The sequence below is a fragment of the Nicrophorus vespilloides genome, unplaced genomic scaffold, assembly GCF_001412225.1.
Source record: "Nicrophorus vespilloides isolate i.1.1-1 unplaced genomic scaffold, Nicve_v1.0, whole genome shotgun sequence".
NCBI lineage: Eukaryota > Metazoa > Arthropoda > Insecta > Coleoptera > Silphidae > Nicrophorus > Nicrophorus vespilloides.
Window position 1 is genome coordinate 20,395 of NW_017098116.1, and position 64,139 is coordinate 84,533.

At 34.1% G+C, this 64,139-nt stretch overlaps 4 protein-coding genes across 6 annotated transcripts; 3 read left to right on the forward strand and 1 right to left on the reverse strand.

Moving 5' to 3' along the window:
- The first annotated feature begins 22,497 nt into the window (after positions 1–22,497).
- On the forward strand, positions 22,498–43,368 carry LOC108561707 (myc proto-oncogene protein-like). Its single transcript, XM_017919779.1, has 3 exons — positions 22,498–22,950; positions 23,077–23,946; positions 42,352–43,368. The coding sequence occupies exons 2-3, from the start codon at positions 23,160–23,162 to the stop codon at positions 43,011–43,013; spliced, it is 1,449 nt and encodes a 482-aa protein (XP_017775268.1). The 5' UTR covers positions 22,498–22,950; positions 23,077–23,159; the 3' UTR covers positions 43,014–43,368.
- Positions 43,369–47,282: 3,914 nt separating this feature from the next.
- Positions 47,283–49,014, reverse strand: LOC108561706 (tRNA dimethylallyltransferase, mitochondrial). The gene is made up of 6 exons (XM_017919777.1): positions 48,840–49,014; positions 48,623–48,777; positions 48,136–48,513; positions 47,965–48,080; positions 47,679–47,889; positions 47,283–47,603 (listed from the first exon to the last, which is right to left on the reverse strand). The coding sequence occupies exons 1-6, from the start codon at positions 48,958–48,960 to the stop codon at positions 47,295–47,297; spliced, it is 1,290 nt and encodes a 429-aa protein (XP_017775266.1). The 5' UTR covers positions 48,961–49,014; the 3' UTR covers positions 47,283–47,294.
- An 886-nt stretch (positions 49,015–49,900) lies between these two features.
- On the forward strand, positions 49,901–54,680 carry LOC108561708 (WASH complex subunit strumpellin). 3 transcript variants are annotated; one of them, XM_017919780.1, is made up of 13 exons: positions 49,901–50,064; positions 50,119–50,218; positions 50,274–50,465; positions 50,520–50,728; positions 50,784–52,201; positions 52,260–52,480; positions 52,711–52,940; positions 52,994–53,166; positions 53,231–53,504; positions 53,699–53,907; positions 53,995–54,142; positions 54,208–54,437; positions 54,491–54,680. In XM_017919780.1, the coding sequence occupies exons 1-12, from the start codon at positions 49,943–49,945 to the stop codon at positions 54,359–54,361; spliced, it is 3,450 nt and encodes a 1,149-aa protein (XP_017775269.1). In that variant the 5' UTR covers positions 49,901–49,942; the 3' UTR covers positions 54,362–54,437; positions 54,491–54,680. The 3 variants fall into 3 exon arrangements, with proteins under 3 accessions (XP_017775269.1, XP_017775270.1, XP_017775271.1); XM_017919781.1 differs by having other exon boundaries at positions 54,208–54,417; XM_017919782.1 differs by lacking the exon at positions 54,491–54,680 and having other exon boundaries at positions 53,995–54,146; positions 54,208–54,289.
- A 4,510-nt stretch (positions 54,681–59,190) lies between these two features.
- Positions 59,191–60,693, forward strand: LOC108561705 (carboxypeptidase B-like). The gene is made up of 4 exons (XM_017919776.1): positions 59,191–59,267; positions 59,331–59,546; positions 59,604–60,012; positions 60,071–60,693. Exons 1-4 carry the CDS (start codon positions 59,197–59,199, stop codon positions 60,635–60,637), a joined length of 1,263 nt encoding a protein of 420 aa, XP_017775265.1. The 5' UTR covers positions 59,191–59,196; the 3' UTR covers positions 60,638–60,693.
- The last annotated feature ends 3,446 nt before the right edge of the window (positions 60,694–64,139 follow it).

The following is a 64,139-nucleotide window of genomic DNA, read 5'->3' on the forward strand; positions in this document are numbered from 1 at the left end:
CGTCAATGATATTCCTTTGTTTATTGTATGAAAGAACAACAGATCACGTTACATAACATTTTTTTTTTCATCAAGAATGCGTGGAATTGAAGAGGAAGACCCGAAGTCTCGTGACTAATTCCAGTTTTACATGTTTTCTCCTTCTACCTTTTTGAATCCTTCAGAATATTTAATCCAGTTTTAGAATAATCCCACCACCGCCCAACGTTTTGACAGACAGTCTGTCCACTAAACAATTATTAAATGGATTTCTCTAAACGTTTCCACTTCGTAATTTGTATATAGAGAAAAGTGCGTTTTATATATAAAAAAAACAATAAAGAAAATTTTAACATGAAATAATAATTAATAAAGTAATAGAAGAATTGTCGACTTATTTCAATAGCTGAAGGTTTTTTTTTCTTTGAACAAATCAATTAAATTCCATTATAAAAGTTATTATAGATGTGTTTCACATTTTCTTAAAAATTGAAAATTCCGGTATATTTTTTTTAGATTAAAATGTAAATATTTTGTATTTACAAACTTTGAGTAAAAAAAATTGGATGAGTTAACTATTTCTTTAGAATTTTAAATTTATAATTCACGTTTAAATTGTGTTTATTGTTTTTTGTGATATAAGTAATAAAAAACTGATTGAATTTTACTGTTTCTTAAGATTTAAGTGAAAAATTCGATAATTTTATTGCAATGAATTTCAGAAGTATTTTCTTAGTTAATTTGTGTAAATTTGTCAATAAATCTGTAATTTATTGATTTTTTTTATATACATTTTTAATACGTTTGGATATAATGAATTTGATATTAAAAACTGGGCTTAGAAAATGCACGCTGAAAAAGTATTATTTATAATTGATTTTTTTTATAATTTTATAGTTTTTACAAGTAAAATAAAATGGATGAGTTAACTATTTCTTTATAATTTTAAATTTATAATTCACGTTTAAATTTTGTTTAAGAGATGAGATGTAAGTAATATAAAAAACTGATTAAATTTTACTGTTTCTTAAGATTTAAGTGAAAATTTCGATATTATTTTTGCAATAAATTTCAGAAGTTTTTTTTTCTTAGTAAATTTGTGTAAATTTGTCAATAAATCTGTAATTTATTGACTCTTTTAATATTAATTTTCAATGCTTTAAAAAATCTAGATACTTTTGGATATAATTAATTTTTATATAATTCAAGATTTGAGTTTCAAAAATTGTAGTTTGAAAAATAGATCTAACTTAATTGAAAAAAAAAATGTTATTTTCAGTAAAAATTTGTAAATTATATTTATTAATTCTTAAATATAACTGAAAAACTGAATAAATTTTATAGTTTCTTGAGATTTAAATGGAAAATTCGAATGATAAATTAACTTTTTCAATATTTAAGCATTCAAAAAATGTGGATACGTTTGGATTTAATTAATTTTAGTTTAGAAATTGAGTTTATTAAAAATTTAGTTTTTTTTAGATCCTTAAGGTTTTAACTTATCAATTCATGTATAAAATACGTAATAAATTTAACAATTTCTGAGATATAAGTGAAAAAACTGAATGAAGTTTTCAAAAAGTTAAAAGAGAATTTGAAGCACGCTCAATTAGAAACAGAAAAAATTCCATTGATATAAAAGTTAATATAGATGTGTTTCACATTTTCTTAAAATTAGAAAATTCCAGTACATTAAAAAAAAAATGAAATGCAAATGCGTAGGAAACGATTGTTTTTAAATGCTTATACACCGTAATTATTTTTAGTATATTTAAATAAGAATTTAAGCATTAGACATTAAAAAAAATAGAAAAAAAAAAGGAAGATAGTTATGCATTATTATGCAAAAGAAACGTTATCACGAATTTGAATATTTTGTCGTTTGAATATGCAGCGCGTTATTAATTAAGAGCGACGATTACCATTCGTGGGTCGAGAAACAAAACAAAAATATGAAGGAAATTGAACAAAAGAACTGCACTTAAGCTAATGAAGTAATGTCCGGGTTTCAATGTGCTGCCCCATTCTTCTACGTGAAGGGAAAACGAAAAGTTTATGAATAAGCAAACGTGTTTCCTTAAGTAATGCACAGATAATCCATGCATATTTATTGTACGCATGAAACATATTTCGTTTTATCTTCAGTTTAGTTTTTTTTTAATGCAATTATATCGTCGTGTCCTTGTTCGAGTCCAGATAACTTTCAAATGCACCTTTCTGTTAAATAAATGTAGAAATTCATATAACTAGCAGTTAAGTTCTCATAACCAAAAGATAAATTAAACTATTTCATTTATTCGTATTCTTCTATTAAGTTAGAAACTTAATTGGAAAAGTAAATTTTTCCCACCGAAAATAAATTAATTACCCGAAAAAATTACCCCTATGACTTTGCATTATCGTTTGTTGTGTCTGCTGCATCTTAATTTACACACGCGCGCGTTTACGAAATTTATCTAAATCTCTTTTTAATAACGATATTTAATTTAGCTAAAGTAAATGTTTAAAGTGTGCGACGATTTATTTAATTTTTAAATAAATTTAATGTGTGAAATGTGTGAAAGTTACGTTTGTTTGCGTTGAACAAATTAATTTTTGCACCTGGAACAATGCAGCTGAGATAAGTAAACCGCACTAATTTCAATTCAAATCCGGGCCGGTTTCGGAAATCCTAAACAAACGAAACGTGCTTGTAAACTTGTTATTTTGTCTGTTCCATCTGCTTTAAATTAAAGTTAGAGTTAAGTTAGAAATTTCAATCGTAATTAGTAATGAAATGCAATTAATTCGATTGCATCATGTATTTATGAATTGGAAAATAACGCGCGTTAAAAATATTTAGATAATTGAAAGTCTATTGACGTTTAGCAATTGTTATCTTTTTTTTACGTTACAGATCGATTTTGAGAGTTTCGCATTTCGTGACTCAAATGATCTGGATTTAAACTGTTTCTACGAAAAATACGTGTGCGGTCTAATTATTATTTTTTTTTTGGCAAACGCAAACTTCTCTCTCAAACGCTTCTCTTTTTCTGTTTCTAATTGAGCGTGCTTCAAATTCTCTTTTAACTTTTTGAGAAAATTCATTCAGTTTTTCACTTATATCTCAGAAACTATTAAATTTATTACGTATTTTATAAATGAATTGATAAGTTAAAACCCTAATGATCTATTCCTTCCTCATCCACTTTTTATGTATTACAAATTTTGTAAATATGAAAAAACTAAATTTTTCAATTATAAATAAAACTTTTTCAAGCTGCAATCTATAAACTCAATTTCTAAACTAATATTAATTAAATCCAAACGCATCTACATTTGAATGCTTAAATATTGAAAAAGTTCATTTATCATTCAATTTTTTCACTTAAATCTCAAGAAACTATAAAATTCATTCAGTTTTTCACTCCATTAATCATTAATTTTCAAATAACATTTTTTTTTTCAAATAAGTTAGATTTATTTTTCAAACTACAATTTTGTAAACTCAAATCTTGAATTAAAATTAATTATATCCAAAAGTATCTAGATTTTTTGAAGCATTGAAAATTAATATTAAAAAAGTCAATAAACTACAGATTTAACACCAATTTTATACAAATTAACTAAGAAAAAAAACTTCTGAAATTCATTATCGAATTTTTCAAACAATAAACAGAATTTAATCGTAAATTATAAATTTAAAATTCTAAAGAAATAGTTAACTTATCCAAATGTTGTACTCAAAGTTTGTAAATATAAAATAATAAAAATTTTCATTTATAACTAAAACTTTTTCAGCGTGCATTTTCTAAGCTCAGTTTTTAATATCAAATTCATTATATCCAAACGTATTGAAAATTAATATAAAAAAAGTCAATAAATTACAGATTTATTGACAAATTAACAAAGAAATAACTTCTGAAATTCATTGCAAAAAAATTATCAAATTTTTCACTTAAATCTTAAGAAACAGTAAAATTCAATCAGTTTTATTACTTACATCACAAGAAACAATAAACATAATTTAATCGTAAATTATAAATTTAAAATTCTTAAGAAATAATTAACTTATCCAAATGTTGTACTCAAAGTTTGTAAATAAAAAATAATAAAAATTTTCAATTATAACTAAAACTTTTTCAGCGTGCATTTTCTAAGCTCAGTTTTTAATATCAAATTCATTATATCCAAACGTATTGAACATGAATATAAAAAAAGTCAATAAATTACAGATTTATTGAAAAATTTACACAAATTAACAAAGAAATAACTTCTGAAATTCATTGCAAAAAAAAAATATCAAATTTTTCACTTAAATCTTAAGAAACAGTAAAATTCAATAAGTTTTTTTTTTTACTTATATCACAAGAAACAATAAACAGAATTTAAATGTGAATATAAAATTTAAAATTGTAAAGAAATAGTCCAAATCATCCAAAATTTTTAAATAGAAAATAATAAATATTTTCTATTATAACTAATACTTTTACAGCGTGTATTTTCTAAGCCCAGTTTCTAATATCAAATTCAATATATCCAAACGTATTATATCCATAAATTACAGATTTAATGACAAATTTATTCAAATTTCCAAAGTTTTACTATCTTTTTTTTAATTCTTTCGTGTTATTTTTTTTGTTGTTCGAACTGCAAATGTTAACGATCAGGAGAACTGACAACCATCTAACTCGTAAGACGTTACGTGTTACGCGAGGCATTTCCTACTTAGTCTAGTAATTAATTAAATTGTGGCATTAATTCAAAACACAAACACACACACATACATTAAGTGTCCACTCTACTTTTTTTATTTTCATTAAATTGGTCGACGCATACAATGGTCATGGTTCGACAAAAAAAAAGAGGAACTGCGTTCTTCAGACCATGCACTTTCGGTTTCAATTATATTTTATAACATTCCGAAACCAACAAAATTATAGGGTTTTTTATCTGTAACTTTTGGTTTTATTATTCTCAACTAATAGAATCATTTGAACATGCATGCTTTAATGTTATACAATAAGTCTATTATTAACTTTAATTTGAAGCAATTAAATAAAATGTATTTAAAAAAATAGTTTCCTTTAATATTAGTTAAATGAAACGTTAATATAATAACATTAATTTATTTCCGTTATTTATAAATATTTTATTAATTTTTCATAAAATTGTTTTAAAACAAACTAAAATTAATAAGTAGAATAATTGATATTAAGAAAATGTAATTTTTTACAAAAAAAAAACGAATCGAAATAACGTAATAAAACTAAGAGCAACAATCTTATAAATTAGACTATTCAGTTTGTTGTATTTTGGTATTTAATGGATCCAAATGGAGACATTTAGAGAGAGAAATCTGCATATGTATATCACTTTCCTCGGTGAGTTTGGAAACGAAGACGATAATAAAAATTGAAGAATTTAGAACGAATTTCTAAATGATGCTGGTATTGATTATTCAAACACTTTAAATTTCTTTAATTTAAAAGTTATTTCGGAATAATTGAAGTAATGTTTCTGAAAATAAACAATTAAATCATAGAAAATAGCGTTCTTATATAAATTAGTATCAGGTGATAGATTTGTTTCTTCATTTATAATCGATTTCTGAAGATTTGCAACAATAAAATCATAGAAAAAAAAATGGAAAATAAATTATTATTAGAATTGTTTATAAAAAATTGAAATAATACCATTCTTCTATAGATTTCTGACGAATTGTAACAATTAAATCATAGATTTTTTTTTTAAAGAAAGTAAAATAAAAATAAATTAATAATTATAAATGTTGATGAATCAATGAGTCAATGAAGTTGAATTAAGAATTTGTCTTATAATAATTATAAGACAAAAAAGATATTGAAAGAATTTTGTAGGAAAAATTCAATTTAAAAAAATATAATTATATAAATAATTAAAATAGATGAAATTGGAAATCGATAATAATTATAACAATTATTGCTAAACAAACAATAAAAATGAATGAAACAGGAATGAATTTGTAAGAAATTTCTAAATATTGCTTTTATTCATTATAGTGAATATAGTTCTTAAAATATAATATATTTATAGAAAAAAAATGTTAAAAATTTAAATAGAAATCAATAATCTTTAAATTATTTACATAATGAGAAACAAAACAAAAAAAAGACTATAAAACAAGGAAAGCGATGGAAATGAAAATAAATATAAATCTGTGTTGATATTGAAATGTCAAGTTTGGCGTAGAAATAGTTGAATTATTTAATAGAGAGAGAAAAAAACGGAAGATGCAAGGAAATATTTTGTTTAATTTAAGAGCTGCGACCTTGTCGTTTGAATTAATGAATTTCCCAATGGAATTTTGCGTAAGAGTTTTGAAAGAAGTGGAAATGTTTTTGTAAAATTAATATGAAATGGATGAGGAAAGATGAATTTTGGGTGAAAGAGAAAAGTGAAATGTCTTGCTTATTAAAAGTACAACTTTAGTTACAACTGTATTAGAAAAACAATCGCAAAAAAAAAGAAATAGTTTTTGAAGGCATAAATCCGATTGAATTAATGAATTTCCCAATGGAATTTTGTGTAAGAGTTATGAAAGAAATGGAAATGTTTTGTAAAAATTAATAAATAAGTAAATGCGGATGAGGAAAGTTGCAACTTTAGTTACAATTGTATTAGAAAACAAAAAAAGTTTTTGAGGGCAAAAATCAAATTGAAATAATGAATTTCCCTATGGAAATTTGTGTAAGAGTTATGAAAGAAATGGATTTTTTTGTAATATTAATAAACAAATAAATGTGAAATGGATGAAGAAAGTTGAATTTTTGATAAAAGAGAAAAGTGAAATGTGTTGCTCATTAAAAGTGCAACTTTAGTTACAACTGTATTAGAAAAACAATCGTTGAAGGGATGAATAGATAGGAGAGAGAGAGAGAGAGTTGTTGGGATTTCGGAAAAAAAGAAACAGTTTTTGAGGGCATAAATCATAAAATATAGTATAGGGGTCCTTTTCGAAAAGTTCGCCCCTATGCGTTTCACGGTGAGGCAGGCTTTTCTCTCCTCTTTTTATTTTGGGTAGGAGGGTAGAGGGAACGGAAAGAGGCCCACATTCGATTTCCTCCCCCCTCTTCGAAAGCGAAGCCCCCAGAAAACAAAGTGGGACCAATCTTTAATATCACATGTTCTAACTTCCCTCTTGATGCGGTTACATAAATTATACCCGGAGCTCCATTTCCATCGCAATGCACTTGACTGAAAGAGTCCCCTCCGGCGCGAAGAACACCCCAATTACACGAAGAAGAGGGGGATGAAGAGAAATGATGAAAAAAATTTAGCATCTGGGCAGTGCTTCTTATCTCGTATGCGTTCCATGTCCTAACGCAATTCATCAGCAACAATAAAAAAAAATTCATCTTCCATCCCCAGAAATATTAGACGGTATCGATCGATCCGCGTCCTAATCTTATCCACAACACAAACATATCTATCAGACGAAATATTTACAGTTTCCGAAAATAAAAAAATATTATATAAAATAAAATTTCTATTTAATAAATACTACTGTGAGGTGATATAGAAAGGAATTTATTCTGATATCGGCACGAAAAAGTTCGCGGAAAACCAATCCGAAATGTTGTTTGCTCCTAGATTACTGGAAACACGAAAAAAAGTACATAAAATGTACATCCAATATTTACTTTGCGATTAAGCTTACATATTTTCATTCTGAAGCTACTCTATTTGAAATTTTAAAAAAAGAAACACTGTATTCAGTGTAATTTCTAAAAACGCAATCATTGAATTGATTATAGCTACTTCAATAATCGAAGTTTTATTAATTCACTTGCTAATTGAATTAGTTTCTTTAAATTTACATTTTCATAGATACTAATTGAATAGAAAATTGAATTTTGATCAAAATTATTAGATATAATTCCATAAACGAATTTAATTTTTAATTATTTATTTCACTTAGAAGAAACATTAAGTGCATATTAGAAAATTGTGTTACTCGGAATTATACCTACTTCACTTTTTATTTTACAATGACAAGATTTATTACTCTTTTTAAGTTTGCGAAAGTCCTTCAGTTTAAGGACAAGTTTTTCAAAGAAAATCGACCCTTTTTAACGAATACGTTTTAAGAAAATTCCATTTTTTTCAATAAGGATTTGTATATTTCGGATTTTATTTTCAAATCAAATTAGACAAATATTTACATTATGTTAATAGAAATAAACTTCTAACGGTTTAATACATAATTATACTATAAAACTTCAAGAAAAAATGTACCTCGAACAAAACTTCTAATAATTTACATCAAATTAAATAAAATGTTTCATATTTATTTTAGAAATATTCAAAAACATATAACTTACATTTTTTAATACAATTTCAATATATTTCTGGTATTTTCTTATTTTCATGTGCAATAAGAAATTCTAAATATTTTAGCATTTTATTTTTGAATCAATTTTATAAAATATTTAAATTATAGCAATGAAACTGTGTAAAATTTAAATATTATTCTATAACACTATAATAAGTCAAAAGAATTTAACGAATTAAGGAAATTAGTCAATTAAACATCAAGAAAAAATGTACCTCGAACAAAACTTCTAATAAATTACATCAAATTAAATAACATTTTTCATATTTATTTTAGAAATATTCAAAAACATATAACTTATATTTTTTAATACAATTTCAATATATTTCTGGTAATTTCTATTTTCATGTGCAATAAGAAATTCTATATATTTTAGGATTTTATTTGTGAATCAATTTTATAAAATATTTAAATTATAGCAATGAAACTGTTTAAAATTTAAATATTATTCTATAACACTATAATAAGTCAAAAGAATTTAACGAATTAAGGAAATTAGTCAATTCAGAAAATTTTAGTATTTTTTTATTATGTAATAATTTAAGAATTATTCAAAGTAAATCGAAATGTAATGACCATAACTTCGAAGTAATATTTATTACTATGGACGCTTTATGGTTGTTACGAATCTAACGTTAGTTCCCACTGACGCCTCTTGGTCGTCATGGACGCTTCCCTGTTGTGAAGGACGCTTTCTGATAAAAACCGATTTTCCAGGATGTTCGTTGGGTCACTAAAATATATCTTTTTTTTTTCTACTTACTTTGACATTTTCTTTTCATCTAACTTGATTTATTTTTTTCTGGATCGTATAAATTCAAGATGTTTATGTATTTAACAACACTTTTAAGAGAATTGCGAATACAATTACAATGAAATTCCTGAAAGAAAGTTCTTCTGTATATAAATAGAAGTAAAAGTGGTAATTTTTCCTTCCAATTATTTATAAATAAACCTAATCGTTGCTGGTTAATCAAACGGAGCGAGAATCGGATGAATACGACCTTGGGATTTGCGAAACTAAACAGGGGTGTGAATGGGGTGGCGCTGGCAGCCCTCTAGATGGATGGATGCGATTTGCGGGACCCCAAAATGCGTGTACAGTCCGATCAAAACATCTCTATTTCTCCTTCAACGTTCCCGCAAAAACCCAAAAAAAACGCTCTTACGTAACGGACGCACGCATCGCGCATTTAAGTAGTACACACATACATACAGTGTGTATGGTTTGTACGAGTGTTCGAGCTGTGGTGGAGGTGGAAGGTGAGGAATTAAAGGCGCTCCGTTATTTCGAATATATGCAAATAAGGAGGATTTAAAAATGGCATTGAGAGGTCCCATTTCTTGGCCATTTACATAGCGGAGAGCCTTAGCTTGTCTCCTAAATCTGCGCCCAGAAGAAGAAAAAAAAAACTACAGAAAGAAAGAGAGAATAATAATACAAAAACGTTCAATCGTAAATCAGTCGATTTCTTAATTATATTCCATCTGAAGTTCATGGAAGATCGAAAATACCTACGACGTATTTCATATTGTCTCAGCAACATTGAAAAATGTTAATTCCCAATACACTGTTATATAAATCTTCAGGTACATTTCTAATTTCTGATTACATAAAGCCCTGACAAGAAAAACAACAAAAATAAGCTTTCATACAAATGATTTCAATTAACGTATACCAGCGTTTCTAAACCTTTTTTTTGTAATACTGTAATCGTACTGCGACCCGATTGTTTACAATATGGAATAATTGACAGCTGACACAAGGTGACAGCTGTCATTTCGTGACACATTGAGTACCGCTGACGAATACACATTATAAAACTGAACTGAATGATTCAGAAGAATTTAAGTTTTCTTAGTTAATAATTGTAAGTAAGTAACTAAATAATTTGATTTAAAACGTAACAAAATATTTAGTCAGACGAAGATAGAAAATAAAAATAGTTGTAAATTTATTGGTTTAAGCTGTTAGAAATCACTGTATTTTCAGATCGTCTTTTTCTCTCTTTCTCTCTTTCTCTCTTTCTCTCTTTCTCTCTTTCTCTCTTTCTCTCTTTCTCTCTTTCTCTCTTTCTCTCTTTCTCTCTCTCTCTATGTGTGTGTGTGGGAATAATAAGAAGAAAATAAGGAGACTTGATTTTTACACTTGTTGTTTTCCGGTGATCGGTGCTTCTTCCACAAATCATCTTCTGGGGTGGAATTCCTGAAGGACGGAGCACATCTGGTGTTAATATTTTTTCTTTTTTTCTTCTTCGCTTATCTCGGTCCGCATTTGGAACAGTCTTCCAAGAACGCGCTCGTCCGAACCAAAATTTAAGAGGGAGAATATCAATCTAGATGACAACCACTGAAATGACAAGAGACGAAGAAGAAGAAGAAGAAAAAACAACAACAACATAAACACGTTTTCGACTTCACCAGATAGTATGATGTTACAACGTCTATTTGTCAATGGAAGAGTTTTACAGAATGAGAATTCAATCAAACTTTTTACAGATTTTGGATATTAATAGTTCATATTTTAAATTTAATGAAAATAAAATTTTCAAAATTTAAATTTCAACTTTTTTATTATTAAACAAAAATATCTTAATTATTAATGAATTTCATTATTTTTTTCGTAAGGTTTAAGTAATTGAACATTTCATTACTTTAATAATACAAATTTTGTTAAAAACAAAATAAATTTTATTATAGTTACATTTCATTTCTTTTAAATTTATAAACAATTGATTTTTGTAATGAAGTTACTTTTATTGTATAAATCTTTACTTATAAACTCAACTTCCAAGAAACTAATTTAATAAAAATTCTTACAATTTCCAACGTTTTATTCTTACAAATTTACATATGCAGTCAATTTACTTTATTATACTCTTAATGGTGAAGTTAATTATTATAATTGTACATAAATGTGTAAAGCAATTAAAAAAAATAATAATAAATTAGACCTTGTCTTTGCAAATGAATCATTTCTTAAATTACAATTATAGTAAATAAAATGTACATATCGTAAAATTAATCAATATATTAAAAAGCTTTGAAATATTCTATATAAGAACATATTTTCAAAGTTGTACTTTTATTCTTTTTTAATTTATTAACTTATATACTACTATTATTATATTACTACTATTATATTAGATTAAAGTGTGTAAAGTAAGTTACGTAAAAACTTAAATTAGTCCAAGTTTTTGCAAATTAATAATTTATTTTTTTTGAATAACCTAAATAAACGATTGTGAACGATTTAAAAGCATTCATTTAGTCTGCAAGATTAATCGGTTTTCATGAAGCGACGAGCGTTAAGGTTTTAACGAAGATTGCTGTTATGAAAACCGACGAAAAAAAAAATTAAGTATATGAAGAGCGGATCGCAAGGTGTTCGTAATCGAAGTTTCGCACGAAATTAGTGTGCGCACTAATTTTTTTTTACGCAACGCGCGCGCGAAACGGTAATTAACACGCAACGTTCCCATCTTCCTCACCTGACGCAACCGTTAATAAGCTGGTAAATCTCGGTGTATTTGGGGCAGAAAGTGCGAATTATTTATTTTCAACGATTCTTCATCGTACCAAAAAAAAAGTGTTTCGTTTAATTTAATTTGTATTGTTATTAAAGCAAACCGAAACCTTGACTCGATTATTATTAAGGAACGAAAAATAATTGTAATGAGATTTCTGTAGATTGCGGAACGGTTAATTCATTTTGTAATTGAAGGAAAATAAAAATAACATTGTCATGTACACAAAGCTGTTGAGCTCTCTAATTTACGTTCTGTGTGTCTACAGATATCAAACATTGTTCCCAATGAGTGCAAGTGAAAGAGAGACGTTTTTTTTGGAAAATCATTGCCGTTACATTTCACAAATGTTGTTCGGTTCGATTCTCGAATGTGGGTCGCGTGCTCCGCTCATAGGGGTGGGTTTTTCCTGCACACCCTCCCTTATTCACGGTAAGGGCCGTTATATGAATTAGCCGTAATTGGGGTCTACAATAGCTGCAGCATTATTCATTCTCTCTTTATTTTTTTATATTATTACATAATATATGTTCCATCCTATTACAGATACAAGCTGCATCGCATAAAAAAAAAATCTATTGTGCAGGACTACTGCTTTCATTACCATTCCCCAATTCGAAATTATGAACAATCTTCATTTTCATAATTTCATAATATACACCCTTCGCACACACACGTAATCAATCTTAACGTATTAATTGAGATACGCAAATTAGGGAGAGCTCGAACGAATGTAATAAGGGAGAAACTGAGTCGGAAATGAAAACTCGCTTAGTTACTTATACGATTCTGCTCTTGAAATAATTTTATTAATGCCATGCATTGGGGTCAGCGGCTAATTAGAATATAATAGAGAATCAAAAAAAAAAAACGACGCGATTTCGCCTCAATTTTTCTGAAGAACGTTTCATCATCGAAAACGTATTTTACGACCTAACAGAGAGAAAAAAAATAAGAGAATATATACATAAAAATGTTAATATCAATAGAAACACGTGCATATCAATAACCCAAAGATTATATTAACAAACATAAATATTTTTTAAGTTTAAGTTAAAAAAAACTAATAATATTAATAGAAATCCATGCATTTCCAATACCCAAAATGTTGCATTAATTAATTTTATATTAACGATCAATAACCGAAAGATTATATTCTGATTACGTTAATTCTAATCATTTCGAACACCAAAAACATTGTATTATGTTAAGTTAATTAAAATCTATCATTGACAATCAATTTTATCTGAAGTTAAGATTATTTTTGCACTGTAAAAGCAGTTGAATTGTAAAAGAAAAGCGCTTTCAATATTTATCCATTATACAATTTTTATTTTCTGTTTTGTTTTGTTTGAATAAATCAAAATCACGAATTGACGAAATCACTTGCGGAATAGAATAGATCGGATTCCTCGAGGCTAAAGTCGATTTACGACCCGATTTAACGTATTCGTTAAGTCTACTTCTCTCTCTAATTAAAAGTTTTTAACGTTCCATATTTATTTTATACTTATTTTTTATGGGGGGCCGCAATTAGGCATGCAAATTCGAACGTGACTTCAAGTAGACTAAAACTAAACGATTTTAATTGATTCCCCCAATGTTAAAGCTATAACTTATATAGATTTGTAAAAATTTGATTTTTGTTGCTTCCTGAAATTAAAAAAAATGTTTTATTTTTCACTTAAAACTTGAAATTTTTAACTATATTTTTTAGTTCTTCAACTTTTTTTTAATAATTTGTAAATAATTGAATTTATTATTATTTTTGTTTGTAGAAAACTTAAGTTAATTTTATTTCATTCATTATTAGCACTATTTTTCTTTTTTTTCGAAGTTCAAAAATAATTTTACTCATTTCTCTTTGCTTAAAACTACAAATTTAATTTTAAAATTTTGGTAAATTTTTTCTAGTTAATAATTTGTAAAAATTGTATTTAACATTATTATGAACAACTTTTCTATAGAAACAAAACCTAAATTAGAAGAACTTACAATTTATTCTCTATTTTTTTTTTCAAATTACTTATATAAATATAAAAAATGCGTAAAGTAAAATTACGTTATTTTTTATTTAAATTAGTTCTCTTTACCAATGAATGTTTACTAAATGACTGCACACAATTATATTTGAAAATTTCTATACAAATATTTGTTAAATCAATTGCAGTTTTCAATGTAATGAAGCTGTATACATTTCAAAGCTAAAACATGTATTTTTCTAAAAATATCTTATGTTTAGGGTCAATTTTCCAATAATTCTTTCGTATCTCGTTTGAACGATAACATTCATCTTCCGGCCGAAACGTCGCGCACCGAAATAGATGAAAAAAAAAAAGTTTCAAATCTATTTGAGAAAGAACGTAAATAATCAACACTATTTACATATAATTAATAAATATTGCATCGTAATTACGATGTGTTTTGATGGACGTTTAGAATAACAAAACGGAGTTTGTTTTCGCGATGATTAATTTGTTGATGTTTATGTGTGTAATTTAGCCTTTGGGTCTTTGAACTTTTTCGCAAACCCGTTTCCCAAATGCGCACAAAACAACAATAACGAAACGAAGTGAAGAGAGAAACGGGGGGAGGAGAGATGCGGAAACGAAATGCACTTCCCCGATTCCGGTCTGACAACCCCTAAATTTAGGGTCGATCGAAAGAGAAAGAGAGAAAGTAGGGACGAGGATATATACAAAAAAGAAAAAGTGGTCATATCATGATGAAAAAAGGGTCTTTGGCCCATTGATTCACCGAAACTAGCCGCAAACAAAGTAATATGAATTATTAAAATTTTTGTGGAAATTACCTTTTTTTTTATTGTTTTCGTTTAATTACGATATGCGAACGAATGGTAATGAGGAAATTAATGCAGGCGCGACGAGTGGCCCCTCTCTATATTTAGGCGTACTTATAGATAGCTTTAGTGGAGACTTCTATTTTTAATTAAAGCCACTCGAGAGAGGCTCCGTGGATAACTCTAAAAAAAAAAAATTTTCGTCAGGGAATCGAAGCGAAAAAAAAATTATCTAATAGTATGTAGTATAATTTTCAGGTCGCATCGGCGATAACGTTGGCGCCAATTTTGTTGCACAACGTATTGAAAAATGTATTTATTTTTTTTTTGTATATACAACAAAACAATATTTACTGGTTAACTCTCAGATTGATTTTAGGAATTCTGCGTGGGCGTGTGCGAAAGCGACGCGACGATCCTCTTCCCGCCGTTCTGGCGCAATGCGTCCTTTTTTTTTTCCGTTGTTGTTCTATTCCCTTTCTTCTCCATCATCATGCAACGCCCTTTCGTCCTTTGTAGTACGCATATGCATATAGTAGCTGAAACTTCAATTCATGACCTCATTTCCTATTTTATTTTTTTTCACTCTATCTATTCGTACTTGTTTAATGAAAAGTGAAAAAGGAGGAAACGTAAGCAGACATAAATTACGGAAGGAACTACCGATGTTTCTCTCGTCACCTACGATTCCGATTGTGAGGTTTACAAAGGCTGTAAATCGATCAAGTTTTGCAGTACTCGAAAAAACGAAATTGGGTCGACGCTCCTTTTGGGCCGTAAGATAAACATTGAGAACGATAAAAAAGACCTAAAAATCAATCGAAAGTCGCGCAACGACGGAAACACACACTTTTTATTTTTTTTTTTTTTTCGTTGGATAATCTATTTTTAAAAATAATTTTCAACCATAAAAATAAGATAAACTTTTCGAGGCTAACTAATTTCGTAGATACAAAGTGTAAAATTTCAGCATTTTTACTTCAATTCTCATTGTTTCACATTCTTTTGGCATAATAATGTATTAGTATTTCAATTTCAGAATTACACAAATTTCAATGCTAATTTTACTAAACTTTGACTGCGAATTATTCAAAAACCATTTGAGTTACAATAATTTACATATATACATTTCATTCTTTATAGTTTTAGCATTAATTTCCATTTTGATATTGATCATTTTTTTTTTAAAACATAACAAAAATCGAAGATACAATTTTTCATGACAATCTCAATTTGAATATTTGAAAACTTTTACAGTTAGACCGATTATAATACACATATTCAATATTATATATAGAAAATTCACTGCATTCAAAAAATTTCGCTAATTCAATTGTAAAATTTAATGAATCAAAAACAATAATTAGTTGAATTAATTTTCATTTTAATTTCCATATAAATTTATAAATATCCTTTTTGGTTGGGTTTTTGTAAAATATATTAAATTTTTTTGATCAATTTCTAAATTTAACTCTATCAAATTTGATAATCGATTACTCAAAAACCATCACGATTACAATCAATTCAATACAGACATTCTTTTCGTTACAAATTTTGATTTGCATCTTCTTTAATCTATGTTATTATGTCAATTTAATTTCTTTCAATTAATTTAATTCGATTCAATTTAAAAACGTATAAATTTCATTCTTTATAGTTTTAGCTTTAATTTCCATATTGATATTAATCATTTTTGTAAAATATAACAAAAATAGAAGATACAATTTTTCATGACAATCTCAATTTGAATATTTGAAAACTTTTACAGTTAGACCGATTATAATACACATATTCAATAATATATATAGAAAATTTACTGCATTCAAAAAATTTCGCTAATTCAATTGTAAAATTTAATGAATCAAAAACAATAATTAGTTAAATTAATTATCATTTTAATTTCCATATAAATTTATTTATTTATTTAATTGGTTGGGTTTTTGTAAAATATATTAAATATTTTTGATCAGTTTCTAAATTTAACTCTATCAAATTTGATAATCGATTACTCAAAAACCATAACGATTACAATCAATTCAATACACACATTCTTTTCGTTACTAATTTTGATTTGCATCTTCTTTAATCTATGTTATTATGTCAATTTAATTTCTTTCAATTAATTTAATTTGAAAACGTATAAATATTACAGAATCAAGTACGTGTTTTTTTATTGCTTATAGTTTTAATAGTCTATTTGTTTTATGCGCTCTTATTGAGTGTTATCGAGTAATGGTTTATAGCTTCTTTCATATTTTATTGACTCAGATTAAAAATTGGAGTCGTATCAATTGAGTTGGAAGATGAATAAAAGGTGGCGGCGCGTCGATGCGTGCAGGCAAATCGAATAATGTTTAGGTTGCGCTAGGTTTTCGATGGGGTGGAGAGGCAGATGAGGGTAAGTTAGGATAGGTTCGGTTTTGAAAAGGGGGAAATTGTACCTATTTCCGAGAGAGGACAGGGAGATAAAACGAGAGGTAGTTTGTACTGGTTGAATCGTAGCGAGCAACCCTCGAGCCATTGCACACAGGCAGGACCTTTCCTAACTAGGGAATTGTTACAGGATGGTAACACGCGCTCACGGCGTGATCCACCACCCTATGGGGCACTCACAAACCTTTTCATCGTGGCTGATAATCTCAGTGTGTATGTGTATAGATTGTCCAGATTTATAAACAATGAAGATTATCTGGAAGGCGCATCACCTTAGACAGGCTAGGGTGGCTGCGTCATTTTCGTTTATAGCTCAGAGTCAATGACCATATTCAAATCAATCGAATCCTATAAATAAATGAGCTAATCTATCTCGCGTAGCAGATAGAAACAGATAGAAAAATCGCGTAAACAACATCGGAACTCTTCTCCTATTCGAAGATCCTGCCGAATCGTCGATTTTTTTCGCGACTCGTGCGAACCCACGGTTTTATTTTCTTTTCTCTTGTTGTTTTTGTTTGTTTCAATTCGATTTTCGGGAGGGCAGCAAAACAAATGAACGTACAAACCAAACCGCTTGCGTAATTCGCGCCGCGCCGCAAAACTCAGCGCTTTTTCCCTTCCATTGATAAAACCGTGCACATGCACACATGTGCGTTAATTGACGTTCGCAATCTCTAATTACACTTTCATTAACGAATCAACGCACACACACATACACGCACACGTGTGATTCAACAATCGCGGCAGGCGGAAACGGAACAGTCGGCTCCGATAGATAGATTCAAAGGATTTTTTTTTTATTATTATTAAATTTTATTATTACAACACTCGTGAACATTCAACAATTCCGTTGTAAGAACTCTTTTTCTTTTACTTTTCTTTTTTTTGCAGAAGCGTGAATCTTTATTTATACGCGCTTTTTTGGGGTGGAGGCGAAAGGCGACATGGAAATAGTCGCATTTTAAAAATACCTTTTTGTATGTGTAGATGATTCGGAAGCGGATAGAAATAGTTCTCGCAATCCGCTCACACCGGTATGCTGACATTGAACGGGCCTTGGGTTATTATAAAGAAACAAAAAAAATATATAGAATAATATATATATTCAAATAGGTCAATTGAGAACTTTGACTTTTCAGCACTGAATTTTATTTTAATTTTTACAATTTTTGGATTGCGGAAATTCGCAATTCGATTACGTACATATTTCTTATTATGTTCTCATTAATATCGTTGGAAAGTTCATAACGCGCACGCAAATTTTAATTATTTACTTACATATTACGTATTAATAGTGTTGAAGTAAAGCTAATGAACGTGTTTTGTCTTAAATGAATCGAGTGCGCGAAATTTCCTCCACCTTCTTACGTTTTTTTTTTCTTTCTTTCTTTACCTTCGCCTACAATTAGAAAGTTCGATCGTAAAACGTTTCGCATTTGCCATTGGTTTCCATTGAAACATCGAGATTAATTATTTTATAGTCCCCACGTGAATTTACAACTGCGCAAAGCTAATTGGAAAGCGTATATATTGTATTATAAGATTTATTTATTTATAAAAATAAAAAAAACTAGAAAAAGTTATATAGAAATATAGTCAATTTTCTTGAATATTTTTGTTTCATTGTTGATTCGGAACTGCACTTTTAACAATGAGAATTTATGAATGAGAAATTTAATTGAGGAAAATCGCGTGAATCATCCGGTGATGCAAATGTGACGCTGACGGATTTGTAATAGTTTTTCAGGATAAATCAATTTCCACTACCGGTTTGTAAATATTGATGATTTGAACTTCCATTTCCTTCCAAAACATTTAATCTATTATTGTTTTACATATAGATTTTATAGGTAAACCAGAAATTGAAAATTTGGAAAATTTTATAGAAAAAAAAAATGTTGTTTTTCTTGTTGTAAGTGAATATTTTTAGCAATAATAAATTTTAATTTCTTTCCAAAAACCTAATTTATTATTGTATAAAATGAAATATGTATATAAGAAAATTTATGTTTGTTTCGGTTAAGTTAATTTCGATTATGAGCTATAAATCTTAATGATTTAAACTTGATTTCATCAAAGTTTTAATTAATTATACAATATTATAGTATATTAACAGTGAATTATGTAGATGAGAAAATTGTTTTTTTTTTTGGAAAATTTAATAAGAAAGTCGATTATTTTTTTTTCCATTTAAGTAAATTTTATTTGTTAAACAGAAATTTGAGAAATTTTATACACAAATTTGTCCTGTAATTCAATTATATTTTTACTTTATGGTGGAATAAAATAAAAAATAAATTAATTTGGGAAATTTTATTGAAAAAATTGCCCATTCAAAAAAACTTAATTTTCATTAATTTTCAAAGTGAAATTTTTGAAAAAGATGAATTAATTTTTTGCTTTAATAAATGAGTAATTTATTATTACTAAAATTTCAAATTTTATTTTCAAAATTTAATAGAATCGTTTCTGTATTCCGAACAAGTTAATTTGATTTGCAAATTGAAAATTCGCGAAAATGAAAAAATGTTTCGATGTGGAAAACGCGCGAACGGATAGCGGGAAATTTGTAAGGTGGGAAACTCCGGACGCTGGGTGCGGGATTGTGCACACACGAATCATTTTACGTGGAAATCGCGGCGGCTCACAGCAAAACAATTCACAAACAATTTCGATTCATTTGCATGCAGGTTCCGTGGATCGCCTTCGTAATACCGGCATACATCCATTCAAAAACTATTATTTAAACAAACATTAACGATGCAAAAACAAAAAAAAAATATTAATGAGACACACACACACACAGAAACACTGAATAAATATAACTTGCGCTTTTCATTGTTAATGAAGATTAATGAATAATTAATTAATCAATTCGAACATCGCAAACCACCAATGTAGCAACGACAAAATTACTAAACTTATGCAACATTATCTGCAGAATGTATGATGATGTATTTATTCCGCGCGCGTTAATTAACCCGAACGTACAAATAAATAAACATTATTTACGCGAACAGATAAATCGTATATGTTTTTATATTTTTTACATAATTAGCCGAGAGTTATTTCTTAAAAAGGAAACTCAGGGATTTCCAACTGAGTTTCTTTTCATGTGTTTTTGTTGCTTACCTGCTTGGAATTTTGCCAACGAGCGAAATAAATAAATAGAAGACGTAGAGAAACATATCGGGCAAAACATGAGCCAAATTTGGAACTAAATTCTGCGCCACAAACAAAAGCACTTTCAAAACCGTTGCTTCAACCCATTTATTATATCCAATATTCCTATTAAGATTAACACAAATAAGATATGAAACTAATACTTTGTAGTCTGTTTACTCGAGTCCGGAGAAAAAAAATAATAATAAAGATGTTGTTAAAGATGTGAATCAGTAATTATGAACGGGACATAAATACCCGTCGACGAATGCCACCAATTAGCGCGTTTCATCGTTGTTATTGTTATTGTTGTTGTTGTTTTCGCGTCTTGAACTTGGGTGGATGTTTATGTTGTTGTTCGTTTATAACAATTTCAAATTCCTGCTCGCATTAACAATTTTTTCCTTCGGAGAAGTTGATAATGACGAAAAAAGTGGAGTCGATGCATTGCATAAGTCCGTTTAATTACGTTATTTTTAGCATACTAGGAACGAATGGAGGCGCGAAAATTCCAATGCAAATGCGTTTTTCCGAGTATGCAAGGCGTGACGCGGGAAAAACGAATTAGCACGCGTCTATTCACTTGACCACTGTCTCCAAATGACATCACTGGCACTAACAAAAAAAAATCTTTGTCTGGTTGTTGTTATTTTTTAATTTTTTGATGTAAATAATTAAACTTGGACGCGAATATTAGCAAAATTATTATTTTTCGAATATGAATTCTCGTTTTTTTTTTAATATTTGCTTGTTTATAGTTTACTCTATAATTTGCTTATATTGAATGTCACAGTTAGTAGACAATTTCGTATTTCGGTAGTAAAAAACTATAAATATTCCAAATTTTGCAACATGCAAAGTCCGAAGTTTTAAACTGTTAAGTAATATAAACATAATTTAAAAAAAAAAACTTATTTTCCTGATGATTAGTTAATGAAAATTGTTGGGTGACAGCAGCATATGATGGAATGTTCAAAATTCTGTAAACTTTACAGGAAATTTCATAATAATTAATCCAATTTCGCAATTACAAATTCTAATTTATAAAGTTGTAACTATTGAGTGATAATTCACAATAGATATTTTAAATTATATTATATTTGTTTGTAATGGTTCGAAGAGTTAATAAGTAGTTAATGAATAGTTTTGGTTTGCGGTATGTGATATAATATGATAAGGTAAAGGAAACCGCACGTTTTGTTTACAGTTAAGTGTCAGGATGACATCATTGGTACTAATTTATGTCACCAATCTAAAATTTTTAAAAAATCTCTGAAATGATTAGTTATTTGTTTGTTAAGTAATCATTAACTATATTTTTCATTGGATTTGGACATAACTCTGGAATGAAGCTCTAAAAACTTGAATGAACTGATTTTATTAGCAAAGTTGTTGTTGTTCAGTTTTTTTTTTGTATATTTAAAGTTTTGATTGTTAATGAATAGTTGAATGAGCTAAAACCGTGATTTGTAGTTTTGGCAAGATGGTCTAAAAACTTTTATTGCCTAAGTTGTTAGCGCGTTAGTTTTGATGTAATTTATTAGATGTAGTATAATATATCTTTAGTAATATATCTTTTATAATACAATAAATGGTAGATTTCATTAAAAGTTAGTTAATATGCAGTCTATTATATTTTGTTTGGTATGTGATGAATAAAGGGGGAAACCGCACGATTCGTTTAAGATCAAGTCTCTCGGGATGACATCATTGTTGGTCGTGTCTTGAATGATGTTTATTGTGTATATGTGTGTGTTTTTTTTTGGGATAGGACTAGTAGTGGAGGAGTAATTAGGGATTAATAATTTGGTTAAACGAGCGTCTAGACATGAGGCGAGCAGCGAGAGCGAAACGGTTTTCGATGGGGTGTTGTCCTTTTGCGCGAGCCGGTTGAATGGGCTCGGAGGACGCCAGTCAATGCCAGTTTCGAACCACTGGTGCAGCGTTTTACTATGTGGTTGTAGGGATGTGGCGCTTGCCGCCCAAGAGCGACGACTGCGCATGAAACGAGCGCGTCAAAAACTAGTACATCTTATTTTGCAAATTGTATTGAAAGTACGGCATGATCGGATGCAAATTGTGCATCGATCGATAGGTTAGGATGCTGGGAAGAGGATTCACGAACTGTCACAACTGGAAACTGTTTAGTTTCATGCAAAATCAGGATGAGAATGAGTGTTGGCGGCCACTGCCGGCTCCTCCGACCGGCCGCCTGCCTCCTGCCTCTTGCTATGCATGCTTTCGAACGATTTTCTCACGATCCTCAGTAGTTGCAGAACCACCTTCGTAAGAGGACATACGACGTCTCCACGAAGCTATTTCGTAGTCTTAATCCTTTAATATTAAGCATGTATACAAAGTTGAATGTAGAGGAGAAGAAGTGTGGTTTTGTTAATAACGTGATATTGATATCGTCGCCGATCTGTTTCGTTTTACACACGCCGTGCGTTAGGAAAAAACTGTGGAATTAAACTATATATATATATACATACACCTATATCTATATATATTCATACATACACTCTGCATCTTCATATAGAGATATATTCATACATATAGTGTATGTATGAATATTTGTCGATCAAGAGTTTTCTGCGATTATTCGAAGCTATAAAAAGTTTTTGTTCTTTTTGTTGACAACAACAACAGATAAGTGCTTTAATTCAATATACCTCTACGTAGTTTTTAAGAAGGTGAGTATATCGTTCCGATCTTCCTATTCGATACAATTAGTTTCAAAAGTACCAAGTAAATACTAATTGTCAGTAGTATTAATAGTTGTAGGGGTAAATAAAACTAATGTAGTTTCTTTCTTGTAGAAGTGACCAGCCAGGGCCAACTTGTGATATTAGTGATTAAGTGAACTTTGATAAGAGTAATATTTAAGTAGAAGATAAAAATTATGCCTGTCAAGATGGACAGCATTTATTACGATGATGATGATATGGTTGTGGGAATTAGCGAGAGCTTTGCGAACTTCGCGCCAAACGAACTTCTTCTGTCCGATGATATTTGGAACAAGTTCGATTGGCCTCTGGAGGACGTGCTTAACAGCTTCGAAGACTTCGGTAATCTGGATAGAGAATGCTCTACGCTGTCGAGTCTGAAGAACAACAGCGAAGAATGCGAGATCAGAAATCACGATTGCATGTGGGCAGGACACTGCGGTAGCAAGGAGCACCCCGTGGACGAGCCCAGAGCTCACAGCTTCAAGTTCATCCCAACCGTAGCCAACAATAATTCGAGCAATAATTCTGCATTGCTGACGACGACCACATCAGCATTGACGATGATAAATAAGAATTCGGCGTACTCGAATCCAACAGGGAGAAGTCTACTGCTGAAGACGCAGATCAAGCAACAGCAACAACAACAGATGCTCCAACAGCAGCAGAATGCAGAATCCATTATACCGGTGTTGGATTCCCCGCCAAATTCCGATGACGAAGAAGCTAAAGCCAAAACGGTGACGCTGCAGCTGCTGCAGGACGCAATCTCAGAGTGCGACAGCGATCTGTACGATTACTTTGAGGACACGGATCTGCTGCAGGTCATGGATGAGCAACCGAAGCCCAAGGAGACGCCGGCGCCGGTTCCAACCCAATTCACGAGCGATCACTGCTACCACAAAGATAAGAATGCCTCGATGAGGATGAGCAGTTTGGGCATCGAGACTCCGTCAGATTCAGGTAAGAAGCGGCGAGCAAATCGACACCACCCTTCATTTAGTATATTAAGAGGCATCGCATGTATATTATTCTTGGCGTTATACCTGGAAGGTACAGACGCGCCGATCTCAGGTAGTTAGTTAACAAGTAAAAGCGATGGTCGGTCGATCGGTCGGTCGGTTTTGTCCTTCTTCTCCTCCTCCACCTCTCTTCTTTCCTAGAGAGCCGGAAACGAAAGCGCTAAATATAACACGCGCGCCCAGCGAATTGGCGCCAAATTTGTGTGACTCAACAACTCGCAGCAGCAGCGCTCAATTGAATCATAGATGTGCATTGCATCTGCAAAGCGCAGCAATGAGAGCAGCAGCCGTCAGTCGGTAGTAGTAGTTTGCACATTCTTCAGGAAAACCCGGCGCGCGATGCACACGAGTTACATAACTTACATAAAACCGGTTTCATATTCGTTCTCTTTCTCTCTCTCTCTCACACACTCACTTCTATCTATCCATCTACATGCCGCATACTCTCTTATTGTATGTATGTATTTTAGTTAAAGGTCAAAACCCGATAGTGCGACTAGAGTGTGACAATCTTATCTCTCTCGCCAAGGGAAAATTAATTTGTATGAGAATAGTGATGGAAAGGGTTTTTCTCCATTTATCTCTTTACTCATCGCATCATCATCATCTCGTCGTCGTCTGCTGCTGCTTCGTTTGTTTCTTTTTTTTTTTTTTGTCTCTCTTTCCGCCCAATTCTTGTATTCTCTCCTCTTTCATTGATTATATTGGTTTGAAATCGGTGGAATGCTTGGGCCGTGTGAACGGTGGCCACCGACGGAATGCGGCGGCGCATTTTCTCGGAATTATTTTCGGTCGGTTTGGTGTTTTGCCGTCGCCGAAACGGCCCCGACTTCTCGGAAGGAATGCGAACGCCGCCCGTTCCCGCCGAGTTACGGACAGTGAACGAACGAGACAGCACCAACACAAACCCAAAGGGAAGAGAGAATGAGAAAGATTCCTTTTGAAAAGGTAGCAAAAAGAACCGAACGAGAGAAGAAGTTTTTCGCCGCTTGACCCTTCTCTTAATGATGATACACACCCAGAGCACAGAGCATTTTTTTTTTCATTTATTGTACCGAAGTGGTATTATGATGACCAATTATAATTCGCAATATATACAATTATGTAATGATTCTTGAGCTAGATATATTCAATAGATTGATATTGTTGAATAGAATGGGAGCAGAGAGCGCTTTTCCGAAATTGCCGCGCCGCACCCTCTGCAACAGCAGCAGCATTTCCATAGAGCGAGCGCCGTAATAGTATGTAGTATATAATATAAGTGATTCATTCTTTCCACCCACATATATTGTATTATTAAAACGCGCAGCGTTTTCAAGAGAGTCCAGACCAGACTCTTCCGCCTCTCCTTCTTCGCTCCGCATCACACACACACTCTCTCTTTCTCTTTCACGGCATCCATCGAGGCTCTAATTTTAAACCTCTCTTGCTCTCACTCCGTCTTTTACGCAACCGCCGCCGTCGTCGTCTGAGCCGCCTTCGCTTCCTCATTTTTAATTTCTCGTTTCGACACCGTACTTGTATCAACTCTACTCTAAACGTTTCTCAATGGATGGACGGACGGATTTCTTTCCTCTTCGTTGTCCAAATCCGGACGAAATCCTCCTCCTCTGACCCAGAAACACCGTGCTCTCACCTTCTCTCCTTCTTTTCATCGTTCCTTCACATCCAAAGCCGGATCCAGACGCTCATCTAATTAATTAGTCCGTGCGCACCACCGTTAGCACGAATTATGATAATAACTCTCCTCCGGATGGCCATTTAATCTTTAAACTATCCATTAACTATATGGATACGCTGTACACATCATCATCAAGAAATACATCCTTAAAATGCTTTTAAACTGTCTAGGAAGTAGACATTCATTTAAAATAATTTACAAATCAAAGATATCATATTTGCCAAGGATAAAAGAGAGAACAACATTATAATTAAATTTTCTAGCAATTACTTGTAATGGATACACTGAGAAATAAGTGCGTATTACAAACGTAAATCTTTCTTTAAGTCGGAGGGGTTGCGACAGGGCTAACGACCTAATCGCTTAACTTATTGAATTAGAAGTTATACCACAGTTAACATTTATTCGCTAAAGCTAAAATCTTATTTTATATATATTTTTTTTTACTTGATAATCGCTAATGTTATATAAACATCGATAAAATGCGTAATTTATATCTAATATTATTATTATAAAGATGTAAATTAAGTGCAGATAACGCGCAACAAATTTTGATTAAAGATATTTTGTACGAATGCAAATTTAGATTAAGACGATTTACTTTCTGCAAGTTGCAAAACAATCTCCAGATAACCGTTAATCTTCAGATAATGACTACATTCTTTATGTATAAATCAATTTAGTCCACTTTTTATTTAACTTAAGTTAAAGACGTAAAGTATTTAAATGAAATTCATTATACAAAAAAATTCATAGAATATATGATTGTTATATAAATGTAGACATTACAGTCTAATCGAAATCATCACAGTAAAAACTTGATTTTCTTGAGATTCGATCTTGCGATATGAAAAGTCGTTTTTTTTTTGTTAATGAGGATTTACTGGAGAATAAAAAAAACTTTGTCAAAGTTCAATTTGGCGCTAATTATAAAAAAAAAAATTGAATCGTTTGACCCAGAAAAACCGAAATCATCCGAGATTATATAAATATGGCTTTACATTTTTTTATTATCTGGATCAGGCGAGCGAGTGTGGATGATGTGGAGAAGAAGAGTGCGTCGTCGAGCAAGAGATATGATGGGGAGCAATGAATGAAAATTTCGTCCTCTCTAATCATAATATAAACAAGGATCCTCCAGCTACTCCTCCCCGCCTTCTCCTCCACCCGTCTCGGCCTCAGCCGCAACGGTTCGACTTAGATTAGATTATTCGCACGCAACTTAGTTGCTAAGCTGACAACTCTCTCTTTCTCTATCGCTGTGTAGTAGTATAGAGCCCTGTGCCGATCATAGGCACCGCATTTTTGCCACTCCATTTGACTTGACATAATTCGACTACTGCTCTCCTAATCTAGACGCGCGCGGGAATCATAGCCGGCGTAGACTTAAATATAGTACGCACGTGTTCTACTTGTCTACACACCGACCGAGAAGAGGAGAGAGAGGATATGAACAAAATAAAAAGAAACGAGTCGTAGCAGCAGCAGCGGAGGTGCAAAAGCGAAGCGCACAATTTACTAACTACTATTATTACTATCACACTATATGCACACTATGTAGTATAGATATATGCTCGTAACGAACGAGCAGTATTTGCATGCATGCACACACATTGCACCTTCCTACCGCAATCGGCGATCCCGATTTTCTTCGCACTCGCCGAAGCAGTGGATCATCGTTGTTGTTGATGATGATGATGATGGCACGTGCTTCGACCACCTGCAGAGTCCACACCAACAAAAACAAACGCAACAATCAGACAGGTGCACTGCTCCTCCGCCCTTTCATCCCTGCTGTCGCCTTTCTTCCTTCCTTCCTTCTCCTCCTATCAATAATAACAATCGACCAGCGCAACAAGAAGAAGAAAAAGATTCCATCAGCTGCTACTTCTTCGCCCCAAAACAACTCTTAACACGCACACGTCAGTCAACTTTCAGACAAACAAGCTCTGATTTTTTCTTTTTCAAAACGTGCATTTCTACATCAATCAACTTAATTATTCTAATACAAATTAACACAACTTCAATTTAGTCTGCGATGCATTTCTATGTTTGCAAACATTCCAATTGAAAATAAAACGCGCAATTCGACGCGAATTGCGTTTCGAATTTTCAAGTTATCACCGATAAAATTCTCTTCGTTTTTCTCTCACCGAAAATCTAGCTCTCTATTTATTTACTTTACACTCTTTCGAAACGATAAGCCACAGTCTTGAGCAAATATATCTTAAAAAGAGGAGGAGGAAAAAAAAATTAAATAAAACAAGTTTGTTATGATGACTGTTTTGTTTGTTTTCTTGCACTATTGATTTTCTTCTCTATATGTAAACTGCTCCTGTTCTGTAGTAGAACTATTTGCTCTTCCAATCGTCCAAAAGTAAAAAAATCTCTAGTCCTTAACGATAATTCGATTCTTCTGAAACGGAAACTGACTTTATTAAACAAATGCGCTCTGGCTTGTTGTTTATAGTTTGTACCTTTAATACTTTGTTTTGTTTTTATGAATTCTTGGATCAATTCACGGCCACGTCTCATGCAAAATCTCTTCGGTCTTTCCTGTTTTCGTTTTCTGAAGAATCGCCGTTTATTTTTGTTTTTCTCTTGATCCGCTTTTTCTTTTCTTGTTTCAATTAAAGTGCATTCTATTGAAAAGCCGATTCACGTATGTGTGAATCATACTGAAGTTTCTCAAGCGTGAACTCGCAGCGATATATTTATTTTTCCATTATTTGTCCTTTACCGTTTCCGGCTTTCTTATTTGCTTCGCGTTTCATTCAAAACTCTTTTAGTTTTCGCGTAAAATTTACAAAATACATTTTTGAATATAAATCATAAATTTAGCATTTGCGGTTTTCATCTCGTTTCCAAGAATTTTTTGAACATCTAGTCTTCCTTGAAAACGAAACAAAGGAGAGTGTTTCTATTTTACCTGTGTCTCTCGATAATAATGGTTGCGTTTAGAAATTTGCCAATTCGTGTTTGTTAATTAATCTCTAGTTGTTGTTGTTTTTTTTTTGTTGAAATTCCTCCGTCTACTGGCAGATTCATTCCGAAGTGGACCAATTATGCGAATGAATCATGCGTTCTATTTTAGGAGACTTCAATCATACAACAAGAACTCACATATCGTTTTGAATTTTGTCATAAATTTAATTAAAGTCCTTTCATGATCGTGCAGACGAATTTCGCGGAATTGGGTTAAAGTTATGTTAAATGTTTAGATTGGATTCTGGATGCCAACACCTGATTGAATCTTTCGTTGCGTACGCATCGAAATGATCTTAAATTATGTAACGTGCAATTAGTCTAGAATCGTCCTAAAAATAGCGAGTCCTTGGCCCAAAATGAAGAGGGCTCTTTCGGAATACGCGTAAATTCAGTAATTAGATTTACCACCTCGAAACTCCAATTTCCTCTTGCGCTATTGCTTACAACCAACACCGTCGCGCTTTATAATCGTCGAATATTATATGTATTTTTAAATTAAGAATTTAAAAAAAAAAGAGGAAGATGTTCAATGTTTAACGATCGTCGGAGGCTCTTGGTAACGAGACGCGGGATTCTCTTGTTAATTTTAATTGCCGGAAGTAAGACCTGCGCTGCTTCCCTGCCTGCACGATTTACTCAATCTTCTTCCATCTCTCTCTCTCTCTTACAAACAAAAGACGCTCTCTTCAATTACGAACGCATAACATACTGTGAGCTTTATAAATTACGTTTGATTTCAATTTCAAAAAATCCCGCCGTTTCCCGGATCGGTATGCGACCTCGGTTTTCGCGCACTTCCTCCTTCGAATTTCGGATGATGATATAATAATAATGCGTAAAAAGTGCGTACGTCCACACAAACACGTAGATCCAAGGTTGATCGAACCAGGAAGAACGGTACAAATACTACTCTACTAACAACATCAACAACAACAAAAGTTTTGCGTCGAAAAAATTGCGATCTCGTTTTTTTTGTTTTTTTTGTTTCTGTTCGACATCTTCTCTCTATCTCGATATGTGGGAATTGTTAATACCGGGCTCGTACGCACACGCTCACGCTGTTGCGTAACGCCCAAGGCCTGGCCATTTAATTTAATTTTATCGCGCATGATAACAGTAAAAAGTTTTTTTTTTTCGGCACAAAATCATCGATTTAAAGGTCCCGAGTTCAACGCCCACGTATTAAGATACGTACACACTCACACACGTGTGTTTGGCTGTGTGTGTGTGTATAAAGAGATGAGATGAGAATGGAGGGAGAAAGAGAACAGACCAAAAAAAAAAAGGACGCGTGCGGACGCGACAAAAATCAAGGTGCAAGAAGTTTGATTTTCCTATTATGACCGGCGATATTCTAATAATCGATAATCAAAGGACACGGTCCTATTGCCACCTTCCACATCCATCCCGTTGTACTCGTGTGTTTAGAAAGTTACGCTACGCTACTACGACGCTCTTGTTACGTTTCTCTCTATATAATTTTGTTTTTTCCACAAATATTGGAACGAGTTTTTTTTTTTATTATTATTTCTCCTTTCGTCTCGTTGTCAGACGTTTTCCCTCCTATACTAGAAAATTTAAACTTTAATTATCATATTTATGCGATAAAACGTAACACGACCCGAGTTTCCACATCGTCACAAATTCGGACTGCTTAATCGTTTTAAGAAAACTTTTATTTTTCCTTGTTGTTTCTTCTGGTTTTGTTTATATTATTTTTTTTTTGGTTGTTTGTGCGTAAGGTCGAGAGGTTATTAATTTATTTACGCGCCAGACCTTGCGAGTAGAAATGTTTTATATGCTAAACCTGTGGCCACGTGAGGCTCCCGCGCGTTACGCAACGCTTCCAATAAAGATAACTCCACGATAAATACGATCTTTTCACTGCACCTCTCTCTCGCATGGTATTATATGAACGTCGGTTTGCGAGGCGCGCAATTTGCCGCGAAAAGCCGTGCAAATATTTATAAGTTCTCACCGGAAATAAACACACTGACTGCACTGCCAGACGCGTCCCAGAGAAGATAGAAAGAGAGAAAGATAGAGGACTCTGCACCCGAGCGACGAACTTCTTTTTCATCGTCTTTTCAACGCGGATGGTTTACAGACTTAATTGGGGCTGAGATGTAAGTGTACCGCTTATTGCGTCCGATCCGAAACTCGATAAATCAATGTGAAAATCGATTCGCTCAAGGTGAACGAACCGAATGCTTTTCGTTTCCTCCTCTGCTCCAATCGCAAATTTATTTTCGGATATTTAAATCGTTTTGCGTAATCCGAAGGATCGAAGCTCCTAATTGGTTCCTGTTAACCAATCACCTTTTATTTTTAAATAACAAACGCAAATTGTTTGATTCCATAACAACCGACGCAATTTGTCTAAATTGTATCAACTATCAGATCGAAAAACCTACTTGAATATGTCAACACATTCATTAGAAATCAATGAACACCTACAATTCTTCAAGCAAATAATTTCTGTTTGAAATTGCTTAAGTTCTATTACAAAACTATATACTAATATTATAAAACGTATTTATTTATAAATCTAAATAATCATACGATGACCTTTTTTTTTCTCTCAATTTTAACAAAATTTTCGTCACATCAATAAAATAAACACAGATAATCCACTCGACATTGACAATTGCGTACAGCAACAAAAACTGAATTAATTCGAGAAGAAAAAGTGAAATCTCTCTCTCAGCAGGCCTTTAAATTTTTCAGCCTTTCCTAGGAAATAATCGGTGGAACGAGAAAGAGAGAGAACATGAATAATGTTATTAAAAGCGGCACAGATAGGGAATTAATTAGGCTCCCCATTAGCATATATATGGCATTCTTGGATTTCGTAAAAATCTTAACTTAATGATAGCGTGAACCTTGAAACGTTTTATATTCAGTACTTCGTAGCTCTAAAAATCCGAATTTCAAATTCTAAAACGTAGACAATATAAGTTAATATTATGCTTTTTTTTTTGTATCATTCTCAAACGCATTTTCAATGCCCCGACCTTCGCACGTTTTCCAAAACTTTTGCAAATATTATTGAAAAATCCTCCTCCTTGTGAGATTGCATTTAGCAATGATAATCCACGCAAATTATTATTGTTAAACACAAATTCTTTAACTTTCGCAAGAAGGTGAGACGACACCTTCTTATTATTAGTCCGATTTTTTTTTTGGAATAATCTAAGCGGATTTCGTAATTATGCAAATAATCCAATAAAATATTCAACACTAAATAATAAAATAAAGAATTTCGCTGTTGCTATGCGATTTCTGTGAGGAGGCCCAATTCACTAAATGCGATGTCTTTGACTGGAAGTCGTAAACCATTCACGATTATTAATAGTTTGCAGAGACGGCCGTAGCGAAAAATTTCTTTTTTTTTTAACTAGTATTTACATAAACGTATTAATAAGTAAACGACAGACAGGTCGACGACGAAAGGAGACATTTGCATTTATTAATCTGCAGATTTCGTATGCGAAAATTTCGTTTAGCGTTGGCACACTCGTATAGAATAGAAGAAACGGAGGTGTTAGTTTCGATGAATTCTTTATCCAAATCATTTGCATACCAACGTCTGTCTGCCTCTGCAGAAAAAAAATAAACGATTCGTGGAATTCTTTAAATGGCCCGTTAAAATATTAATAGATTTCTTCCATCTCTTTCTCTCGAGACTAAGAAGAATGAAGAATGCGAAAGTCATCAATAATAAAAGCGTTACAATTTCAACATTGTTACAGGTATATTATTATGTAATTCGGAAAACATTTACATTTTATTAGTTAAGAAATCTTGTGTGTGCTTTGTGTTAAATCCTATGATTTATATAGTTTTGTAAACTGTAATCGGACATTCCTGCCCGGTTTGGCAATTGACGATAAAAATGATACGTTAACTGCGTAAAGTCTTAACTCAAAGTAAATATTTAGTTCGAGCGGAAGGGGAGCCTCGGTTCAGTTATAAATAGAGCCATTATTACATAATTAAGTACAATTAACGTCTGGCGCGTTTATTTTCGCCGAGCAGAAGTAGCGTATTTATTTTTAAATTTCAGCGCTTTTTCGGTAACTTCAGGAAGATGAAACTTTTTGGAGGGAAAAAAAGTTATTCGGATTTGGAACAATGAGGTAATTAGATTTCACGGTTTTGAATTCGGAGCGCGTTTAATTTTCTAATTTAATGGCGAATCCACGCCGGCCGGCATTCCTCCTCCACCTCTTTCTTCGTGAACGTCTGGCCATGCTCATATTGTATGTGTGTGTGTCTTGAATAAAATCCTTACGCAACTCGCGTTACGCGTTCCATTCTTATGGGCTCTAAACGTAATTATATTCGCTTCCACGTCCTTGGGCGCAAAGCAATAATAATAATAATGGGAAGGAATTATAGTAGTACATATTATAAAAAAAATAATAACAACAACAGCGAAGAGTAAAAGAACACACCAAAAAAAAACAAGAGAAATGAAACTTACAAGCTTCAATTAAAAGCACGCGTCAATTGTTTCGTAGGTGATTAAAAAAAAGTTGATTTGGTAATTGGGCATTTAATAATAACGGTCGAAACAAATGATCAAGAATGTTTTATGTTGGGAAAAATGAAAAAAAAAAGAGTAACCTGATTGGCGGCGGCGTGGGCGTTCGCAGACAAACGGAAGAAGTTGAACAGAAAAAAAGAATGTCCGAAAATAAAAATCCGTGAAAATCGCGTTTGGGAAAGGAACGAAGGAGAGAGAAAAGGAAATTATGTGTGGTGCGTTGGAAATATATATATATATATATATTAAAAAAATAAAATAGAGAAAAAAGAGGAAAGAGACAGGAGTGTGTCTCGCGTGCCAACTAGATTTTTGAAACGCCAGGTCAGTAACTCATTTTATTTTAGATTTCACCGTATTTTTAGCGAAAACTTAAGACTAGTGGCTTCGTCTTTAATTGCCTCGTGATTAATTGGCGCCTGAGATAAGAAACGTCCAAATTCATCGATAGATGGATTCTGAAATAGAATTTCAATTACGGTTTTATTTTATTATTTTTTTTTTTATTAAAGAAACGTTTATATGTATATAATCGAGGTCCTTGATGGAGATCAATTGATAGGGATTATCTTAATATGTTTGACACTTGACTAGAAGATAGTGTATAGATGTTGTCATACTTGTCAAATACCATCCGAGCACCTCCGGTCCTATAACGAGACGTGTTCGCTCCAAAACAACTTGTTTATTGTTGTTTGCGTGCGTATTGCATAAACATTCCGTTTTGTTTGAGATTATAGTAAACAATGCGAATATCGTGTGTCTTCAATAGTATAGTAACACTTGCCTCGTTATTATACCTACGCGTATACGTATCGAATTCCTTAACATCAAAGTGCATCTATTTTCATTTTCTTCATCAAATAAAACGTAATCAGAAAGGCCTTCTTTATTTATCAAAAAAGACCTTGCGCGTATTATAAACACTTCACGGATTTTGGAAAAATCCCATGAATGTTTGTTGACTATTTTTTTTAATGTCCAACAAACCAAAACTAATGTTATATAAGTAACAAAAGTAATCTAATTAAGTATACAGCGTTAACTATTTGAATTGGTATGCAATTAATGTCTTCAATTATTGCATTCTATTTATGAGTTAAAATTAAGCATGCAAAGATTTCGAAATAAATTATAATATTGAAATGTTAAGAATATTAATATTGATGAGTAGAAGATTTTGATTTATTGATAATCTTTACAAAATTTCCTTAAGCAGGAAGCGCTGAAAGTATGCGAACAATTCTAATTCTTTATTATTCTAATCTTAAAATAAGATTTTTGGATAAATGTTTCTTGAAATATTTTTGAATGATGTTGAAGTATCAACTGGGAGGTCGGAATGTTTTAAAAATAAACGCTTTGGACCGGTTGCTAATTAGTCTTGGATCGCGCCTATATTAATGCGATAATGTTGCTTTATTTAGTTAATTAAATGATTAGAGAGAGAGATAGGCGCTTTTATTTATCTGGAAGGACACGAATGGACGGACTGAGAGAATCGAAAATGAAATCGTTTTATTTTCTGTGTGTGTGTGATGTGTGGATGCGCGAATAATCGACGGCGACGGTAGAAATCCTGCGTCCTTGGATGAGCGAAATTTATTTGACAAACGGATTAGAAAATCGGTATATCGGAGATAACCGGAGTAGTAGTAGTAGTAGTAATAGTATATATATATATATATAATATTAAGTGTGTTGCGACTATTTCGGATGTTTTTTTTTATATAAGTTTGGTTCGGTGGGGCCCCCATCAAGGTTTTTGGCGGCGTTCGGGCGTCCTTCTTGCGTCGGGCGGGAGGGGGCCATTGACCAAAATCGTGCGAAGGACGCTAAGGATTTGCGCTCCATCCTTATCCACTTTCGTGCCTTTCCCTACACGACTCTCGCTCTCTTTATTTATTATTATTATTATTATTATTTATCCTTCTTGTTTGAATACGTGTATGTGTGTATTTTACGTATTCAATGCTGCTGCTTCTCTTCTTTCGTTTGGGTGTGTTTGTGTGTATGTAATGTGTGCGTGTGTAAATGTAGTGAGAGAGAGAAAGAGTGAGATATGAATGAAACCGGGGGGTATTCCCACACCACACCGTCTGCGTCTCGGAATCGGGGTCGGAGCTCTTTTCTCCTCCCCGTCCTCTGGCGGTTTGGTTCGACGTCGGTGGCAGCAGCGGCGGCGGCGTCGACTACAACGATTATCGCTCTCTCTCTTCGTTTCACGTACATCTCCCCAAAACCATCTCTTCTTTCAATTCCCTTCGTTCTTATCCATCTGGTCTCTTCTTCTCCTAATAGTACCCCCTTCGGACAGCGAGCACCGCCTTCTTCTCTCCTCTACGGACGAGCAAGTTCAGACTTGTCTGGCAGACTCGACTGCCTGGTGGTTGCGACGATGGTTGATGGTGACGGTGACCTGTCTCGGGTCTTTTCAATTATTTCATTGCAAACAACAACAGGAACTCTCGACGACAGAAAGAGGCGAAGACCCGGAGAGAGAGCAAAGAGGAAGAGCCGCACATCTGCACATACATATATAATATATACACACACAGACACACAGAAGGCCCAATTTCTCTCTTTCTCCTTCGCTCCATCCGTCTCGCAATTCCCATTCATTCGATTCCGCACATGCATGCATTCGCATACATTCACATGCATACAAACACACACACACACACACAGCAGACGCAGACCATGCAAATATATGCACATATCCTGCGGACCTCCTTGTTGTTTGTTATGCTGCTCGCTTTCGCGGATTCGCACTCTAATATCGCCTCCTTGAACTCTAAAAACGGTCAAAAAGAGACGGCAACAGTGAGGACACTGTGTCGCAGAAAAAGAACGACCCATTCCTTGGGGCCATGCACTCTCTTAAATTTAGATTCTGCTTATGACAACGATAATCGAACTCTCTTTGACTGCAAAATCATACATTTTATAAACATCTCCAACAACTTGCTATATGCTCTTTTTTTCAATTTCTTATAGCAACTAAAACTTCAAAACTATTGCTTCAATATCAATAAGCTTTAAATTTATTTAATTCACTTCGTAATTTGAATAGAATTATTTAATGAATTAAACTTAAAAAAAAAACTCAATTTCTTAAATTAAACGCGACGTTAAATCTGTTTTTGTTTATATATTCTTTGATTTCTCAATAACCAAATTGAGGAAATTTAGAATATGATTATTTAGAATAAATTATGAATAAAATTGAGTACAGTTTCCTAATTTTGTTTAAAGTTTCTCTAATTAAATATTGCATTTGTTATGAAATCGACGCTTCATATATATATATAATTTCTTGAAAACTTGTTATTAATCAATGTTTCAAAATTTGAATCAATTGTTATGAAAGAGTTCCGTGTCTGAAAGATGGTTTTCGAGAAACTTTTCGATGTAAGAAGTAATACTAAAAGGACGACGACATGCATCGATGTCATGTAGTAGTATGCAAGTTAGTAAGTATAAAAGGCAGCGCTCTGAAATCCGGATTATGCAGCGAATTCTTGCATAGAGAAGGGTTTTCGAGAATTCGATGAGCGATAAAACATGAGGCGCGAGCGGCGCGTTTCCCATGCCGAGCTCAGCGGAAATTCGAGGCTCGTGTCTTCTTCAATTTCACGATTAGTTCAAGGATGTGCGGCGCGCGGTTTTCACTTTTTTTTTTGCGGGCCAATCGCGATTAAATAATAACAATAAAAAAAAAAACACAAAACACACAAGAAGGAAACATAACAATCAAGGTGGTTTAAAGACATCACGGAAGAGAGTGAGAGACAAAACCGAATAAAAATAAACAACAAACAGGAAGAGTCATTGATAACGTAAGGAAAACCACAGGGATCGAAACTTCTTTTGTAATATTTGTATACATACGTTAGCGCACGTATAGAATCGTCGTAATTGCGTAACGTCGAAATGTGATGGATGCGAGGCGAGTCCAAATGTTCCTGTTTATATAATCTAACCTTCCCATTTTAACCACAACCATGGGACTGCTGTGTTGATCTTAGATAAGTTATCAGCGGTGGCGCCGAAATTTTAACCGAGATTTTCTCTGTCTTGATGCTCCTCGCACTTCGGTAAGAAGAAACATCGCGCATCTCCTGGACGTGTCCATCCTTTAGATCCAATTGTAATAACATCGACAATAATAAATAAAAGTTGCGAAATTCGCGAAAAAACGAAACATGCGCGTCTCTTCTTTATTTTTTTTTTAGTTAATTAACTTATTGCGTATACATTACACTCTTGCAAATTCTGCACTTGACCCCGTAACCGAAGCCTCAGGAACGCGTCAGTGTTTCGTACAACTCTATATATTTTTTTTAATTCTTTTCTTTCGATGATTACTATTTCGTGCTTTCGCTCGGCTATTTATATTTTACTACCAAACTACGTCCGTCAATGAAACGCTGTTTTTAAAACAAGTCTTCTATTACTTTTTTTTTTGTTGGTCTTGAACTGTTACACAGACCAATTGCTCATCTGAAGGAAGGAGCGTCTCTCTAAGGTTAAGGTTCGCCGCTAATGGAATTACCGTATATCCATCTCCGGGTTTACAATTGCAGAAACGTCTGTTGTTTAACCCCGAGATCAAGATTACGGTCAATGCAATTTCAATTTTTTTTTTTTTTGCAACAGAAACATTCTTGTAGGAGATGTAATTAAATAAATAAAAAAGAAACTGCTGTTGCGATTTGCTTAACCATGAGAGAGAGATAAGAATTTTTTTTTGCGATTTCGTTCGGTTCGTGTTCGGAATGAAATTTACTTAACGGACTAATTATGCGTTTCTCGAGATAACGATATTTTGGTTGTTGGTATCGTTCGTGCGTGCAAATTACGGATATCGATTGAATTTTCAAATCGAAGATGAAAGTCTAATCAAATATTTTGATAACGAAACACCGACGTGCGTGTATTTCGCAGAATAAATTTATTACATATAGATTATTCAATTGAAACTACGACTTTGTCCTCAATAGATCGAATCTAAATTATGATGTATTCTCATTGAACTATGAGAAATTGTATATAAAATGTATCTCACGTCGATGCAGACAGAAGGACAAGCAAGAAGTGTGCAATTTCTTTCGAATCGGTAAAGATAAAAGTAAAAGCAGTTCCGGAATATGAGTCAAGTCAATCTCTCTCTGACTATAGGTCAACCTCTATAACCGGTGCATATCATTTTTTTTGTATGATCTATGCAACTTATTTTGTCATCGCTTCACCTTAAGCGAATTAACATTTAGCAACAAAGTGTCTTATTAATAATGCAGTTTGAATTTATTAATTACTCATTCTGACGTTTGAGTAACACATTTATAGATCGGCTACAAAGTTGCAAATATGAAGGGCTCAGGTATTGTCAAACTATAAATGTTAGTTAAAGAATCATTGCGTTGTGTAATTGTGTATTTTGGCGGGCTGAATGGGTAAAGTTTCTAATTGTGTTAAGAGGGTTGCATACGATGGGATTGAAACTTTTATAGGTCTTTGGTACAGTTGGAGAATGCGGTTAGATTCGCAGATTAGTAGTAGTAGTAGTAATAACATTGAGCTGCTTTCGAGAAATGGGTTTGGCTTCGGATGAGGAACCTTGGGTGGTGGTGGTGGCGACGGGGACAGCGCCTTTTTTACCCTCGTGAACAGTTTGAATGCGAGGATGAAGGAAGTCTGTAGGTGAATGCGGAAGAAAGCGGACTCCTTAAAGGTCGGACGCGGCCTTTTTCCGCGGACCGCAGCTAAATATAATATGCGAATTTCTGCGGCGGAGAGGGCCGAGCAAACAAAGTTCATGTGCTTACATAAACAGATTTCCTGCACCTTGACCAGTTGCTATCACGGCTCTACATATATTTTCCTCAGATCATCATCATGATGGTTGGTATATTTGGTATAAATGCCGTTGATCGTCGGATGTAAATACCGGCTTTATTTGGTATGGGGTCATCCTCTTTGCGGCGAAGGCTAATGAACAAGACTCCGGATGATTATTATTACGAGTTGTGCTATTTTAATTCGCGCTCGCACACACACGTGCCGAGCGCCGAGCAATTTTTTGCGTTTCCAATATATTCCGCGATAAATATTTGTTTAAAGCCTCGTAATCGCGATTCCAATGTACTTCTACCATTCGTTTCTTTTTTTACATTTCCTCACCGAGGATTTCCACTCGAATTTTCCACCCCCCACAAAGCAGAAAGATTGTCGTTAGTAGCAACGAGTTTATATTTATAAAAATGTAGTATATATATATAAATATTATATTATATATATATAGATAATATGTCAAGGTCGAGATTTGTACACGTGTTCCTCACTTTCTGTTCGCCGTGCGGTGGGGATACCTACACTTTACTGAGCTAGTGTTGTAGACTGGTGTGTGCTGTAGTTGTAGACGTGGTATTTTTTTTTTATAACATACAGTGTACATTCACGTGGAGAGAGAAGACCGCGAGGTCAATTCCCGCTCTGGGATTATATTTAAAACTCTCCTGACCGAAGTTGCGCGTCTCTCCTCTAGCAGCAGAAGCGTCACACCCACATATTTGGAGGTCCGCGAGATTATGCCTCAACCCTCGCGGTTCTAAAGCTCCGAAACAGATGATGTTGATGAAGATGATGTAGTAGAAGTAAAAAAAAAGAAGCTCTGTACGAAGCGGTGGCGGCGGCGACTGCAGAGGATGATGAAGAAGAGGAGGAGGAGGCATCGGCCTCTCGTACATTTTCACCTGATACTTTTATCAATTTAAAATTCCGTTAGTGGCTTAAGGAATGTGAAAGGTCTCTCTCCGTTGGCGGATCCAGTTTAGAGAGAACCCGGACAACAATCTCTCGATACACCGATGGAGAAGAATTTTTATTTCTTTTCATTATGCTCCTCTCCTTTTTGTACGTTTTCCCCGAAACCGATGAACACATAAATGTATAACCGATTTCACATCCCCTCAGGTACCCACGAAGAAAAGCATTAAAATCAAAGATACCAAATAATATAAAAAAAAGGGTAAAAAAAAAATCTCACCCTTTTCCTTCATTCACGCTTAACACTACCTGTCCTGTCCTGTTTCTTCTTTTCCCGGAATCCCCTTATCGCCGGAGACGCGTCAAGTGGGCAGGATTAAAAGAGGCGCCGGTACAGTATACTGTCTTATCGCAAAGAAACCGATTGCGGATAATTAATTGCAACCTTGGTACCACTTACACCTTATAATTACATCATCGACGTTTTTTTTTTGTGCGTATCGCACTCCTTGTTCTCCTGTATCATTGTTTAATCAATTGGTGGGATTTCTTTATTGCAACTGTAATTTATTGTCGTTTGAAGCTGCCAAGAAAATTTCTTAAAAATAACCATTTTGAATATATTTTCAAATAAAATCATAATGTAGTGGAAAGTTCTTATGATTCTTGAATAAATTTCTAAAATACATTGACAATTCATCGTAGATTTAAAATTGATCATCGTCCAAAACATTCTAATTAATTTAAAATCAATAAATATTACTAATTTAAGTAAACTAAGAAAGTTTCTAAACGTGAATTTCGAATATGAATCGAGTGTTTGGGATCTTTGACTGGAATAATTATGAATAACTTTAAATAGAAAATGTAATTTATTAAAACAAAAATGAATGAATGTGTAGAATTTGAGAATTCTCTAATTAATTATTCCTGTTCCATTAAAAAGAAGGAATGTTCAACAGAAATGAAAGAAGAACGTAACTGAAATTAATTCGAATATATATTGTGATTGGATGAAAAGGTTTGAAAGTTGATCATTGCTACACGCGTGATTAGGTTCCCAAGAACTGTAACTAATCTTAAGTGCGATATGCGTCTTACGTAAAGTAAACTTTAATGAAGTTGTAGAATCTGGGATCCGTGTAATTAATTATGCCCGGGTCCATCAAAAAGAAGACGAAGAAGAAATATAAAATGAAGAACCTTTTTCGGAAGATAAAAATAAGACCCGGAGCCCCCAGAATCCAGTTTCTCGGTTAATTATCATTACGTTTAATTCGTCTGCGCGAGTGCTGCACCGTCGGAACTTTCACTGTGCGCGCATTTTTATCTCGACCACAATCTCTTGCTTGCTCGCTTGCTGTTGCTGCCCTACCAGAGGACGAAAGAGGTAGAAGGATGGAGGACGGCGGCGGCAGCAACAGCAACAGCAGACAGACAGTTGCAATCGTTGAAGCCTTTCCAGCACCACTCCAAATTTCATTAAAAGCAAATTGTTGCGCAACGATCGCCGCCAACGAAATGGTATCAATGTTGGAATTACACATTGCAGCGGGGCAAGAAATGCGCGAGGTGCGACCGAAATTCCAAATATTTACACCGTTCCTTCGTTTATCTCTCCGCACCATTCTAAATATATACTCTGCATACTAGAAAAAAAAAACGCGAATGCACGAGGGGAAAAAACCGTAAATAATAATATTGCATCGCGGATGTCCGCAAGTTTCTTCTTCTCCGCTTCATCTTCAGTTAATAAATTAAGGAGAGAAATGTTATTTATAAATGTGTATGATTGAAAGTTTCATTTAAGGAATTATTGATGTACTCGTAATGCTCTTAATTGATTGAAGAGAAAAGCTTTTCGTTTATTAAGTTTGTTTGAATGTGGAGGTAGAGGAGATGGGAGGAGATTGGTTTCGTGTAATGATGATGGTAAATCGGCTGTGAAGTTATGAAAGTTGCGGAATGCATTGCGGATAATTGGTTTTCCGCGGAACGAGGATTCAGTTATTTTTATGGTCGGTCACAAAGAGGGATCACCATCATCATCATCATGATCATCGGCATTGTGTTTGCTGCGTGTCCGTCCGTGTATGCATATGCAATGCAGAGACGACGAAGGCTCTCGAGGAATGCGAAAAGTCTTGAGCGGCGCGTAAAAATCGCGCTTGCCAGCAGCTCGAGAGACCGGCGCTGACGTAACCGAAAGGAATTCCAGTCGCGGCCGATGCGTATCCTGTGCAACAACCGTCGGCCATCGCTGCCTTCTCTTCACCATATACTCTTTTCATGTCCTATCTTGTCTCTCGTTCAATCTCTCCGTGCGGTATTAAATGGATTCTTTTCTTTTTGATTTACAGAGGAGGAAATCGATGTCGTGTCCGTGGGTGACCACAAGCAGACCGTGGCGAGCAGCAGGATGGCCTGCGTGCTGCCCAACAACCCGACCATCCGGGACAAGCACCAGATCCAGAGGACGATGGCGTCCGCGATGACGAAGAGCGGCATCAAAACAATGCTGCCGAGAAAGTCCGCAGCTGGTTCTGCGGATCAGGGAAGCAGTCAGCTTCATCAGCAACAACAGCAGCAGCAACATCGTCACTACCAGCAGCAACAGCAGCAGGCAAAGAGACGCGCGATGGAATCGACGCGGGGAATCAAGAGGGCGAAGCACAGATCTCCGCCGTCGTCGCCGTACAAGAAGCGCTCATCGTACAACCACAGCAGCGACAGCGAGCCCGAACCGTCGGAGAAGAGGAATCTGCACAATAACATGGAGCGTCAGCGGCGGATAGACCTGAGGAATGCCTTCGAAGATCTCAGGGTTTTGGTACCGGAGGTCAGCAAGAGAGAGCGCGCCCCGAAGGTGGTCATCCTTCGCGAAGCTGCGTCCTACTGCGATCAACTGGGCGACATCTCCGACAGCATGAACCGCGATATCGACGACCTCCGGCGGCAGCAGAGATTCCTCCGCTCCAGAGTATCGCAGCTCAGGCTCAGTCTAGCCTCGAAGCATCGATAAGCTGCAAAACTATTATACTAAGCATTAAATAAATAATAACTAACTATACGTTATACAAAAAGAAAACCTACCGCCGTCAACCCACACTGCTACATATATACTAGGAGGTAGGTCTCAAACGATAACTATAATAAACATAAAAACTACATTACAAAGACACGAAGTGGAAAAAGAGGACGCTACAAATATATTATTATTATTATATATACAGTTTATTTTTCCATAAAATGAAAACGCGAAGGGAATTTGGATTCGATTTTACACATACATTAATTTTAAACGAATCGATATCTATGATTCCTTCGCGCGCTTCAAAATTCGTCAAGAGAAAAATAAAGTATATTTAAACAAAAAAGGAAAAAGAAGTAAATTAAATAATATTAACTGTGATTTTTTTAACATTGCATTGTATTTCTGTTTTAGTTTTTTTTTTTTTCATACTAGGGATTTAGAATTTTTCGTAATTTAGTTTTTCATTATTTTTTAAATTAATTATTAATTTGTTATACATATGTTTGTTTATTTTTATTTTATTATTATTATTTTTATTTTCAAACACTATCTCTCTCATGCACACATTATTCATACACACACAAAACATACAAAGAAAACAAACTTTTCTCTATTACTATTACATTTTCTTTCTTTGTAATATTGAAAGAAGAGGGCGCTTTTCCGACTTCTGATAAAAGGAAAAGTCACGCCCCGCGCGATCCCCCTTTTAAGACCACGCCCCAACTCCCAAAAAAACAAGAAACAAAAAAAAAAAAAACTTGTATTTGTTTCTTTCGAAGCGTTGCCAACCCTGAAAATTTTCTCCCCCGACACACACACAAAAAAAAAACAAAAAACTGGAAACAACGCAACGTGTGTCTTAATCTTTTACTATTTACTCTTATAACCTGTTAAATTTCTTTGTTCGATTTTTATTTCGCATTTTTCTTTTTGCTCGTGTATATACTATATATTTGAAGAAGTAACGTTTAGGGATGTACATTAATTTCGTTTTAGTGCTTAGTTTAGTTACACATTTCGTTTTTTTTTTTTTTTCATTAATTTCCACACTTCTTCTGTTTTTTTTTACTATTCGTTTCTTTTTGCGTGAATGAAAATTAATCTTTTTTTTATATTAAAAAAGTGATACAAAATATTACGAGAAACGCGAGTTCAAGGGTCAATGCGACCCTTGAATTCTGTACATATTATACATACATATATATATATATAAAGAATAATACTAGATCTGCCCGGCGTTTTTTTTTTTTTTCCGCTCTTCCCCTCAGCGCATCTTTAGGGTAGCGTTTTATGTCTCAATTGTTAAATAAATGAATACATACTACTTAAACAAAAAAAAAACGCAGGGCCGTCTTTTCTTTTAGCTCAAATTTGTTTTATATAATTTGAATTTATACTACTATTACTATTATTTTTTTGGGTATGTCGTAGCTTTATTTAGGTTTTAGTTTGTTTAAATATCTTTCTTGGTATTTTGTTACATTGTTAATTTGTTAGTAGTTATATAACTAATTGTTTTTTTTTTCATCATTTTTTTTTTGTAAACTATTTATATATGACTATATATATATATATGCATATATATATAATCTGAAGAAAATGAGTAATGCATGTCTAACTATTGTTTCGAGAAAAAAATACAAATAATGTGATAATAGTTTTTTTTTATGTACAGTTATATAGTTATATATATATATTATATTTTGAGGATTTTTAAACTTTGATCAGCGCTGGAAAATGGAAAAGCTCGCAAAGCAGATACGAATCGAAATAATAATATTAATGATGATGATTTTTGTTCGCACGGTATTTGTTGTTGAAGATCACAAAATTCTCGGTGCCAACACCTCGAAGGGTTCCACAAAATTCGCTTTTTTCTGTGTTTTTTTTTGGTTTAATATATATATATACACTATACGAAATATATTATTGAATGTAGAGAACAAATTGTAAAACGTCTTCCTCACAAAGTAGATGTTGTTTCGGTTTTTTTTTTATTTGTTTTCAAATTAAATTAGTCGTTAGATCAAGAGAATTGTTGTGTTCACATACATATATATATATATATATATTTAGCGAAGATATATATATTTTACAGTATTTTATACATTTGATATAAAAAAAAGTTTTGAAAGGAAAATAAAAACGGTAAAAAAAGATGTAAATGAAAAGAAAAGTTTATGAAAAATGTTTTATTCTTGTTTGTTATTAAAAAAGAAAAACTACAGTGGATCTCTTGTACGCATACAGCTTTGTAGAGCTCCTCAGTTCAAAAAGAAGACAAAGGCGTTAACGAAAAGCAGGGCAATTCTCTAATTTTATCGACCTAAAAGCAATGTTGAGATTTTTATATGATATATCTTTTATATAAATACACACAAACACTACACATGTAAAATTTGAAATATGTATATGTATATATATATAAAAATAAGTAAAAGCCTCTGTGTAGAGAGTTCCAAATAATTATAATTAATTGTGAATCGGATGAAATAAAAAAAAAAACTACAAAATCTTGTGAACCTAAGATTTATATAATATATATATATATACATATATATATATTTAATAGCCACTACTGCTTATATTTTTATATGTATATAATGTTCGTTATGTTGTACTTACCATTAATTTACAAATTTTTAAAGAAACAAACATTTGAAAATGGGAAAAAGAAATTGAGGATAAGGCGCAGAAATATATATTGATTATAAAAGTCGCGGAAAGTAATAAATAACGTTAATACTATATATATATCTCGGCGTATGCGTGTATTTTGTGTATGCGCGTATGCATCGAAAGCAAACAAAAAAAAAAGAAATTTATTTTGGTTTTAGTTCCTAAGTAAGTTTTACAAATAAAAATGTTTTAGCATTCAAACTCGATAACAGTTTTGTTTTTATTTTATTTCTGCTGCACATTTAATTTTCCCCACATCCCAGCTCCAAATTTTTCTTTTTAAGTATCTCAGTTCTTTTGTTGTGAAGAGAATCTGATGATGCTGGAAGCTATATCAAAGTAGGTTGCATTACTTGAATTTGAAGGATGCTGTTCTTGTCTTCATCTTATGGTCATTTTTGAGAAAAAAAAACTTTAAAAGTTGCACCAAGTTGTTCAAATATGTGCAATTTTTTCTATCATGTAAGCATATTTATTATTACACGTTCTAAAATCAATATCATTGAGTGTTTGATAAAAAAATTATACCACCCACAATGATGGGAATCTTCTTTTGATCAAATAAATTATCAATTAGTTTTTCACAGTTAAGATTTAAATACAAAAAAAAAAGACTTCTATATCAACTACTAAATCTGTACAAAAATAATTTTATAAATTCTCATAACTAAATTGAAAGGATACGATTTTCAATGCTTTATTTCTGTAATCCAATACACTGCATGTTTCGTGTGGTTCTAATCCCAATTTTTTTTAAGTATCTCAGTCACTCTTTGTTTTTGTTGTGAAGAGAATTTGAAGATGCTGGAAGCTATATCAAAGTAGGTAAGATATAATGACGGGCGCATCTTGTTATATACTGATGACGCAGCCCTCGTCTTGCATTAAGAATTTGAAGGATGCTGTTCTTGCCTTCATCTTATGGTCATTTTCGAAAAAAAAAAAACTTTAAAAGTTGCACCAAGTCGTTCAAATGTGTGCAATTTTTTCTATCATGTAAGCATATTACACGTTTCAAGTATTACGTTGACATCAAAGAAATTGTGTTTCTAAAATCGATATCATTGAGTGTTTGATGAAAGCAAAGTTTGTTTTTGAATTGTTGAATAATGTATGAAATGTAGTCGATGATGAATGGAAATTTCATAATTGTAAATAAATGTCATAATTTGAAAAAATAACTATTATGTAACATCAAGAAGATGCGCAATAGAAGACCTTTTGATTTAATCAGAAATTTATTTGAAAAGATTGACACTTTTCATGTGTAATTCAATAAAAATACGAAGTTAGCATTTTCTGGTTTATTCTGGTAGTTAGTTCTTGAATAATTCGAATAATGCATAAAATGTAGGTGAATGGCAGTGTCGTAATTGTAAAATCATTTTAATTTTTAAATATCGGATTGTTTGCAAATGCGCCGACATTTAGTTACCATTTAATGTTTCCGCAAGCTTGAACTTTATATTCGGACTAATTTAAATAAATCAATTAATTAGAAAGACAAGGACAAGAAGGAATAGTGTTTGTGAGTTGTCTGTGTGCATTTGGTTTGGAAAAGAGAAACGAGGCAACTTCTGGTATCATTTATTTTGCACAGCTCTGCTCCTCTTTCTCCCTCATCAACCGCTGCGTCCTATCTTTGGCTCTCTTGTGTCTTCCAGAATGCAGGTGCTTCTTCCACTGGTGCTGCCCGACGAAGACCCTCTGGCAATCCTCGCAAAAGTGCGTTTCGTCCTGCGAATTCGGCGTCGACTGTGTGCTAATTTTGCGCAGAGGATTACACGGACACTCCGTGCCGTCGATGACGCTCTGGATGATTCCCACTGCGGGATCGGTGATATCTTCCTGCCATTTCCCTAAATCATCAGTGGTCAATCCATAAACGGGAGGAACCTAAAAATGAAAAAAAAAAAACAAACATTGCTTTACTACTGCGAATCGAATCGGATTCATGAATTTAAAATGCACCGTTCTGCCCGTATCTCCCAATAATCTATTGTTAATCCATCTGCACTGTTTCCTGGCATACCGCCGAGTCACCATTTTCAGCGAGTCCAACCCCTTCTGCAGCAAAAGTTTCCCCTCGTCGGAGTCGCGTTGGCACTCGTCCAGCAATAAATATTCATGGAACTCCTTCAAGCCAATCATTTGAAATATGCCCCTCGTGTAATCCGGATCGCTGGAACGCATTCAATTCGTATATATTATTTTAAATACAGAAAAACACAATAAAGAATGATCGAATAATAGAAACCTTCCATCCTGCAGTCTACGCTTATTGTATTCCCTGTGAAAATCGAGCAACTCTTCGACCAAACCGTTTTCCATCATCGCGTCCACTCTAGAATTAATTCTCTCATCTAAAACGGGCTAAAATCGCCAACATCAATTAAAAGATTCAAACAAAACTTAAAAAAAACAGTACTTTGTCCCATTGCAGCCAGAATATCACAACGTCGGAGAACCGCAATCCTCCACCGTGCGCGCTACCACCTTCAGATTTCTGTTGCTCGTTTAATATCTCGCTATGCAGCATCCCTTTCTGTTCCAGAATCTCCAAAGATCTTATAATCTTTCTCTTATTATTCGGATGCAGTCTATTCGCCATTTTCGGGTCGAGATCCTTCAATTTCTTATGCAACTCTTCACTAGGCAATTCGTAATCTTTGTTGCTTCGACCAGGCTCAAATTTCCGCTTCGAATTGGGATCGTCAACTAAAATCTTCCACAGCAGCGATTCTATATAGTAATTTGTACCACCCACAATGATGGGAATCTTCTTTTGATCAAATAAATGATCAATCTAATTTTTCACAGTTAAGATTTAAATATAAAAAAAAAGACTTGTATATCAACTACTAAATCTGTACAAAAATAATTAATAAATTCTCATAACTAAATTGAAAGGATACAATCTTCAATGCTTTGTTTCTGTAATCTAATACAGTGCATGTTTCGTGTGGTTCTAATATATCCACTAAATGATGAGGAGCTTCTGCTCTCTCTTCAACAGTCGGCTTTGCACTTATTATATCCATTCCCTTGTATATTTGTATCGAGTCAGCTCCTGCAAATGTAAACATACCCATGTGGACTTATTGTTGTTTTTATATTAATAATATGTCTTACCCAAAATTTCTCCACCAAATTTCTTTGCTAAGTCTATTGATAATTTTGTTTTCCCTGAGCCTGTAGCCCCTAGGATAACCACTAGAGGCAATTTCATATTGCTAACAACTTGCCTTAACATAAATAGCAGTAATACACTGTTCTCATTTATAGGTTATATTTGCTTTAGATTTAGTTAATGACCAAAAGGTGAATGTTAAAACAATAACACTGATATTTTTATTACTATTAATGTTAATATTAATAATTACAAAACAATTCTTAAATATTTAAAAATCTTTGAGTAATATTTCACAGCTCATAGAAAAAATAAAATTGATATATTTAAATCTAAATAAATAGATAAAATATAAGATATATTAATAAACTATTTAATTCTTAGTATTATAAACTAAATATTATATATATTTTAAATTATTAAAATAAAATGTTTCTTTTGAAATTTAAAAATCAAATATATTTCTCTTTGGTACCAGCAGATGGCGGTTAGTAGAAATATTCAATCTCCATTATCTAATTTATTAATTAACAAATTAATTAGACAATTAGATGAATGAATATAAAGTTGTAAGTATAATGTTTTAATCTAAAATTATTTCTAAATTAAGCTGTAAGCAAAAAGTAGGAATTAGAATAGCGCCAAAAGGTCTGAACTATGAACTTGCATATAACGCTAAGAGATGACCTGAAATTGTAGTTCTTTAGCCGATGTTTGTTTCTTTGATTAAAACCAATTAAAACATTAATTTTGTAGTATTTATGATTTATTTAAATACCAATTAAATAAAAAGTATGATGTGAATGCTTTTTGAAGTTGAAAGAAAAAGTTTTAGTTGAACGATTTTTGCCCTGTAGTCGTTTCTAATTTTCAGTTATTACTTTAAATTGATATAATTAATTAAAGAAATATTATTATTTACTATTATTTAATGTAGCAATGTTTAGTTCAATGCAATATAATTAATTTTATAGATTAATTAATTTTGTGTGAAAGAAGTTGCCTATATAAATATTAAAAGTGTATAGGCAACACAATTAACTGATAGATTTGACATTTCTTATCATAACAATAACAAATGTAGTTAAGCTAATTAATTAATATAATGTCTGAGTTTTTAGCTGATAATAATGTTTGTGGCCAAAGTATATTGCTTTTGGTGTCGAGAGGCAATGCAATCATATCAGAGATCCTTAGGTTAAAGGATTACGTTCCAGATTTATTCAGGTAAAAGGTTTTGAACAAATTTTTGAAAAATCAATAATTTACTTTTTGATTCAGATTATCCAAGCAGGATGGACAAAAATATGCAGATATCATCCTTGACTTTAGCTACTTCAAGATATCGGAGGCTCAGGAGCAGAAAATTGAGAGCAATGAGGTATGTGAACAACAGCTTCAATTGTTTGGATCCACAGGTTGTTTGTTTTGGTTAGGTGCTGAGAAATTTGGATGAGGAATTCAGGGATAATCACATCGATATCATAAGTCGTTTCTACTTTGCGTTTGAAAGTATTCACACATATATTAAAGAGCTGAACTGCTACATTGATGAGCTGGAAGATGGATATTACATCCATCAGAATATGGAAACTGTTTTCGCTGATGTGGAAGGAAAACAATTATTGGTAAATAAATATGTTTATTTTGTGATATTTTTTTTTAAATAAATTATTTTGCAGTGTGAAGCTTTGTATCTTTATGGAACTATACTTTTATTGGTGGACGCTCATCTCGAAGGAGTCGTTCGGGAACGATTGTTGGTATCGTTTTATCGTTACACGCCTCAAAGTAATGGCACCGAAAATTCAATAGATGAAATATGCAAATTGTTAAGAGACACTGGTATTAATTCAAAGAAAATTACCAATTATCCAGAGGATTATTTCAAGTAATTGGTTTATATTAAATTTACTTAAATTTTATTGATAATTATTTTGTTTTAGGCGAATTCCCATTAAGGAGAGTTATGTGGAATTAGTCTTGGGAAAGTTGAGGTCAGATGATGTTTACAATCAATTGACTGTGTATCCATTGACCAGACACAGAAGCACAGCTCTGGCGAATCAAGCTGCTATGCTGTACATCTGCTTATTCTTTTCACCTGAAATTCTACATACTCAAAACGCTCTGATGAGAGAAATCGTGGATAAATACTTTCCCGACAATTGGGTAATATCCATTTATATGGGTTTCACTGTGAACTTGGTGGAAAACTGGGATTCGTTTAAAGCTGCCAAATTGGCTCTTAGCAATACGGTGGAAAACGCGAACATAAAACATCATTCGGATAGGAACGGGAGGGTTGTTAAGGAACTCTTGAACGAAACGACAATGTTGCTGAAAGAAGGAACTGTAACCAGAGATAATTTGCTGCAAAATATTAATAAGATTGTAAACGTGGTCAGAGATTGTAATGTAGCAATTCGCTGGTTGATGCTGCACGCTATCTGCAAGCAAGGAAAAGTCGAGAAAAATAAGAAATGCAAGCAGTTGAGGGATTTGGTAATTGCCGATTCTAAATATGAAGCGGTAATCGTTTTTAAATTGCTTTTGAATACTTCGCAACTGGAGTTGCTTATCAAAGATATCTACAAGAATTTGATAAACGAGAAGGAGAAGCGTTGGGAGGAGTTGAAGAAGGAGAGCTACGAGATGTTGGTGGAACTCTCGGAGATTTTTAGCGGAGAAAAACCTTTGACTCGCATACAGAAAAATACGAATTTGAAAAATTGGTTCCTGGAAATCTCCAAGCAGGTGGACAGTTTGGATCCAAACTTGGAGAACGCTTCAGTGAAAATAGATCAGTTGATACAAGCGTTGGAGGAGGTGCAGGAGTTTCATCAGCTCTCTTCGAATATGCAGATCATCCAATTCTTATCCGATACGAAAAGGTGTTTGAATCATATGATCAGGAACATGAAGGTCAAAGAGGACGTATTGATCACGCTGCAGATCATCGGGGATATATGTTACGCCTGGGATTTAATCGATTCTTATACGCCTATAATGCAATTGGGAATTAAACGCGAGCCGACTCTCGTGATCAAATTACGCGCCGTCTTCTTAAAATTAGGCTCGGCGCTGGAGATACCACTCCTTAGGATAAACCAAGCGCACAGCGAAGATCTGATCTCGGTGTCGCAGTACTACAGTAGGGAGCTGGAGATCTACATCAGGATGGTGCTGCAGATCATCCCAAACGCAATGTTCGAGAAGATGGCCAGAGTCATCGAGATACAGACGTGCATCTTGAAGGAGCTGCCGACCAAATTGGAGAAGGACAAGATCAAGGAGTACGCGCAGCTGAACGAGCGCTTCGAGTTTGCCGAGTTGACCCATTCGATTTCCGTATTCAGTCAAGGTATGGGAAACTGATCTGTTGTAACTTTACGAATCTTCTTCTAACTCGCGACGTTTAGGAATGCGCATGATGAAAACCACTTTGGTTGGAGTCGTGTATTTGGATCCGAAGATGCTGCTCGAGGATGGCATCCGTAAGGAATTGGTCCAGCATATTTCGAAAGCGTTGCACTGCGAATTGATTTTCAGCGCTAAAATGAAACCCGACGAGTTGGAGCAGCGATTGCGGAGTTTAGGCAACATTATGGATGGATACAAGCGTTCTTTTGAATACATACAAGTAAGATTAACATAATAACGTGTCTGCAATGTTTTTGAATGAGTTGAAAGAAATCCATATACAAATTATTAGTGTTTAATATATAAAAATTATATTGTATATTGGTATAATATTAGGATTGGGTTCATCTGATACCAATTCATAGTTTAAGTTTAATGTGCGGAATGTAACTACTAGACACGTAGCTGCCAAACATCTGCATTTTCCTTACTAATTCGAATCCATTTAAGGATTACGTGAACATAAATGGATTAAAGATTTGGCAAGAGGAGGTGACTCGCATTATAAATTACAACGTCGAAAGGGAGTGCAACGGTTTCCTGAGGAATAAAGTTCACGATTGGGAAAGCTCTTTTCAGAGTCGCTACGTGCCGATACCTCACTACGCGCCGACAGATTCAGTGAGCGAGAATTTCATCGGAAGATTGGCGAGAGAAATATTAAGAATCACTGATCCTAAGTAGCTTTAACTGTTATTTATCGATAAAGCGGAACTGTAATCAGATTTTCCAGGTCTACAATCTACATTGCACAGACCTCTACCTGGTACGACATCAAATCTCAAAAGATGATTGCAAACAAGCAGTTGATCTCGTTGATCGCTTCCGGTATTGAAGTTACCGGTTTGGTCGGCTTGGATCGTCTGTTTTCTTTTATGATCATCACCAATTTGAAGAACATTTTAGGTTTGTGTTTGTGCAAATTAATTTTGCGTTTAATTACGTCTCGTTTTTGTTGAAATTGTTTTAGGGATATTGGAGAATAAGGATAAAAGGAACGCGTCCTGGCACAATATATTAACGCTGATCAGCAGCGAAATAAAGTCGACGAACACGTTATCGAATCCGAGCAAGTTTTATCAGAACAGCATCAGCCGGTCGTCGAAGCTCTTCGGTCCTTTGCTGGATCACATCCTGGCCGTCGGTCAACTGCAAATACTGAGGAAACTGATCGCCTTCCATCTGAACACTCGGTCAAAGTTCGACGCCAAATACTTGGAATCTTCGCTGAACTCGATGAACAAGTAATCTAACGTTATACGTTTACATAGAGCTTAGCGCAAAATGCTTTGTGCCCAGATTACATAGTTTGCCCCAATAAAAACGTTCATATAAAAATATCAGACACTAAACAAATACTGCAATCTATGTAAATAAGGCAGCTTACTCCATATTTAAACTAGTATAATTTAAGATTATTTATTTTATTGCTTTTTAGGGCTTTGTTAATCGAAATGAGTAACCCCAACGAATCGAAGATATCCGAAGAACTTCTGCTGAAACTCTCTCAATATTTCGATTATTCCGGCCTGAACAATCCTTTCTACAAGGTTTACGTAACCGGGAAATGCAACGAAGAGTACGCCATGAATTTGTTTGTTTTCACCATCTCTTATTTACCCAGGATGTTCCTGTACGGATGCTCAAGTAAGCAAACTTTTCCAAATACCATCAAATGTTCAGTTTCTTAATAATGTGTATACTGTGAGTATAATACTGGGTCTACTTTATTAGATGTGCTCAAACGGAATTTCGAATTCGATGGTGCTATATTCGTGAACGGTCTGCATACATTGCTGAAGCAATTCCATACGGATCTGAACAAGAAATTCATCTACCACCTGTGCCAATACGTGTTGCAATTAACCAAGCAGGCGATAACGTGAGTAAGTTTGGACAATGCGAGCGATCCAGTCGTGTAACAGATTCCGAGATTCCTGTTTGCAGGACACGCAACACCGACCTACCAATCGAGAGCCAAACCGCTGTCAGCTTTCTGGACGGTCTTTCCGCGCACAGCAAACAGTCCAACGATTACTTCAAGCTCTACATTCCCGAAGAACTGCTGCAGCTGTATTACTCCATCTTCAATGCGAATTGATACATAATCATCATCATAAACGCGGAGATCAACAGCTGCTCCAATTGTTTCTATCTGTATGTCAGATTAGATTCATGTAATCGTCGTGTTTGTTTGTTGTTTGTTTAAAATTCAATCAGCTATTTTTAGATTACGGCCGCTCCGCAGTGCATGCGTTCTATGGAAGGAGGAGAGAGACACAGAGCGGCGAACTTTCATAGCAACCACTAACCACTCGAAACTTTGTTAATATTTACTTATGTATGTGGGCCTCCTGTTCCGAAATTAATTTCATAAAAGGGGAACGAGTTTTTAATGGAACTTTCGCGCCACCCCTTCAAAAAAAAAAAGAAAAGAATTATCCACCCCCGAACAAAAACAAGTTTTTTTTTTTTGGAAAATTTCATGTACGCTTCAAACTCCGCAGTTTTTGGATCTTTCATTTTAATTATTTATTTTATATTAAACCAAAATAAAACTATTACGTATAAAGTAAATATAGATACTATAGAATTAATAATAAATATATTTATTTTGTACAATTATCTTTCATTTGATTTCTTTCATTCCTCAAATTTAGATTAGTAAAACAATTACTACTAATCATGTTATTATTCCTCGAACTGACAATCAAAACATAATTATATTGAAATTGCCAATAAAAAAAATACAAATTGATAATCTCATTTTTGTAAAATGTTTTCATTCTTCTATATAGAAATGTGAAAATTTTATATATTTTTCTGTTGTTTTGAAAATCCACTACACCTAAACTAAGTATTTCATAATAGTTTTGGTATATTGACAAAATTGTCAATTTATCACAACTAAACTACTTCCATCAAAATAGTTAAATTACAATTCTGTTCTTCATAAAATATTTTGAAAATCCATCATAATAATACAATTTTATTAATAAAAAATACTAATCGATCACGTTTTTTTTCTAAATATCTTGCTTTTCCAAAGTGTTTTCATACATCTTTATTATTGTTTTGTGTGTGTGTGTGTTCAACCCGTTTCGATTCTGTACTTTCAAACTTCGTTACGCTTTGTTTGTTTGTTTCTAGAGTGTTTGCATTATCTCGTCGGGCCGAAAATAGAGGAAGCGGATTAAATAATCTCTAAGGATCCCCGCGCTATAATTGGTTTCCATCAGGCCACTTTCATAATCTCGGCACTCGAGCGATTGGAAATGTGGATTGATGAAAAATAAAGAACGTACACAAAAACATATAAAATACTTTTGGATTAATTGTGTTAAATTTAACAAAAATAATTTATAAACTATGTTCGATATAAATTGATTTATACTTTTGTATAATCTTAGTGGTTTTCGGAATTTTATGTAATTTGAAGAATATAAATAGATGTAATTACCATTCGTTCTTTGTTGCTCTAATTAGAAGTTATTGTTTTCTTCTATAAACTTTGGTTTTCGATGCGAGTGTGAGGGTTGTTATCGTTGGATGAGGTCGATGTTGTTTCTGGCTGTTGATCGTTGGATGTGGTGAGGTGCGGCGGATGAATATGCAGAAAGGATTCGGCGTTTGGGTTTCGGGAGAGTGAATTGAACGTGATTTGTAACCGATGGATATCGGGGTATAAAATCAGCGCATGTTTCGCGTGCGAGTGTGTGGATGGGTGAGTGAGTGAGTGAGGGTCGTGTGCAATGAAATCTATTCCCGTTGTTCATTTTCAGAGACTATAAACATTGGTATGCAGTGTAGCGTGTTACAAATGTTGATTTCCTGTCGAAAGTGCTGTAGAATGCTGCGGAATCGTGGCTCGCATCTGCCCGGTTCCCACAAACGCACGCAAACACCACCCTCCCATCGCTTTGATGCCTCCGAAAATTAGCGTAAACGCTAATTATCAAGAACGTATCGTTCTATTTAAATAGTTAAAAGAGAAGGAAAATAAACAAGGAATAAATAGGAATTTGTCTTGTTGACCTAGGTTTCTCGTCGTCGATGTTGGTGATAGGAATCAAAGCCAAATGAAACGTGGGCGTTGGATAAATAAATGACGGGTGACTTCACGGATCACGTAGCCTCTGCCCTGACATTTCGGGACGCGTCGGAAACGGTTGGCCGCGCGCCACCCCCCATCACACCACCCCCTACAACGTCGAGGCAGAAGGTCACATCCTCCAGTTTATCATCCCTTCGCTCATATTTTCCGCGTTATATACGGCAGCACTTAAGTTTATTTAAACTCGATGCGGCAAATAAATTATTCTTCGGGTCCGGGATAAAAATAAATAGATGTTGCTCCTTTTTTTTTTCTTCTTCTTCTTCTTCTTGGTGGTGCGAGGGATGGAAAAAGGGGTTGTCTCTATGTGTCTCTATGGTCGTGGGGTGGAAGGAGAATTCGTCGTCCGCGAATTCTCCGGGCGGCCGTTTCAGGACACTTCGACGGAACGTAAAATATTCCCCATCAATAATTTATCAACTAGCGAAACGCGCGGGGAAGAAATAAATAAAATAAAATATAGAAAATAGTATGAAGCGAGCATCAAAGTTTCATCAGCAAATGAAATTTTGGCTACAACGAATCTCCTCTATCTACTATTTGAAGTATTTGTGTTGTATATGGAGAATTTGAGAACTTACAACATTTTTATTACTTATATCAGAACAGTTTATTCATCTAATTTCATTAATTAATGTGATTATTCTAAAAGGAAATTGTTACTTTTTTCATGAAAACTAATCAAATTTAATAGAAAATTACATTTATGTAAAAATGTATATGTAATCTTATTTCTAATAATAATACAATTATATTGAAAATAATTTATTTCTGAAAATTGATAAACACTATTATTTATGAATTACTAGTTCATTGAAATTGGTGCATTTTTGTACGTGTGTCAAACACGATTAAAACCATTGTATTCTTTAAACGCAATCTATTTTCGTCAAGTGCATAATGACAAAACTAAAATTAGTATCAAGATTATATTTAGATAACAGTTCCAATTGATTTGTGTTTATTATCGTTAATAATAATTAATCTATGGATAAAATCTGTTCGAGAAGTGATGTGGCAAATTTGTCGTGCTGCAATTAGCGTACACGAAGGAATAAGGGAATAATAAGGAGGAGAAGGAGTGGAGGATGAGGATGAGGATAAGAAAACGTGAAGAAATACTGCGAATTGGGGGGAGGCCGGAGGGGCTCTCGCGATTAAATCGCTCTGAGGATGCATATAATTATGCTAATCAAAGGGGATTATTCCGACGTTTCTGCGTGTATAAACCTTGCGGGAAGAAGAGCGAGCGAGTGAGAGAGAGGAACTCGAGGGATGTGCTCCGAAGCACCATAACTTGATATTCGAACAAAGGGTATAATTGAATATGGATCCAATAGCAAAGAAGCCCCAGAACAAAGGAGTCCATGTCTGAAGTCTACTCATTAATTTAGTCAGAATGTTGCCGAAGGCACTTCAATATCTCCATTAATAAGGGCCCGAGCTAGGCGCAAGTAAACGGAGAGAAATCCGTAGCAAATCTTCCTCGACTCACGCACGGCGCGGATTTTATTGCAACGAATTCGAGGGTAAAAGCAGGAAAAAAAAACTAATAACAATAATCATCATCGTCGTAACAACAATGCGGATTTTCCTCATCCATCGTGTCGGATGACGAGAGGGGTTGAGCGTTGCTGATGAATCGTGCAGCAGGGGCAGAAGCGACGGGAAGGAACGTCTCTTTATAATTTAACAAACTTGAATAAGACAAAGTTTTCCTATTAATGTTTTCGAACATCGTTAGTATAATTTTCGGGGTGAGAGTGGAGGGATGAAGGCGCGATAAAAGCGCGAACACCAACACACACACACATACACACAGATGCGAAGACAATTATTTAATCGAATTAACGTTTATTTCACTTCATTTGCTCCATTAATTACACTTCGGACGATTATTAAAATATGGAAAGTTATAACGATCCTCGTCACCTATTCATTTCAGTTTACCCTCGCAATCCTCTCGTACTTAACGGCAAATCCTCGATCTTCATCAGTCATCCAACAACGAACAGAATTTCTTAATTAAATCTTATTCAATAATACAAGTGTTCAGCGTTGTTTTATATCTTCAAAAATTTAGTACCAATTATACGAATACTCTTCATAAACTATCAATTTTTTATGATAACTAACAATAATTGATTTCAGAGTTTTTAATTTTAGAAAGTTTATCATTTTCTATTATTGTAATAGCTTACAAAATGTATATCATAATAGTTTAATTATTAGAATTGTTCATAAAATAATTAATTTTCAGAATAGGAATGTTATAAATTTAGTTAAATTATAATACCATAGATAATTGGTAACTTTGTTATTATACAAATTAATATAAATTTACTAAATATTAAGTATTACATTTCGAATAAAAATTACTTCTATCTTGATGATGGATTTTTTTTTTATTGAAGCTTTCTTTACTGTGGGTTCAAAGAGGTAATGAAGACTAATGTTAAGATCTTCGTTTTTATAGGATTCTGTTATCATCGTCGAAATGTTGAAAAAGTCTTTCGATGGAATCGAGGAGACGCGGTGCATTTGAAGATGTTCGCGGAGGCCGCAATAATGACGATGTTTTTTTTATAAAAAGCGCGACTTCTGTCGCATTTGGAGCTTTCCCGTCGCGTATCTAAATGTGAAACCGAAACGACGTCGTAAAACTTGACGACTGAAGAGGAAGGTAAAGTAATTCCCGTCGGGACAAAAATGCCTAAGTAGTGTGTAAATACGTAATCCGTTATCGATCTGCTAGATAATAATGATTCGATTCGTGTATAAAAGCGGATCTCGCACCTCCTTCGAATCGATTCCAATCCACGATGCGTGGACTCATTGTGACTTTCGCGGTTTTGGCCGTCGCCGCCGCCACCACCCAAACCACCTACGAAAAGTAAGTTTATTTTGACGAGGATGAGAAGAACAGTTTTCATATTATTGTTTTCTTTTTGTGCAGCTACAAGGTTTACCAGGTGAAACCTCAGACCGATGAAGAAGCTAAGGTGCTGTTGAGCTTCAAGCGTTTCACCCCGGAAATCGATTTCTGGAATGAATTGCACGCCGTTGGACAGTCCGTCGATGTCATGGTTTCTCCAAACCTTCAGCAGTTGTTCTTGAACAACCTGAGGAACCACAACATCGCCTTCTACGAAATCATCAGCGACGTTGAACGGTTTGTGAATTACCGCTTTCATATATGCACATCAATTAATTGTCTTGCTGTTAACAGTCTCTTCCAGAATGAGCGTATGAACCAGAGGTCTGCTCCGAAAGCTGCCGAAGGCAGGATCAACTTCGTCGAGTTCCACCGTTACGGAGTCATCGAGAGTTACCTGAAGAAAATCGCCGAAGAATACCCAGAAATCACCAGGCTTCGCACTCCAGCCAACACCACCGAAGGTCGTCCAATCTACATGCTGAGGATCACCACCGGAGGAAGCCAAGGAGGACAACACACCAAGCCAGCGATCCTCATCGATGGTGGAATTCACGCCCGCGAATGGATCTCTCCAGCTACCGTCTTGTACATCATCCAAGAATTGGTTGAGAACCCAGAGAACCGTCACATGATCGAGAATGTCGATTGGATGATCATCCCAGTCTTGAACCCAGATGGTTACGAATACACCCACACCAACGTGAGTTATCTTTAGAATTACATAATTTAATTTATTGTAAATAATGTGTTTTGTTTAGTCTCGTCTTTGGAGGAAGAACCGCTCCAAGGGAAAGAGATGTACCGGTACCGACTTGAACAGGAACTTCGGTTTCCACTGGATGGAAGTCGGCGCCAGCAGCGACGAATGCGACGATACCTTCGCCGGAAAGGCCGGTCTCTCTGAGCCTGAAACCGAAGCCATCACCCACATCGTTGGCAAGCACGGAGAGCAAATCAAGTTGTACCTGACCTTCCACAGCTACGGCCAATACCTCTTGTACCCATGGGGTTACACCTCTGCCCTCCCAGAGAACTGGAAGGAGCATGACGATCTCGGACACGCTGTCGACAAGGCCATCTCCGCTGTTGCCGGTACCTCCTACACCATTGGATCCTCCACCAACACCCTTTACGCCGCTGCTGGTGGTAGCGATGACTGGGTTAAGGGCGTCGGTGGCGTTCCAGTCGCCTTCTGCATTGAACTTCCCGGAGGCGGCTCCTGGGGCTTCGATCCTCCAACCTCCATGATCCATCCCGTCGTCACCGAGACCTGGGAGGGAGTCAAGGTCTTCCACAAGCACGTACAAACCACCTACGCCAACTGAATCAGTTAAACCTAATTAAGACAACATTGTAAATAAATTGTTATACCAGAAAACTTCTGGATATTATTCTAAATGTTCCTTAAAAAAAATGATTCCATTTAAACTTTCAGCTTTAATATTCATGTTCTATATTTATTATAACTCTTATAGAAATTGTTTTACGTTACTTTCTATTTGACAGAAATTACAGCCAAACTGGCAAAGCTACAATTTCTCCAACATACATATTTTAAACCATCAATATTCAGATTTAATTTCCATGTTCAATATTTATTCTACTTATCGAGTAATTAATTATTAAACATATAATTAACGTAAATAAGCAATCGCTTAAGTTTGAAATGACGTATATTAATTCGAAATACTAATTCGCGTAAATTGAAAATGCCTGCAAATCTGCGAACAAACGCGAAAATGAGAAAATTAAACTGGATGGTACTTGTTGTCGATGCGATTCATATGTTTATTTTTGTTTTGTTTTCCTTTTTCGGACCGTCGATTGGTTAATTGAAGCACAAGTTAATTAATTAATATTCATTGTTTTGGATTGGTTCGTCGGCAAGAGGGGTTTAGGGTGGTGGTGGTGGTGGTTGTGAGAGAGATTTGAGGAGAGTGAGTCGATGTCGGCGACATCGAGTGCAGCTAGCGCCGAGCTAAATTGGTTCATCCTCTCGACTCTGAAGAGTTTAAACAGTCAACATTCCGACAATGTGGCCCAGATGAGTAGAAACCCTTGAACAGCCGCCTCCTCCTCCACCCGCGAATCATCGTCCTCCTTCCATCCTCTCGTCCTTCGATTGTTTGCGCGTAAACAGGGAATTCCCCTGTTTGTTTTCATTCGACAACAACACAACGGGAGAACACACAGGCACTGTCATCGAGTACGAGAGAGTACGAGAGATAGAGATGAAGGGCACATACAAATTTCTATTTGTCGAATGATTTTAATTATTTCAAGTGGACAGGCGAACGACGCCGACGATTTCTACAAGTCCTTCTCCTTTTCCTCCTCCTTCTGCAGGACGAGATAATTGAATCGGTATTAAGGGCCCACCTTTCTCAACAATACAAATACCATAAACATGACAGACTTATTATCAGCATTCGAATACATTTTTCAATACAATTAATTAAATTGGAATTATAGTTGAAAGAAACATGAATACTTGTTAATAATGAGATAGGAAATAAAAAGGGAGATTTTGTAAATGAATTAGGGCTGCAAATTGAAGTAGTTTTCAATATGGGATTAATTGATTTTTTTTGTTTGTTTTGCGCCGGAGCGTTTCGAGTTGTAATCGTTTTCGGGGTAATAAGCATTCGAGCGAAGAGCTGGGGGCAGAGGTGGAGGCGGCAGCAGCAGAAGCGGCGGCGGCGGCGGCGGCGGCGGCGGCGGCAACAGGAGGCGTGCGATTTATCCTGACAGTGTAATTTCCTGGCCGGCAACTACCGGTCAGACATGCAAATTAGAAAATTACTAAAATTACTCCGGAATGCTGTAATTATCCCATCCCTCGGATCCGAAACGATGCGGACGCCTTCCCACCCCCAACTATTTACAGATTGCCGTTTGTTTTCTTCTTTCCCTTCCTACCAATTCGAATCCGAAGTAAATTCAAAGGAAAGAAAAATCCAGGACAGTGAGGAAATCTGCTTAATTATTACGCGATCAATTATAATATTCGCTGTTGACGTGTCCCGTGCAACGGCTATAATGAATTTTATAGATTCAGCAGGATTTCGAGCGAATTACGCTCAATGATTCATGCCGCTAAACCGTCGGGTCTACTCGTCCCTTATGCAGGACAGGGAGATTCCGCTGATGAAAATTCCATGATATTTAACAGAGTCCATTTCTGTACAGTGAAACATTCACGAACTCATGTTTTATTGAGTGCTCTCTGCATTAGTTCAACATTACCATCATCACCTTAAAAATTGAATCGAATCCTCGTATGTTTTTACCTTCGTGGCTTTTAAATTTCATAAATTGTAATAATAACTAACATCTACCCACCTACACACCAAACTTCTACCTGAACATCTCTTCGTTACTTTATAATTTCGGGCTTTCAGGATTTTAAGTTTATTCAAGTTGTTGTTTCATTCAGAATCTCGAATATTTTACACACTTTGTACGTAATCTGCAACAAAGCTGCTTTAACTTTATTTCAGATTTTGCATTTTGCCTGCGACAACCATTACCATGATTTTTTTTTTCACTATTAAAGTCCAAAAAGACTCAAACTTAATGGAAACAGTGAAACAATTAATTTTTTGAAGTTTTTCTTACATTTTTATCAACAATTAATTATAATTTAAACAATTAAATAAAATAGTAATTATAATATTTATAGCAGGTTTTAATTGATGAATAATGTCAGTTGTAATTTTTTTCTGAAGAAAATAAAAGTAATAAGTAAATTAATATTTTTCTGATAACTTATATAAAATTTAAGAGTAAAGGTATACATTTCACATTTTTTGTGCTTTTACTGTAAGTAATATGAATGTATTGAATAAAACTTCAATATCTTTAATGCAGTTTTAAGGGGGAATGACTGCCGGTAATGTCTGAGAAGAAGAAACGAATTCAAGTGAAATACTCTGCAGCGAATTCCCAATTGGGCAGCAAAAGTAGTTTGAAGATCGGGATCGAACGAGGAAGATGTGGAAGGAGGTAGAGCTTTTCATAGAAAGTCGAAACGCAAAGACCGGTAGAAACGAGCCGCGTAATAGGTGATACATGCATGTGTACCACTGCTACGTGTTGTTTAATAATTAATTTATAACTCAATTTGCGAACAACAACTTTACTCATTGTGTAACAATTCCGTATGCATTATAACCGCGGCCGCATAAATTCGCAGACGCCCCCTCTCGAAATTGCAATGAATAACCCAAGCCGTCGCTATTAATTTAATATTTAAAGTCCCTCGAAGGACAAGGCCTTCTCCTGATTATTGTTACGCAATACATTTTAGTCATATTTTATTTTTTTTATTATTGTTGTAGTTGTTGAAGGATTGGAAGTCGGTGATTAAGTGTGGATGTTCGGGACGTGTGTTTTATTAACCGGGGGGCGAGCGCGATGTAAGTTATTAAAAGTTAAGGGCAAGTGACTTGAAGGGTGGATGCGCCGGGCGTCACGCTCGACATCGGTGTAGGCCCATCAATCATCCTACTGCGATCCTTCAAGGATGAAGCTAATCAAGTGTGGAGACCCTACACGACTGCTGCTCGTTCGTATCGCCCTTTTCCAGCCGCTCACCCTTCGCCTCAACGAACCACCGAAAACCCAATACATTTACACTCCCGTCTATCTATACCGTCTATATATAATTAGTCCGGCAATAATAAATTTCCACCCACGACCGATCAAGGACACATTTATAATACCACCATCCATTTATTATCGATGCATTTGTCCGACCCACGTCAATTGATGATGCCGCTTAAAATATTGATCATTTCACAGAATTCACCCGAACCGAAATCATCC

Excerpts from the sequence above, each read along its gene's own strand:
- LOC108561706 (XM_017919777.1), bottom strand. The coding sequence starts at position 48,960 with ATGTTAAGGCAAGTTGTTAGCAATATGAAATTGCCTCTAGTGGTTATC. Across the intron at positions 48,778-48,839 it reads ATTTGGTGGAGAAATTTTGG|GAGCTGACTCGATACAAATA; the intron begins GTAAGACATATT and ends TTACATTTGCAG. Across the intron at positions 48,081-48,135 it reads TCTGGCTGCAATGGGACAAA|CCCGTTTTAGATGAGAGAAT; the intron begins GTACTGTTTTTT and ends TGGCGATTTTAG.
- LOC108561707 (XM_017919779.1), top strand. The coding sequence starts at position 23,160 with ATGCCTGTCAAGATGGACAGCATTTATTACGATGATGATGATATGGTT. Across the intron at positions 23,947-42,351 it reads CGAGACTCCGTCAGATTCAG|AGGAGGAAATCGATGTCGTG; the intron begins GTAAGAAGCGGC and ends TTTGATTTACAG.
- LOC108561705 (XM_017919776.1), top strand. The coding sequence starts at position 59,197 with ATGCGTGGACTCATTGTGACTTTCGCGGTTTTGGCCGTCGCCGCCGCC. Across the intron at positions 59,268-59,330 it reads ACCCAAACCACCTACGAAAA|CTACAAGGTTTACCAGGTGA; the intron begins GTAAGTTTATTT and ends CTTTTTGTGCAG. Across the intron at positions 59,547-59,603 it reads ATCATCAGCGACGTTGAACG|TCTCTTCCAGAATGAGCGTA; the intron begins GTTTGTGAATTA and ends TGCTGTTAACAG.
- LOC108561708 (XM_017919780.1), top strand. The coding sequence starts at position 49,943 with ATGTCTGAGTTTTTAGCTGATAATAATGTTTGTGGCCAAAGTATATTG. Across the intron at positions 52,202-52,259 it reads GATTTCCGTATTCAGTCAAG|GAATGCGCATGATGAAAACC; the intron begins GTATGGGAAACT and ends CGCGACGTTTAG. Across the intron at positions 52,481-52,710 it reads GTTCTTTTGAATACATACAA|GATTACGTGAACATAAATGG; the intron begins GTAAGATTAACA and ends AATCCATTTAAG.